General features: G+C 42.0%; 2 protein-coding genes across 4 annotated transcripts; both read right to left on the bottom strand.

Annotated features, from left to right (window-relative positions):
* Positions 1–44,951: 44,951 nt before the first annotated feature.
* Positions 44,952–59,115, bottom strand: rbm28 (RNA binding motif protein 28). The gene is made up of 19 exons (XM_080841877.1): positions 58,706–59,115; positions 58,284–58,430; positions 58,060–58,175; positions 57,867–57,942; positions 57,585–57,677; positions 57,321–57,389; positions 57,034–57,175; positions 54,428–54,666; positions 54,245–54,314; positions 54,009–54,118; positions 53,699–53,772; positions 53,158–53,293; positions 52,845–52,909; positions 52,302–52,460; positions 51,898–52,047; positions 46,942–47,016; positions 46,258–46,670; positions 45,971–46,088; positions 44,952–45,785 (listed from the first exon to the last, which is right to left on the bottom strand). Exons 1-19 carry the CDS (start codon positions 58,848–58,850, stop codon positions 45,645–45,647), a joined length of 2,538 nt encoding a protein of 845 aa, XP_080698003.1. The 5' UTR covers positions 58,851–59,115; the 3' UTR covers positions 44,952–45,644.
* A 6,163-nt stretch (positions 59,116–65,278) lies between these two features.
* On the bottom strand, positions 65,279–71,380 carry LOC308368175 (transmembrane protein 53). 3 transcript variants are annotated; one of them, XM_080842279.1, is made up of 5 exons: positions 71,203–71,343; positions 69,792–69,860; positions 69,237–69,388; positions 68,512–69,026; positions 65,279–66,449 (listed from the first exon to the last, which is right to left on the bottom strand). In XM_080842279.1, the coding sequence occupies exons 4-5, from the start codon at positions 69,011–69,013 to the stop codon at positions 66,088–66,090; spliced, it is 864 nt and encodes a 287-aa protein (XP_080698405.1). In that variant the 5' UTR covers positions 69,014–69,026; positions 69,237–69,388; positions 69,792–69,860; positions 71,203–71,343; the 3' UTR covers positions 65,279–66,087. The 3 variants fall into 3 exon arrangements, with proteins under 3 accessions (XP_080698405.1, XP_080698406.1, XP_080698404.1); XM_080842280.1 differs by lacking the exon at positions 71,203–71,343 and adding an exon at positions 70,522–71,169; XM_080842278.1 differs by lacking the exons at positions 69,237–69,388; positions 69,792–69,860 and having other exon boundaries at positions 71,203–71,380.
* Between the last annotated feature and the right edge of the window lie 709 nt (positions 71,381–72,089).

The raw sequence follows: 72,089 nt of genomic DNA, 5'->3' as shown, positions 1-72,089 counted from the left end.
ATGAGGAAACTAGTTCTCAGATAAAATACAGTAAAAAGATGTTTTAATAGTCATAAAACCGACCGACATCTAAACCGACATCTTTCTCTGCTGTTTCAATGTCTGAGCTATGTGTCACAGACATGACAGAAATATAAATATTATATTTTTTTAACCATTTTAGCAATTGCATGCTATAAAAGTGGATGCTACATGTGTACTAAATATAGACTATAATTGCATTGTATAAGTTTGTAGGTTTCCGTTGCACTCTCTTTCTTTCTCTCTCAATGAGGGCAATAAAAGCAACTGATTTCTGGTGACAACTGGTCAACTTTCTGGTCTTCACTTTTCGGACTACTGAAAACCAATGGATGATACCAAACTGATTGTGTATTGACGACCATCATCAAAGGCAAACTCAATGCAGAAAGATAGGGCTGGCAGTAGCAGCACCGCAGCAGAATGTCTGCAGTGTGAATAAACACACACAAATGAGACACAGCAGTACCGCAACACAGCCCCAAGGCACACACAACGCAGGCAGTGTGAAACAGGCCTGAGCCTCGCCTACTCTTTCAGCTTTTTAAAGTAAAGAAAATGTGTATTTCTCCCTGTTTTTAGTCTGATTATTTTTAGAAAAGCTATGAGACTGCTGTGATTTTTTTTCTTAAAATGTTCTCCTGGGAAGCATACCACCGAATGATTACACTTTCACTATGCATCACTATGTTGCTAATAATTGGTTAATTTGAATAATTGAATAATTGCTCTGTTCACCTAAACCATATTTCAGTAAACAGAAAATATTTATCTCGTCTCATAGTGCCATTGCTTTGATATTAATCTTGGTGTTGTTTGCTTGCTGTAGAATAACAGGGTAAAGTGAGTGCTTAAGCCATGCATATCCTTCATCCCTTTCACCTCAAAATGCTTGAAAAGTGGGTGTTCAAACGCTATAACAGTAATCATTTTTTTCTAACCATGAAACCCACGTTCAGCAGCTGTGTTTACCTACTTCTGCCTTGGATTTCTGAAATGGATCTGTGGCTCTAGACTTTCAAAAGCAGAGTTTAGAGTTTTAGAAACGTATCTGATCAAACCTATCGGAGGTATGGCTTAGGGCTGCCGAGGTGTTGTAAAATGAAGCTCAATGCAATCAGGAGTGCAGTTGTATAGTTCTATATGCTAACTGACAATAGTGTGGCTGTCCGTTAATAACTGACCTCTGCTCCAACACCATCTTTTTATTTTTCTGGGCACTTCATCACAGTAATGGTCAGTTCATATTTTCATAATCATTTTTACTTCAGTACAGCATGGCCATTGATGGCCATTTCCCAGCATAGTTGCTCTGCTACATTCTCAAAGGGAAATGACCAGACACCATCAGGGCTGGTTATGGGATTCTGTTTGTCTTGTTGGTCTAGTAAATACACTGGGATTAATCTCATGGATACACCTAACGTGGGATTCATGTATTTACATGCAACCCAGTTATTGTTCACAATTAGATTATGACATAATCCCATCCCTAACAAAAAATCATGCAAGTCATATTCGAGTTGCGTGTGTTCAAATCAGTTGCCATGGCAGTAATCTGTTGAGGGACTCATGCCTGCGATGCTTTGCATGGCGGGTAACAGTTTCTCTGCATCATTTTCCCAAACAGCTTTTTCAGTTCATTATCATCTTCTTTAGATGCATTCAGTTAAGATAGTGGATTGTTTCCATTCGAGGCAAATAGCCAAAACTATAAAGCGCATAAAAGAAAAGTATGTCTTGTCACTGAAGTGTGTGAGGTCAGCGTCAAGATTAACAATGGTCTCAACCCTAATATCAACCCTGTGTCAACATTTTTAATCAATATGCACAAAGTCATGCAAAGTAAGCTCAGTATGTCCAAGGGCAGCCAATTTAACGTAAACACTTCAGCATACGACTCACACTCCCTATTGCAGGCTTTGATAATTACCCTCAGGTTTATCTTTCTCTCCCTCAGTGGGAACACTCTTCACATGGTTAGAAATGGCTCAATCACCTCCATCTTCTTTGTCTTTTGTGATCGCAACTCTGGTTTTGGTACTGCCATTGCCTCCATACATTTGTACATCCATCCATGTGCAAAAAGCTGTAATCTGGTTCTGCTGGGGTCGACCAGTGTCAGAAGCACTACACTGCTTGTTTGTCAGCAGGCAATCTTACAGCGTTATAAGATCTCCACAAACCCACCATCTTCCAGCGTTATATAACATCAACACTGGACTGGAGAGAACAAAGACATATTGATCAGTTTGAAACACAGATTATTCACTGGCACAGTTGTCTGAGTCACTGGCACAGTTGCACCACCTGATATCACATATGGGTCCATGTGTGTGGTGTGTGTGTGTGGTGTGTGTGTGTGTGTGTGTGCGCGTGTGTGTGTGTGTGTGTGTGTGTGTGTGTGTGTGTGTGTGTGTGTGTGTGTGTGTGTGTGTGTGTGTGTGTGTGTCTAACTGTGTGCCCAGTCTCAACAAATGGCTTGCCGTACTGCCTCGCTATGTTTGCATAGTCTATCTATCTAGGTAGCTCGCTCTCACTCCCGTGCTGGTCAGCTCATCTGTTATGTGGTTTTAGGCGGCCACCTGCAGTTGCGGGTGAACAAGCCATAAACACTGAGGTGAGCAGCCTTGTCAGCTCCACCGCCCCTGCTACCCCTCACCCACCCTCCCAGCCGCCTACCCAACCCCCCCCCCAAACCATCCACCCAGCCAACCGTTCAGCACGCGGCCGTAGTAACGGCCTGGCCACTCCCCGGCAACTCACCACGCTCAGGCTGATACTGCCATTAATCTTTCATTAGTTAAATTAGGGCTGGGGAAATATTTATACAAACAGAGTCACGGCCCACGCCCCCCTCATGCAGGGCCAATTTGTCATGGTCTGGGTGGTTGTGCTGAGGAACAGGCAAGTAATGCAGGGTGCTCAGTGCAGGGATCAGGACCATGGACAGCGGCAGGACTGGCAGAGAATACTCCGACTTATTATGCGGCACTCCAGAGACCTTTATGAAATGTCACATGAAGCACGTTGGCAATGAAAAGGAGGGCTGTGCATGAGGAGAGGAGAGAGGAGAGGAGATAGATCTGCTTTTTGTCTGGACCGTCAAAGTAAGTGCCCACCTTGGCCAGAGTGTGGGAAGGAGGCATGATAGTATGTGCATGTGAGTGTGTTTGTGCATGTTTGTGTGTGTGTCTGTGTGTGTGTGTGTATGCATGTGTGTGTGTGTGTGTCTGTGTGTGCTTTGACCTCCATGCTGCAATACTGCTGTCGCAAAGAAATGTGTCCTTTGCAAGCATTAGAGCCTGTTCTGAAGTATGGGGTTGCTTTCACAGCTTTGAAGGAGTATCTTTCAGAAGTGCTAAGTGTAAGGTCATACACACGCACTGTATGTGAAGGTATTCATAATGGCAGCATGTTCTACATTGTCAGTGTGCCGATGAATCACAGACCCCCTAACAGTGGAATGTGCATTCCAACTGTAAAAACGGACCTCACCGGTGGTTTACAGAAAATGGATGCAAATGCATTCACCACATTCACTGCTGATTTAATTCCGCTTTAATTAATCTATTTATTCATTTATCAGTGTGGTGCAGGTAAGCGGGTGTGGCAGAGCTGCCTGAAACTGGCTGCACAGCAGGAACGCAACCGCAAGAGCGTTTTCGCAGGTTAATGAACAGGCGTCAGCAGGTTCGCTAACGAGACATTGTCTGCCGGTATTATTACATCTGCCTTGTTAGCAAGACCGCGTCTGGCCCGACGCTACACATGTCCTGTAGCTGCTCAGCTGATATCTGACCTTCAGCTCACACTCAAAGCCCTTTGAGTGCTAGCTACTCAGAAGTATTTTTGGATTTTAGTTTAGGGTATTGGGGGGGGGGGGGGGGGGGGAGTTGTTGTTGCTTTATTCATTTTTAAAATAATGAATGTACTCTATTGAAAATCTTTTCACTGTGCCTCGCATAAAGTAAGAGCTCTCTTGTTAGTTGTAAATGGGGAGAGTCTGAGGGTCCCTCCTACTGTGGCTGCTCTGCTTGGGGCAAATGTCACAAAGCGCATCTCAACCTCCTGCTGGTGCCCGCCTCAGAGAGTACACAGGAGGATCATCAAGGGCTCAGCATCAGCAGCATGATGTATGGTTATGGGGGCTAAGCGATCACTAGAGGAGGTCTAGCTGGAAACACTGAACATGTCTTTTTAGTTAGGCAGCTTTACTTCAAGTTCTTACTTAGTTTTGTGATGACGCAGTTGCAGTTGCAGTTTGGTGATGCTTTCCGTTATAACCAGAGAGTAATCTAAAGCAGTTAGGGCTCCTACTCAATGCAGAGCGCGTTCCTCAGCCAGTGGCAACACTACAGTGTGCCTTCCCAGTATTTCTAGCACCCATGCAGTGTTATTGGAAATGCAATGATGTAATCTAGTACTGTGTCTGAATGAAAGTTATAAGTGATAACTATACTGACAGCTTTAATTTAGTGAAGCACATTTATTTGGGGGTAGACATTACTTTTACATTACTATCCCCCCCCCCATATGCCTAGCAACCCCCCTGATCAGCAGCATTGTATTTGGAAACCTTCTGTGATGAGGGGATATGCCAAGTCCTCTGTATCTCTGCTGCCCCACACAGGATGCTAACTGTAAATGCAGCCTGAAATATCTCAACCTCTCTCTCTCTCTCTCTCTGTCTCTCCCTCTCTCTGGGCTTGCATTTTTTCCTGCTTGAGCTGGGTATTTTGCAGTACTCTGATGCACGAGAGTAAGCAATGTTACAGCCTCACCAAGTTCGAGCTTGCATGCACAGGTGTACTGATGCACGTGTTCTCTGTGAGACATGTACAAGGCTTTTTTCTCTGTGTGGGTGTGTGTATCTGTGTTTTGACACCTTAGAAATTTGACTGCAGTGTCAAGCACACAAGACCATGTGTTTATCTTCATGTGAGTGTACAAAGTGTGTGTGCATGTGTAAGAACGTGTGGAAGAACGTGTGTACACAATGCATGCACGTGCGCATGTCTGTGCGGTGTGTATGTTTCTGTCTTCTGTGTGTATGTGTGTATTCACGTGTGCACATGAGAGCATGTTCTTCCACCTGACTCAGCAAGCCCGTCATCTCGGGCAGAATCCCACCAGGGGTCAGCTGCAGTAAGATGTGTTAAACAGGAAGTCCGTCAGAGTTGGTCAGCCAGCAAGGAAACCATCTACAGAGGGTGGAGATGAAGATGAGGGATGAGTAGTAGAAGAAGGAGGAGGAGGAGGAGGAGGAGAAGGATGGGGATGGGGGTGTCGATGAGAAGAAGCACCAGAGATCACAGGCGCGGAAACCCGCCGAGTTGAGCTGACATGCCGTTCCGTCAGCGTGACATACGCCCATCATTACCGCTGCATTAATGGCAAATGCACGACAGTCCCTGCAGGGGCATGCTGTTTGCACAGGCTCACACAGGCTGGCGTGCTCTCCCCAGTGAAGATGACTTGTAAGTTAATAAAGAAATTTATAAAATAAACTAATAAATAAAATTACAAATGTGCTGCTTTTCTATCGAAACGCGGTTCCCTGTGTCCTCTGAGAAGAAAATATTCCTTTGATGGCTCATTGCAATTTTTTTGTGTTTTTTATCAGACACACACACACACACACACACACACACACACAAACACGCAAACACAACATACAATTAAGTAATGGTTTTCTGAAAGCTGAGTCACAGACAAAAGGGAAATATTTTTTAATTGTTGTGGAATCTGGGGGCAATTGCTATTGCTCTTTCACATCTACATAAATATTGATCCTCTCCTTGAGAAGAGAAAGAAAGAGAGAGAGCACTTCAAGTTGGCGTTGGGCTGCTGGAAAAAAGCTGGCCTTGAAGAGAGACAGACAGAAGGAACATATTAAAAGGACACTGTGTTCCTCTGTGTGCTCTCATCGCAGTGTCTCGCAGGTCGGTGCTTTTGTGCCCCAGTGGAGAAACACACAGGCTCAGGGACCAACAAACAAAAACACACACACACACACACACACACACACACACACAAACGTGAACATGCACAGACACATACACAAACACACACACGTTCACACACAACGTAAACACAATCAAGCAGACACCAGATAGAACGTCTGACAGAGAGAGAGAGTGGGAGGGAAAGAGAAGGAGATGAAAGAGAAAGAAGAGAAGAAAAGCATGAATACAGTTCATGCCTGCAGGAGGAGGAGAGGGAGCAAGGGAAATATCTGAAGGTCAGATAGCAAAGCAGAAAGAATCGATTTAGACAAAGAACGAGCTGTTATCTCCAAATGGGTCCACACATTATGGGCAAGATACTTTGTAATGAGTGAATGTGGGTGTGTACGGGAGTGTGTGAGAGTGAGAGAGAGGAAGAGAGCGAGTGAGAGAGACTGATTTTTGCTTGTGTGTGTTTTGTTTGTCTATGTATGAGAGTGTGAGAATGTAAGAGTGACTAGGTTTGGGTGTGTGAGTTTAAGAGAGAGAGCGCTTTAAGTAACGTTTTATCATCTGTTATCAGGAATTAGCCACTGACATTCTGTGGTCCTTTGCCTCGGGGACTGGATAGTGTGTTTGTCAGAACTTTCCTTTCTCTGTGAATCCCAATGGTAGTTTGATAAGTTTACTTCCGACATGTCTGGCAAAGATGCATGAATTAACCCAAGATTCCCAGCATATCTTAAGACACTTCCCATCTTCCCAGACTTCCCGTCAGTCAGTGCATATCACTTCACTTTGCCAGAAGAGTCATCCACTTGAAACGGAATGTGCGGAATGCACACACATTCACACACGCGGAAATATGTTCACATGAACTCCAAATTGTAAGAAAGCCTTTTCCACTAATTTGGCTAGTGGACATAAAGTGTTTATATTTGACGTTGTGTATCTACATTGGCGTGAATTATGCTTGTGAACTTGAGCCTTTCATATTGTCTGATGTTCCAGCAGAAATCAGCTGAAGGAAAAAGGGATGGAGAAGGAAAGAGAGCAAGAGAGAGAGAGAGAGAGAGATCCCCCTGTTTTGCCTCTGACAAGAACTTTGCTACAAGAGTTATCTAGAATGCGGAGAGAATTAGCATTGAAATGATTCTGCTGACAGCTTCACTCTATCTGGGGCTGCCTCCCAGAGAAACATGCCTCATGAATCCTAATAACCTGCCAGGAAAATATTTCCACATTTATTGAAAGTATGCTGAAAGCATACACACATACAGAAAATGTGCCAGGGTCCTTCACCGTGGTAGCTTTGATGAAGTAGATGAAAACACATATGTGTGTATGTGCACACACCCCCACACACCAACGCCCCGCACCTTCACACCGACAAAGATATTTGCAGACACACCCACATAGCGCACACGTGCACACACACACATCATCTATAGTTTAATATGAAAACATGCGCTGGCAACCAAACTGAATTTACTGTTGGAAATGCATGGGAAGTGAGGGAGCGGGCCTTGTGTTTATAGCTATACTTTATACCAGTGCTGATACTGAGATGTGAATGCATAAACCATACATATGGTGATGCAATCAACATATGGTCATATAAAAAAAACACATGTACATGTTCATGTCAGGGCCTATAAAATTGCTCATGCAATAGATTAAATTGGATCCATATAAAATCTTATGTTATTATTTTATTGACATGATATTTCCATTGTGTAATATCTTATGGTAAAGGATTTGCTTAACCTCTGCATAAAAATAAGACCTACGTGGTTTAGCCTTCGTCTCACGAAAGACTAATTACAGTGGAATGAGTGGGACATTAAATGGCCCTATTAACAGAAAACACGTACCAGTTTAATAGTTACCCCGCACCTGTTCAGTTGTACCAGTGGTCATTACAGCTAGCAGAGAGCTGACAAACTGAGCTCCTTCATTCATTCATGTCCACATCCACTCTAGTGGTAGTGGTGCAGTCCACTCTATTAACTCTCTGAATTATGAGTGAATAACTCATTTGTCTTCCCTTTGGACAGGTGTTAAGTCTTTAACCATCTTGGATTTCCTGCATGCGTTCATGCATGCATTTACACATTACATCTTTTACTGTGCATAAGGCAAAGGAAACCATCAGTTTACTTTATTGACCATTAAGCATTATTACAGGTTCATGAAGACAATTGTCATGAAAAAACAGAATTATTTGCTGTTGTAATAAAATGTTGTTACTAAGTAGACTTAAAGTTTAAAGTGTGGCAATTTTCTAAGCTCAAATCTAAAATCTTAAGTCAGTCTCTCGAGTGTGGAGTAATGTAACATAGCATGCTCTAGCTTGAGGGCAGTGAAGTTCATCAACATGCAAGACCTGCCAACATGTTTCTGACCGTTCCATCAATACATGTGGAGCTAAAGTCAATATGCTCTCATTATCTAGCTTCTGTTTCCAGTTTTACTGAAATTAATGTGAGAGCATTTACTTAAACTTGGGGATCGTTTGGATGGAGGCCAGACAAAACAAACAAAACCTTAACGAAAAGTATCAGCATGGAAAACAACATATCCATTCTCAGCGGACATTTGTAATCCACTGAACAATCAAATGTTGAGTGTTTTATACTATATGACGAGCATCTTATCATCACAATCAATCTTTTAATCAGTATAAACCATGATTAGTTGGGTCTGGTAATGTTATTTCATTTCTTCAAATGCATGATGAGAACTTCACTGCATTACTAGCTATTGGACCTGTATCTCTGAGTAAATAAGTCATCTCAGAAAGCCTTGCTCTATGTTTTATGTGGTGAATTTTAAAACTAACAGTCTATCTTTAAAGATAATCTTTCATTCAGAGTGCGAATAACCTTTATTGCTTCATAAGCTTTATTGCTGACCAACCACAACAAAAATCCCAATGCTCATAATTACCCAATGTTCAACCAACTTTTCTCATTTTTCCCCTCCTCTCATCTCTCCACACAAACTTTGCCCAATTGCTCATCTGGGAGTCGGTTTCCCCGGGTCAGCTTCTGTTGATTTACCCTGACTCAGCTCTTTTCCTGTCACAGGCCGTTAGCCACTGGAATGGTATTACCCCAGTCTTTTAATTCCTCCTTTAAAACAAGCGATTGGCTAATTGAAAATGAAGCACCCCCACCCCCCACCCACACCCACACACACACACACACACAGAGACACACACACACAGTCCACCCTTCCCATCTCCCCTACAAGCAACCCACCACCACCCCACCCCCCATAGTGCAATTACACTGGCATGTTGGATTGGCTGATCCAGCAGCACCGCATATTAGCTAAATGAAACTGGTACATACTGTTCCACAGAGCATCAGCAGCTCGCAAACCAGCCGAGATTGCTAAGGGCATCCTCTGAAGAAGTGGAGTCTGGTAATAACATCATGGTAAGACATCACACCTGGTACTTAAACACTTAAATGGCAACACAAGGCAAGGCCGAAACTGCCCTTGTGCTTGCCTGTGTTGGAAATGTTGTTAGAGACAAGCACCTCTCAGAAAGCACTGTCATTGTCTCTGTTATGAAAAAGAAACGTAAGCGCTTGATTCGGACATAGTGCATTAATGCTGCACGATGATGGCCGTATTTCTGTGGAGCCTGGGGGATGATCTGTGGTGATTAGGCTGGGGTGCAGAGGGGCTCTTCAGGTCTCTCTGGCTGATTAGGCATTGGATTTATTCCCATCTCCTCACATTATCACTGTGTGTAGGCACTCGCGGTAACTCAGCCAGGCCTTTGCTCTAAGCAGTCACCTGCCGGCCGTGTGCTATGGTGACGGGAAGGCTAAGAAGGCCACGGCGCCGATCTCCGCATCATTCGGCCGCCCATGTGGGCTGCGGTGGAACCATCTGCTGTAAATACACATCGGCTATGTCGGACAGATGGACGCTGTTTGCGCTCCACACAAAATGTGTTTATGAATTTCAACAACTCTTAGACTGCCTGAACGCTGTCTGCGGAAGATGCTGGCTAAAATAAACCACTAAATCACTTGATGGCTAGGCTTTTCACAAGTGTATCTTTCCCTTCAGTGACAGCCCAGTACACTAAATCCTGCGGATGATAGATGATTAACAAAATGCCTGGGTTTTTTGCCCTTTTTACAATAATGTAAACATGGGAAACTCTCAAGAAATTAATAATTGAAATGATTATTTTTGAAAAACAGGTTTGTCATCTTATGAACAAGATAAGACTCTGCAGCTGGTGGTTCTTGGAGTGAGAGTGTGTTGTTGTTATTCTTTTCCCTCTCAGAGAGGAACAATAAATCAAAAAGATGTATCTATAAAGCTTCATAAAGACATCACAACCCAGGCATGATTTAGCGCTGGTGAGAAGAGAGTACTTTACTACAATGGTGCTGATGCCTGCCAGATCCCTGCTTCCATTCAGAATGGGAGTGAGGGTTGTTTGTTTTTGCCACTGAAATGATTTCCTAAATGAGCCCCCAGACTTTGTTATGGATGCACCATCTGGACATGCGAAACCACACTGTTCAAAAGCAGCAGAATCGAGACGGGGGTGTTCCAACTTCTTGCGCTTTCATGGGTATGAAGATGTAGGAATAGGAATGTTTTAACTTCCTTGTTGTCTGTCTTATCAGTTGTCCCCAGGGGGAAAAAAACAAGACATCACTGAGGATACTTTTTTAGAGAATATTGTCCACATATCTCACAGTAACCAGTTTTGTCTTGAGTGGTTGTTGATAAAAAACTTTTCTCCTTGAAAGCATCTCTATGGGCACTTTATAGGCAGGGTAGTAGAGGACCCCACCTCAGCCTTTTCACTTCGATCCATTTACATGAATTATTCTAATGGGAGGCTCTTGGCTTTTGACTAAGAACCAGAAAAAAAGTCAAGTCAGAACAGATTAAATTCATACACACTGGACTCATGTGATGGAAAAACATATAACAGGCCAGGGATCAGTGATGATAAACCTTCCTGGAAGCAGTGATTTATTCACATACAGAGAGAGTGTTTGTGTGCAGGATATATATGTCAAGCCCTTGTCACATTCTATATGGAGCTCTCTTAATCATCACCACCTTCACTGTCCATACAAAACAGCTCATCCTGACTTGCTCATCCCAGGCACTTTGATTCTACTTCTACTAAAGGTATGTCACCCTCTACATCTCCTTCAGATAAGAGCCTGTTCTTCATGGAAAGGTTATCAGTTTTGTGCTGTATTTGATAATTGTGTAGGCACATCTTCCGAACAAAAAATATGAGACAAACATAGAGAGTATACCACGCAATAGAAAGATATATTTATAATTCGTACTGTATCTTGGCATCTAAATGCAGATATCTGTATTATAATAAAATACTATATGCAACACTACACAAACAGGGAAGATGGCTAACTTTGCTCGTGTACTGAAATTAAAGCACTCTCACTGACTTAAAGGTACAGTGTGTAGTTTTTAGTGGCATCTATTATTAAAGATGGAATATAGTGTTCATAATTAATCAGTACTGTAACAATGAATTGTTGTGTTTTCTTTAGCTTAGAATGAGCCCTTCATATGTACATAGGTAGTGGGTTCATCGTCTGCCATGTTACACCGTCCTGTTTCTACAGTAGCCCAGAACGGACAAACCAAAACCCTGGCTCAAGATAGAGCTCTTTGCATTGTTATGGCATTTGACAGCAGGGACGTGCAGTCATAGGAGGCAGGTGAGAGCCTCATCGCTGAATTTGAGCATTTCCGGTTCCCAGTGATCAGCCAATGAACATTGGACGTGCGGTCAAGGGAGGCAGATGCATTGCAGTCTATGGGCAGGGTAGGCAGTGCCTCCCCTAGGATTGCGAAATCACTCCAAACTGGGTTTTACGCATGCGTGCGCAAGCGTAGAACCTTTTGAGTTGAGCTGAAAACGCATTGAAAAATATTGCAAGGGAGGCACGCACTACCACGGATTCAAGAAGGGTGGCGAGCGAGAGGGCACTTGTTGGGTATATAATCTGACGTTGGATTTTCTTCTTCACTTCTCTATTTGAGCTTGACAGCGAAAATAGAAGATTGCATTGCTAACCTGAGGCATGTTGAATTAACTAAGAACGTTTAAGTATTTTAAGTTAACACAGTAGTATTACACATTTGTATTGGAGTATTTCACGTTTCCCAACGGGACTACATATTCATGCGCAACACGAACCTAAAGAAGCTAAAGGCTGTTGATGCAGGAAAGTTGCCTTGAAGTTGTGAGCAGACTAGGTAGGTGCTAATCCTGAGCTAAACTAGCCACTGACTGCATTCACTCAAGAAGAGGACAACGGATTTCCACTGATCTATACTGATAATCGTGAGTGGATTAATTTTGTTTCACCTCAAACTGACGGTTATGAGCTCCAACGAAAGTGCACCAACTTTAAATTATACTGGCCAGTAGAACATTTTGGTATTGTGTGCTATGTATGCAGTGTTTAACTGTTTACATGTTAATATGTTGTGTAAATAAATATGGAATTGTTTTTTCGAAGCTGTCCGAGTTGGTTAAATGGTCATTTAAATTAGCATCCCACCACCGTAGTTATATTTTCTCCAGACAAAATGAAATGAGCCATGTCATTGGTGGGAGGGCTACATACACTAGCTTGCAACTATTAATATCTTATTAATAACTCATCATAATACAATAAAAAAAACAATCGTTTGAAAATAATGGTATTAGACAATAAAACAACGTTTTTTCAGTTCTGATCAGATGACAATTTTAAAACCATAGACATATATACATGTATATATACATTATATATATAGTTTAAACTAGAGCTCAAAATGACGTAATCACTTCCGGTTTCTGTGCCTCACCAGCTCCGAACCTCACTGCACGTCCCTGTTTGACAGCCACTGTAGGTACTTGCACATGCTTGTAAAGGGAAGGGTTTTTAGCTGGTTAAAATTCAGCAACCTCACCAGTAGATGTTCAAAAACTACACACTGTGCCCTTAAAGGTACATTAGTCAAAATATAGTCAAGCACAAATTTCAGTTCACTGTTGAGCTAAAAGCTCACATAGGAGAATTCATTGTGCAAAGAGGTTCGGCCGATGGCCTTTACTCTGCCTTTACAACAGCAGCTCTGCCTTTAACAGCAGCTGAAATATACCCAGATGACACCACACCAATGCTTCCACTCAGACCCACACGTAAAGTTATCTCTAACAGGTTTCAACAATTTGCTAAAAGATGCACACAAATACTTAATAATTCATAAATAGAAGGAAATCATGATATAAAATCAATGGTATAAAAACTATTCCGTGCTAGTATATGTTGTATCAAGGGATCATCTTCTCTTCAAATCACATAACATCAATGATTCACTTATAAGGCAGTACAGAGATGTATTGGCTGAAGGGCTTGATTCTTCAAGGGCCTGCTAACACTGAATATTTCAGGTGCTGAAGAAAAGAATCCAGTGCATATTTACCTGAAGTTCTTCCTTATCTTTTTTTTTTTTTTACAATGATCTGTTTAATGAGTTTGATAAATTACAAATATGTCACATCAATGGTAACACTCATCTCATCTGAAAGAATTTGATGTCTATGGATGTAATGGAATATTAATAAGCACGCTAAAGTTGAAGAATGGACCGGAGGCAGAGTCAGTTTTCTGGAGGTTGTATTTCAGCGTGGAGACCCCTCTTGGTTGTTGGTTCAAGGAAAGTCTAACTTGATAGCAGAATGCTATCGCATTTTATACATTCAGGTTACATTACAAAGGGTGAGGGGAGGGTCACACCCTTTAGGTGAGAGAAGGGGGGGGGTACAGTGAAAGGGTTCACCTATGGGGGGATGGGGATGCCAGGACACAAGGCCTCTAGCAGGAAGAGGGGGAGGAGGGGGTCACATGTCATTTGCATTTGGATCTCAGTGAGAGGCAGACCTAGTACACATTTAGAGTGAGTTGTAGGTACAGAGCAGTACATGTTTACCTATAATAATAACAAATATAGCTGCAAGCAGCGATGGCGGTTTCCTCCTCCAGACATTGCGAACCAGGGAAAAATGTATTTTTGTGACAATTTGTCACTGTATAGAAAAATCCATGCTGCAGACTTGCCAATGGGATATTACATTTCAAATGCATTACTTTGAAGATCCTCAAGGGCCATGGCTACAAGCTAAGAGTGAGAAGGGGTGTGGTCATCCCTAAATTTCCTTAAATGTTGTGTGTGTGTGCTTGCGCGTGTCAAAGGAGCCTGTCCCTGTGTGTGTGTGTGTGTGTGTGTGTGTGTGTGTGTGTGTGTGTGTGTGAGAGAGAATCTGGAGCACACACGCGCGCAAGACCAGAGGGGCAGAGGCAGAGAGAAACACCCTAGCAATTAGCCAAGCATGCGCATTTCAAATATTCACCAAAAATCTACTTTTCATTTTACAGTCAATTTTTTTTCAGATTTGTGTTCTAAGCATTCTCAAGTGTCTTCACATGAACTTGTGATTCAATCAGAGTATCACTTTTTGACCTGTTGATGTGTAAAGCATTGTTTTAGCGTTAACAATTTATCCAATTTGCTTTATATCAATCATTTTTGAAGATATGAAGTTGCCTTTGCACATGGCAACATGTTGTAGTGTCTTCCAGTGACAAATCAAGTTTGGTGTTGTTTGTCAAAGATTTGCCAAGATATGACTTCACTTCCTGTTTGGCGACTCTTCAGCTGAATTTGAGTGGCTGTACCGGACAAATCATCTCTGGTGATTTTGATGAAGATTTGCCAAAAATTGTAGGAGGAGTAGGCTTTCAAAGGTTTTTGATAAAACCGGAAATAGCGGAAAATCTATATAAAATTGGGTTTCATTCGTCTTGATCCAGGGAATCCAATGGAATCTCATTTATGAAAATCGGTCATACGGTTCAAAAGTTTGACCTGTTGGTCCAACTTTGACCAACTTTGACCTGTTGGTGGCGCTAGAGTGGTCTATTGAGAGCCATGAAACTTGGTGTGAATGAAGAAGGGACTGTCCTTAATGAGTGTGCCAAATTTCACAAAAAGTTACCATATGGTTCTAGGGGCTGCCATTGACTCCCATGGAACAAGAATAATACTAACAGATACAATAGGTTACCTCCTACCGGAGGAAACTACAAAAATACTACTAACAGATACAATAGGTTACCTCCTACTGGAGGAAACCTAATAATTCCAGTTCCATCAGATGTCTGCTGCTTACGCTGGAAGACAAGATTCGCTGACCTCAACCTCATCGTATGCATTAGTTAGCATGCATTCATCGTATGCTTCACTGTCAAATATATACAAAGAGGGGAAAATAGCAACCAAGGAAGAAACTGACGACAGGTTTGACATATTGAGTGTTCCAGCTGGCAGTGCCATGGCCTGTTAGTCCTGTGCTGTGTGTTTGAGAGCCAAGGTATTCAACCATGTTGAGGGCATCACAGAACATGAGCATTTACTCTGGTTGCTCTCAAAATGCCTTGTCTCTCTCTCTCTCTAACTCCATCTCTCTCTCTCTCTCTCTCTCTCTCTCTCGCTCTCTCTCTCTCTCTCTCTCTCTCTCTCTCTCTCTCCCTGTGGGTCATTCCTCCACTCTAACACTCAGTTTCTCTCAGGCCAGCCTTAGGGACATAGGCTCCTGCTTTTTCCACTAAGGCCTCCTCCAAGTTACTTCATTTAAAAGGAAGCTGTCCCTTGCTGCTTCCACCTTAAGCTTGCTCTTGGTGATTCAGCAACAATCTAAAACAGTTAAATCTAACTGGATCAAATAATACAATCTGAAAATAGTAACATTCTTCTAGTCAAGTTTTTCTTGTCAAGCATTCTGGGTGCTTATTTTAACAATATCAGGGGGATTTATGTTGCTCAAAAGCACATTTCCTGACAGTACCTCAGCTCGTTTGACAATTCCAGAACTGGACATGAAGCTAAACATTTTAGTTTATAGACATTGCTGATTTCTCTTTATCTACAAGCAAGGCCAAGTCTGTTTGTTCATTTTCACCTCATTCAACTGAAGATAGGGTTGATTCTCTTGAAGTGAAGTGTATCCTTTACTATTCTTGTGTGTACCATTTCATTTCAACTAACATTTCATGAAGAAAAAACTCTGCAGAGATATTGTTCAAATTAAATACCATCAGGTTTTCAGTGAGGTGAGGTTTAGGCTTATTATTAACTTTCCCTTCTAAAGCATTCAAAACTAATTTGTTATCTTTCACTATCTTCCATGCATCACAATCCCTAGCCTGATTTATTTACTTTGGTAAAGGAAGGGGTTAACATCACCATAATTAGAGTACAGTTCCTAGGGGTATCAGGCACTAACAAAAGAATATGCCCTACTTGTACTTTGAGTCTTTTTTGCTAATAGTTTCTGCTACATTAATAGGCCTATGTGTAGTAGTTTATTAAATTACATATTTCTTTAAGGTCTTTCATACGTTAATTACTTAATTCAAAAGTTTGAAATCACCTAATACTTGTATCCATCAAATAGGTACAAAATAGGTACAAACCAGAGACAAACTCAAAAATAATGGGTCATTTGCAGACCATAATCAATTCCACAAGTGCTGATGCCCCACATACTCAAATAGCCCTAAGCAACCGTTATTGCTTCCTTAAACAGCTCAAAAGTCTTTTAGTTTTTTAAGTAGCCTTTTCAACATGTTTTCTTAAGATTTGTTAACATAATGTGTCATTTTAACACAGGCGTGATGGTGGCATTTCTCAATGATTCCAAACTTTTGAATGGTGGTGTAATTTAATTGACAAAATGACAGAAAGTGACTGTAGTACTCATAAACCACCAGTAGATGGAGGCAGAATGTAAAAAGTCTTACAGCTGATTTTTCTCAAAGGATGTTGCTTTATCTGAGGACACATATGCATGACAAAGTATCTGATCACATTCCATGATAGCATTGTAATGCTGTATAGCATTATAGCAGCTCAACATATATCTGTGTGTGTGTGTGAGATAGAGAGTGAGAGAGATAGTGTGTGTGTGTGTGTGTGTGTGTGTGTGTGTGTGTGTGTGTGTGTGTGTGTGTGTGTGTGTGTGAGAGAGAGAGAGAGAGAGAGAGAGAAAGAGAGAGAGAGAGAGAGAGAGAGAGAGAGAGAGAGAGAGAGAGAGAGAGAGAGAGAGAATTTTTTTTTTGAATTTTTACAAAAACATTTATTACAGAAACATAAATACAACCCAATACATAAAAACAATGCGCAGAAAAAAACCTAAAGAAAAGAGAAAAAAGGGGATAACCCCAGAGATAACCAGTTGAGAAACAACACTAATCAAACCACCTAAGAAAATACATCAGACATTCAAGCAAGGAGCAAAGAACCTCATTCGTTACTGAACAAAGACCCCCCTCCACGCACCATCTATCCATAAAGGACTCAACTGCCCTCGTCAGCTTGTAAAAATAAAAATCAACAGTAATTCTGGACTTAACCAAGTTCCTAAACACAACAGTCACCTCAACTGATTTCATCAGTAATCCCCAACTTGTCCCTCCACACATTGTCCATTCTACCCTTCAGGTTAGCCCTATTAGCCACTTTCACCAGGTTCTTATACATAACCTTCCCCGTGACCCATGTCCAAAAGCATCTCATCACCTTCCCCAAGTGCTAGCAGAGGGCTAGTATGACCACATTGTAGTACATCAGGAAACAGTCGCATAAAAGGAAAAACATCACATTCAGACCCTTCAGTATCATCCTGCAGGAGACTTTTCTCTTGAGAACTTAACACACCACTTAGTTTGTCCAAAAAAAGCTTCACAACCCTCTGAGACCTTATACCTAAAAAAGAGGCTGTCGCCTGCACATTCTGTAAATCACAACCTGCTATGCGAACAACATGTCTCAGTTGCAGGACTCTTTTTTTGCAGAGCAGAGTTTTAAAACCAGGAAAATCAAAAAATATGTCGAAACGTGACCCCATAACAATAGGCTCCTCCAGTAGCCAGTGCACAGATGATAGTCCTACTGCCCACTCATGCTTGAAAAGCCCCCAAACCTTAAAAAGGCTCCTGTAAAAAGGACTCAGTCCATCAAGCGCCAGTTGCTTTATGTCCATCTGGAAAAGAGCAGTGTCCAGGCCCAGGTTGCTGACTCCGTGCAGAATGCCAAGAGCCAACGGTTTCCAGGCCAGAGTCCCTGTAGCAGTGAGCAGTCGCTGAATGAACTGCAGCCGAAAAGTGTCCCTCCTGCAGGCAAGATTCACGAGTCCTTGTCCCCCATCATCCTTCGATAGGAAAAGGACTGCTTGAGGGACCCAGTGTAGTTTGTCCCAGAAGAAGTTCACCACTTCTTTCTGGATACTCTCAAGAAGACCAGCAGGGGGGTCCATACAAGCAAACTTGTGCCACAAGGATGATGCCACCAGGTTATTGATTACAAGTGTGCGCCCCCTGTAGGATAGTTGAGGGAGAAACCACTTCCATTTCCCCAACCGACACTTTACCTTTTCCAACACCCCCTCCCAGTTCTTTTGAACAAACAAAACATCACCCAAATAAACCAAGATATTTAAACCCTTCCTTTTTCCACACCAACCCACCCGACAAACCAAAGCACCTTTTTCCCCACTCCCCAACCCAAATAGCTTCAGACTTCCCCCAGTTTACTTTGGCAGAAGAGAGCACATTAAACTAGAATGCGTTTCGTGAACGAACTGTGAGAGTGTGCTTGCTCTGTTGCGGCCATCAAGCACAAGCAACTGCAGTGGCCGAGTGCGCATATGTTGTTGAGGGGCCTCACAGACTGATATCTGAGAACACAATCTGTATAGTACTGTGTTTTCTGTGTTCAGTACAACGTTGAATGCAGGTTGTAGGATGAATCTGCCAGCCTTCCAGTGTAACCATCTGCAGTGACACTGAATACACCTTTTTGTTTTCAACCAATATATTTTAGCAAGCAACCAAGCTCAACCATTATATTTTGGCTCCACTGACGTTTAGACATATGAGGGTATCTTTGTTGTTCTGTTTTTGTTTGTTTGTTTGCTTGTTTATTGTGAAAGGGTCTAGCTAGTCCTACGTTCCCGTACCAGCAGGTTCAAGAACAGCTTCATCCCTGCGGCTGTCACCCTGCTGAACTCTGCTCCACGGGGGTTAGCCCCCCCCACCCCTTCCCACATCTCCCCCCCCCCCCTCCAGCAACTGAACATTTGCACTATACTCACTTCTCCCCCCCCCCCCCCCCACCCCTACCCTGGCTTGACTGCCACTCACCCTCCTCTAGCCATTGAACATTTGCACTGTACTTCACTTCACCCCCCCCCCCCCTGGCTTGACTGCCACACACCCTCCTCCAGTACTGAACATTTGAACTATACCTCACTCTCCTCTCCCCCTAAACCTGGCTTGACTGCCACACACCCTCCTCCAGCCACTGAACATTTGCACCATATTGTCTTTTTAATACTGAAAATCCACTTTACTCCATTACCTGTATTTGACATTCACTTGATTTCACTTGTTACCACCAGTTTACTTTCACCTGCACTTTATATACTTATCATACCTCACTCTTACCTCAATTGCTGCTATTCAATTCTGTTTATACTACAAATCTGTGTCATATTTAACTCGTATTGTACATATCATATTTATTCACTTATGTCCACCCTACATTTGCACATACTCTGCACTTTTATTGCTATTTTGCACTTACTGGTTAGATGCTAAACTGCATTTAGTTGTCTCAGTACTTGTACTCTGTACAATGACAATAAAGTTGAATCTAATCGTATCTAATCTAATCGATAGCTTGTATAATTTAGCAAACGTTAGCTACCTCATAGTAAGCTAATGTTAGCTAGCTAAACGTTTACCGAGGCTAACGAATTGCCCAAATAGACAAGGCTATTCCAACCAGTCACATATTCATTTATTTTTTGCTTGATTAATGTGCGTAGCCTGTCCTATAGTCCATACTGCAATGAGTTTACTAGCTAGCTAGTATAACTTAGCTAGGATATGTTACCTCATAGTTAGCTAACGTTAGCTAGCTAAACGTTTACAGAGGCTAACGTGAAGCTTCATTCGAAAATTATTAGCTAGCTATCCAAGCTAGCTGACACAACCTAAACACTCGACTGCCCCTTTGAAGTCAACTTAACGTTGGCTAATATATTCTAATAACTAGTTATCATTGACAGTTACTAGCTAATTTACCAAACTCCTTATTGTCTTAAATTGAGCAGTTGCCTGGTGTGAGCTACAGTATCATGGGAGCTAGCAAAGCCATTTCTAGCTGTACTTCACAATATTGCTGCCTAGTGTAATAAGTTAACGTAAAACATAAATGTTTATAAAGTATCAGACATAAACAGGATACAACACACCAGTTACCAATTGATATTATGTGTTTATATACCGAAAATGACAGTAAATCGAGATGATGCTGCTGTTGGTCCCGTCGCAAACCATTCAAACAGGTTAGGAGCAGTGGGGTTTTTGAGAGCTACTTATACCAAGAGATCGCATGTTGGCGAAATCAATGGAATGCTTCACTTTTTGGCGCTGTATTGACAACTGTCTGTCACTCGCACACTGTGCTCGTAAATTATTTTTCAAGTTCGCACGTACCTATTTTTAGGCGCATATGCGAGTGAAATACTCGCACTGTAGAGCCAACTGTTGAGCCCTTAATATTCCTAGTTATACAATTGAATGGAGAGGGACAGAGACAAGAGGACCCCAAAAGGCGCTGAAAGCTGCGCTTTTTTTCTAAAAAAAAAAGAAGTCTAGTGTGAACCCCGCTTTATACAGTTGAATGGAGAGGGACAGAGACTAGAAATTCCTTAGATTTGGTGCAGGTGTCAGTGAAGCTCAGTGAAGCACAGATGCAAGCCAGTTTAATGAGCCTATTATGATGTCATAATGCCTCAAAGTTCTGCCATGCAAGTCTATGGAGAAAAAAGGTGATGGAAAAAGAGGAATAAAAAAGGAGTGGCAAGGAGTACCGCCACGAAAAGATATAGCAGGTTGCATTGGATCGGGCCGGACGTTTCGGTGTTTGAACGGCGTCTGTACCTCGAACGGGCGAGGCCTGATTCGATGCAAGAAAAACGGGGAGAATAAAGAAAACTTAACAACAACAATACTGTGCTTCCCTTCGGGCAAGCACACTAATTCCCCAACAATACTGTGTAGCACATTCAAGTCCTCTCTGTCATTCACAAAAACAGTTACATCATCAGCATAAGCAGACAAAAAAAAACGTTCATCACAAAATGGCAAAGAAACACCCCTCAAATCAGAACGAAGCTTGTGTAACAGGGGCTCAATTGCAATAGAGTAAAGCATACCCGACAATGGACACCCCTGCCTTACCCCTCTTTTGACCTTGAATGGGGCACTCAGGCCTCCATTTATTTTCAGCAGGCTCTCAATGTTGCAATAGATGGCCTTGACCATTGCTGTGAAAGTGACGCTGAACCCAAAAGCCTCAAAAGTTGCCCACAAATAATCATGTTCAACACGGTCAAACGCTTTTTGTTGATCAAGAGAGATCAGCCCCATATTAATGCCTGCATTACTTGACACAGTCATTAGGTCTCTGACTACAGCTATGTTGTCAAAAATGGATCGGTCTGGTATACAATAAGACTGATCTGTGTGCACTACTCGACCAATTACCTCTTTTAGCACAACAGGGAGACAGGGCACCAGTTGCCAATTTCCTGCAAGGTTCCCTTCTTGGGCAAAAGTGTTATCACAGCCCTGCGACAACTTAAGGGAAGACACCCTTCCCTCAAGCTCTCACGGAGCACTTCAAGGAGGTCCTCCACAACACAAGGCCAGAGCGCCTGGTAGAACCCAATCGAAACGCCATCAATCCCCGGGGCAGAGCCACAACGCAGGCTCATAACAGCCTGCTCAAGTTCATGAAGTGTTAGCACCTTATCTGTTCGAGCATGACATTCATCAGGCACCCTTGGCAGGTCCTTAAAGAAGGGGCTAGACGACAGATCATTAGACTCCAATTCATTTTCATTCAACTTAGAATAAAAAGACCTTGCATAGCTGCGTATCTGCGCAGGCTCAGTCAACTCCTGGCCTAATTCAGACCTCAAGGAGTGCATTAACCTGCTCTGACCATTCTGCCTCTCCAAACCAAAGAAAAACTTAGACGGAGCATCCATCAGTGTGATGCTGCAAAAACGAGAGCGAACCAAAGCCCCTTGTGCTCTAACATCCAACAGCTCTTTTAGCCTGCCCTTTCTTTCATGCAGGAGTTTTAGGTGGTCCCCATCTCCATTAGGTGTTATCAGCCCTTGCAGACGCAGGATATAATTTTCCACAACCCTGAGTGAGGCAATAATTGTCTTAGTGACATTAGCGGTGTAGAGCTGGCAAAAAATCCTAATCTGGACCTTGCCATAGTCCCACCACTCCCGTAAGGAGGCAAAAGAGCCCTTTTGCTTCCTGAAAGTCTCCCAAAAGAAAACAAAAGTATCCCTAAAATGCTGATCCTGCAAAAGCGACGTGTTAAAGCACCAGTAAGTACTTCCAGGCCTAAAGGCTTTAACCCTCACCACACAAGCCACCACACAGTGATTAGAGAAACCAGTTGGCAGAATACGGCAACCTCTTAAGGTGTAACAGTGGCTCTTCTGGGTGTAAATCCTATCTAACCTTGCAAAAGAAATATAATTCCCTCTGCTCTGAGACCAAGTGTACTGCCTTACACCTTCATGCAGGGCTCTCCATGTGTCACACAGGTCATGAGCATTAATCAGCTTAATGACAGCGTTCTGAGAGGGAGCATGAGGCTCGAGGTGATTTCTGTCCACTTTGTCATCCACTGTGCAGTTAAAATCACCTCCCATGAACAGAGAACATGCTGCCTCCATATCATTTAACACATCATCAATTTTACTAAAAAACAAAACTCTGTCAGCCCCATTTGTTGGAGCATAAACATTTAAAAAAAAACATGGTTTGACTTTCAAACACTGCTTTGATCAACAACAGCCTCCCCTCCACAATCTCCTTCACATCAACGGAGAGTGGGAGAGAATCTCTGGCAAACAAAATCGCCACACCCCCACTCACGGAGGATTTGTGACTAAAAAAAATCTAGCCATTCCATTCCTTCCTCCAATCAACTTCAATTGCTTTGTCACTGTGCGTTTCCTGCACTAGTATGGCATTAATCTTTTTCAACTTAACGAAATCTATCAAAGTCAGCCTCTTAGTTTTATCTCTGGCACCATTTAAATTAAGAGTTGCAATTGTGAGGGTATTCATGATCATGGTTACGAGGACGACATAGACTGCTCCTTAACTGTTTTTCTCATTTTGGTCAGGACTTTACGCAAACGCGCAGCCTCCGGGCCAGAGAACACTTTATCTCTCAACAAGCAAACAACGTCGTTAATGAGTTGCTGCCGATCAGGAAAAAAGTGCTCAATCTCCACATTGCGCTCCCCCTTTGTATCGCTCAAAAACCGACTTATATCCTCCGCCTTATACTGCAACGGTAACACCCCACCATCACCTAGCGAACATTCAGACGCACTAGAGCCGACAGATTCATTGTCACTTTCGTGCTCAGCCAGCTCATCCCCTTGACAATCTGCTTACACTGTCATCCATCCCTTTTCTTTTGAAGGGTTGCTTAAAAACACCACTCATTTCCACATCTTGAACAGGCTCTGGGATCAGCGAGCCCGAAGCTTCGGCGCTGACCTCTACCAGTTCTGTGCGTCTTTCTAAAACTCCACCGTCTGTCTTACACTCACTCAACGCAGTCAACTCCTTCATAATCAACTCATTAACTGTATTAACATTTGAAACAGTTGGAGAAGCTCCGGCTCCAGGCTCCTCGACAACTAGATCCACATTAATCAAAACATCATCCGCGCCACCTGTATTAACGACAGGAGTGTCTTCCGCGACTCCTTGCGCAGAGACGCTGCCTTCGGTGGGTGAGGGGGCAGTGGCGGGGGCTTGTTTCGGTGTTTGATCAGCGCTCTTTTTCAATGGGCAGTCGCGGACAATGTGGCCTACACAACCACAGTGGAAGCACTTAATCATTGCATCAGTCGTAGCAGAAACGGTGTAATCAAACCCATCCACAGTTAACTTCATCGTTAAGTTCAAATCTTCCTCCCCATTATCCAGCACCATATACACCTGTCTCCGAAAGGAGACCACATGCTTTAACAGCGATGATTTGCACCCCAACGAAATCTTCCTCATTGATGAGACCAGCCTGCCATAACCCGACAGCTTACTCTCTATCATAACATCCTCAATAAAAGGTGGAACATTAGAAATGATAACCTTCTTAGAGGGAGAGCTAAGGGGGAGAACAGTTATATGTGTCTCTTTCAAAACTATTCCCGACGCAATTACCTGCCTAGCCTTCTCTATTGTACCAACAAATATCACAATCGCGTTATTCATGCGCGAGGCAGATTTAACATTGTCGTGGCCGACCACATTTCCAACAGAAAGACTCACCTCTTCCACACTTGCGGAACAATTAACCTTAATCCCATGTTGTCTCGTTAAACACTGAAACGCCATTATTCCCGCAGCAGTCACGCTTCCAGCCGAGCTGGCTGCCGACTCCACGGGAGGAAAACCGATTTACCAAACAAACTAAAAACTATCTACAGCGTCTGTAGAGCTAAAGAAATGCAGCAATACTTCCAAAAAGCAGTTACAAACAAACATATAAAATTGACACACAAAAAGTTAGAAAAGTTTGTTAACAGGCTCACGTGCAGACGCTCCGACACTCACTCGCACATCCACTCAGAGAGAGAGAGCGAGAGAGAGAGAGAGACAGAGAGAGAGAGAGATTTTTTTTTTTTTTTTTTATAAAAAACTTTTATTTGTAACCAGTAACGCCAACAGTATTTTACACCTTATTCAAAACAAACGGAAATGAAAATCATCATCAAATGAGCACACAGTTTTTTCACAGAAATATTTGCCATTGGTTTGCAGAAACAAAAATCACTGTACATTATAACACACAATTGAAACCAGGCTCAGTTATTCCAACACAGGAGCAAACAATATTACAAGTCATACAAAACCCTTCCTTACACATACATATAAACTAAGTAGGCTTAGTTTTTTTATCACGCAACTTTTTCCTCAATTTGCTCAATATTTTCCGGAGACGAAAAACATCGTTATCCTCAAATGCACCCTCCCTCATGAAACAGCCAACATCGTTAACAAACTGCGAGCAATCAGGAAAATACAGTTCCACCTCCACTTTCCGCAACCCTTTCGTGTCGCGTAGGAAACTGTTAATTGTCTCTGCAGTATATTTCGTTTCTTCGCTGGAGAGCTGTGCCTCTCCCTGCGAACACTCGGACCAGTTTGAGTCAGTGGATTCGCAATCGCTATCCAGATTACCACTCGTGTGTGTGTCTTTTTTCACTTTAGACCCGGTAACCTCCACCGGGTCTATTTTTCTCTTCACCGGTACTTTGAAGACTGGGTCTATGTCAATAGCCTCAGCCTGAGCCACTTTCACTGACGGTTGAGGCACTGTCAGTGTCTTTACTGAATGCCCCTTCTCATTAGCAGTTTCACCTGGTCCAGCCGCAACTACCTCTGCCACGGCTGGCTCAATCAGCACCGAATCACCGGCCACGGCTTCGGGGCAAAGCACAATCAGATCCACTACGGACTGAAGACCCCCCTCAAGTCCGCTTCCCTCGGTCCTATCCTCCGAGGGTTCTACCTCAGTGGCTGGGGGAACAACTATGGGGGACTCAGCCACATTGGTTTTGGCTGGAGTGTCCTCCTTTGTGTTGCCCTTTTTACCGGGACAAAAACGCCCAATGTGTCCTATTCCACCGCAACTGAACGTGACGTTGCATACACCACATAATCGAACCCGTCCACCCTTAATTTGAACACTAGCTCAATCTCCTCCATGCCACTATTTAGGATCATGTATGCTTGCCTTCTAAAAGAAACTAGATGTCGAAGAAGGGGCGATTTACATCCCAGAGGGATTTTTCGAACAGACGAAACCAGCTTGCCATAGCGTTGCAGTACTATACCCCTCACAATTACCTCATTAGCGTTCTCAATTGTGCTGAGAAAAAGCACCACTGCATTATTCATACGTGAAGCCGACTTCACGTTACCGTGCCCAATTAAAATACCAACCGCCAAACTAACATTTTCCACACTTGCGGTACATTCAATTTTGATCCCATGCTGGCGGGTTAATTTGTCAAAATCCATGCTTCCCGCGGCCGCCATACTCCCAGCAACAAGCCGGTCACAGACTCCACGGGGAAACAAGAAGTGATATATACAACACCCAGCTAAACCAAAAACCCAGTAATTGTAAAACTAAGTGCCACCAAAATAATTAAATGATTAAACACACATATAAACAACACACAAAGGGAGAAAAGTTAGAAAGTAGCACTTGCTCACTCACACTCACTCACGCAGCTCACACACGCACGTCCACTCAGGTCGAGAGAGAGAGAGAGAGAGAGAGAGAGAGAGAGAGAGAGAGAGAGAGAGAGAGAGAGAGAGAGAGAGAGAGAGAGAGAGAGAGAGAGAGAGAGAGAGAGAGAGAGAGAGAGAGAGAGGTGGGGGCGAGGGTAACCAGGAGAGAGCTTAAGAGTTAAAATCATACTGTCATATAGTATTAATGCTCTTTAAAGCACAGGTGTAAAACTCAAGGCCCGAGGGATTTCATCTGGCCCGCCGGCTTCTCAGAATTTTGTGAAAAGTTCCATTGATTTGAATGAGCCAAGGTGTAATTGTATTTGGCCCGCCAGATAATATTTTAAAGTCTATCAGAGCTGGTCTGCTGCGGCCACCGGTATTTGGCATGCACCACTTATACTGCAAGTCCCACAATGCACTGCCACCGCGTTGGTAGCCTACGTCATTTAGACGTGCAAGCGCAAGCCCTTGCCCAACTGTCTGCAGCCTAATCACCTGTAGTCAAAGTTTAGCTAGCGGCCTGTCTCTCTCCCCCAAGAAAATGTCCAAACGAAAGGTGGACTTTGGACAGGGGTTTTCAAGAGTGGTGGGAGACAGAATATATGTTTACCGATGTAGGCCTAAAGGGCAAACACCTTTGTCTTGTGGTGGCTGTAATAAAATAATATATTTAAGACGCCACTATGAAACGAAACACCAAGACAAGTACAAACATCTGGACATGAAACAGAAGCTCCAGAAGGTAGAGGAGTTGAAAAGAATGCTGGTGTCACAGCAGACGATGTTCGTAAAAGCCAAATCACAAAGTGGAGATCGCTAAAGCATGCCCAACCCTTTACCGAGGGAGAGTTTGTCAAGAACTGCATGATTAAAGTTTGCGACATCGTGTGTTTTGATAAAAGGCAAGCATTTTTAAATGTGAGCCTGAGCAGAAATACCATTGCTAATTCTGTATGAGACTTTGCCACCGATCTACAACTGTGGATGAGAGCAGCGACACATCTGATCTGATACTGCCCAGCTGTTTATTTTCATCTGTGGAGTGGACTTGACTCTGACACTGTGCGTTATAGAGAAACTTTGGGGGTTTAAATCAATGCATGGCACAACTACGGGGAAAGATCTCTTTGAAGAGGTAACCAGATGTGTACATTAAATGGGGCTGCCTATGGACAAATTTGTTTGACTGACCACAAATGGAGAAAGGAGAGGCATAGGAAATGAATGCCACTGATGTTTATTACATTTAGAAATGTGATCTCTGTGTTTATAGGCAATAACTAATAGACCTAAGATTAAGCGTGCTTGTCCCAGATTCAATAGGCCTATGTTAAAGGCACCCAGTGCAACTTTCGAGGCTCAAAAATAAAAATTCAATTTCTAGTCTTTTTTACACGTAGTAAGTTTCAATAACTCCATACCATTACATACCGACATTCAAGCAGCAAAGATGAGACGTCGTTGTGTGGTGAGAACTGATAGAAAATCGATAACAACAACAATCGCCGCCATTTTCTTTATTTTTTGTAACCTACAATAAATAAAGCAGGCTTCCAGTCAATGGAAAAATGGCTTCTCCCCACCGGCGATTGTTGTTGTTTACGATTTTCTATCAGTTCTCACCACACAACGACGTCTCATCTTTGCTCCTTGAATGTCGATATGTAATGGTATGGAGTTATTGAAACTTACTACGTGTAAAAAAGACTAGAAATTGAATGTTTATTTTTCATTGAATGTTTACATAAAGTTGCACTGGGTGCCTTTAAACTTAAGTTCATGTTTACATATGAAAAAATATATCTTTTATTTGTCAATAAATATGTTGGCCCTCTGTGTAGGCTATTTGAGTTTAACACCCCTGCTTTAAAGTATCAAGGCATTGATTCATGTGTCTTTCAATCATCGATGGTCTTACGAAAGGAGATTTCTCGTGTTTCAAAGTGAAAGGACGTCTGGTCTGGTTCACAGACAGTTTAGAAAAGTAACTTGCACAACTAATAAATACATATGTATGCTTTGCTATTAAAATGATAACATGTCTTCCCTTCTTCGTGAAAGAGCAATATGACATACCAGATGCTCAGATACAGTAACTGGTAGGTGCCGAGCAATCAAATCAGTATGAAGACGGCTTATAAGCCCTTGTCATGTAAAATGGAGTACATCGTCCTTTTAGGTCATACAAATCCGATATCCCTCTTTTTTACTGGCTTCTACTGACTCCGAGACCGTACCCCTCGTCTCAGACTGTGCGTATAACACACACATAGGAGCAGTGATGCCATGGGTGTTATTTAATAGAGCTTCATCAGGAGCCGAAAAAACTCAGCTCAGTATCCACCTAAGGTCTCCACTGTGTATGTCTATAGATTCCATGACATTTGCTCTTTCGGTAAGTGTTCATTTTAACGGCACATTTTCACATTTCATTAAGTCGGCAAACGGATGAAATGGACTATGCAGAAAATGAATGAATGAATAAATGTATTTATGTATGCATTGCATACCTAGGAAGACGTGAATTCTTTAATGGCTGGGCCACATAGCACAATAGATACTGTGAGGTTAACTTTATCGTTTTCATAAAATAAACATGTAGGTTACAATTTCAGCGCTACATGATCGTGTGTTGTTTCGTGTACCATTCGATGGGTAACGTTGTTATAGGTGTTCATGTTATTTTGTTGTTGTTTTTTTCACTCATTACTATTATGGTAGGGTTTTCTCGCTGGTTGACCGACCGGAATCCCACCCCCGGCCTCGCAGCTTCAGGGTCTCCTCAGCCCCGCGGACTGTCGATGTTACAGGGTCTTGGCTATTTTTATCCCTGTGGCGCTCTTTCGCCCTCACCACCATTTTTGACAGCAACACACTAAGGCTCACTTCACTTTCTGCAGCGCTGTGTGTGTGTGTGTGTGTGTGTGTGTGTGTGTGTGAGAGAGAGAGAGAGAGAGAGAGAGAGAGAGAGAGAGAGAGAGAGAGAGAGAAATAACCAAGTGAGTCGTGATCAACTCGCCCTTGAATATCATGCATTGAGAGGTAAAAAAGGAAAAGGGAGACAAAATCATATGAGGGATTGTGGATTGATACAAATAGTCCCTCGCACCATTCGTCGCTCGAGTTTGAATTAATGTGTGGCTATTTTTAGCTTGCGCGTGTTTCCAGGGGAAACCTAATGACGCAATGACGTCAATGCAGGTCAATAGCTGACTGGAGGAATGGAGCGCTTCCATTAGATTTTGCAGTATTTTCACACACGGAGAATGAAGGATAAAATGGATCTTTTTTTTTTCTTTTTAAATATCTGTGCTATGCTGGTCTAGCAAAGTAGGTTTGCAAGTCTCATGCTGTCATTGCATCTAAAAAAAATACGTCTGTATTCTTAGATCGTGTTTCTCGAATTGAGCAAGATTTTGTGAAACACCTTAAACCAACTGTCAACTGGATTAGGCTAATGGTGTCTGAATGAAAGCAAGAGAGCCGTTCCACCGACTTTGTTCTGGTTTAACGCTTAAGATAGGTACCTACTGAAATCTCTCCAGAGATTTGTTTCCGCGAGATGGGTGATGTGGCAGAACCATTGAGAATTCTCCCTTGTTTTTTTTCTGGCTGAACGTCAATGGGTTCCGACTGAAGAATGTTGTCTTTTTCTCATAGGAAACCTGTAATGGCCAAGATGAACTCCTCCTCACAAGGAAAAGGTAATGTACAGACATTACAATCGAACATAAGATCCCGTTTACTTTTTACTTGATGGAAATGATAATGAATTGATCACGAGTGAAGAAGAAATGTGAGATTGCACGTGTCACGTCTTTGAATCTGCCCAGCAGTACGAAAGCGCACGTATTTTCCGATGTGAGACAAACAGTGTTTAATGTAAATAAAATGGTGTGTGTGCAACGGAATATAAGTTGTGTTGTTAAGATTATGGCTGCAGGTGAAGAAAGCAGCCCTTTGCTCAGTGTCATGTACAGGAAGCCCAGGAGCAATCACCTTCTAAACTGAAGATGAAATATTGATTTCTTTTGTTGAAGTTTTATCCATTGGTGCATGTGTTTTAAAAGGATATTACTGTGTTCCGACCTCACTAAACATGAACCAAATTCTAACTGACAGCCTTCACGACGGCATTTGTTGCCTCTGTTCTGCTTCCAGATTTTTTTTGTCGTTGTTGTTGTTGGTGTGTGTGTGTGTGTGTGTCTGTGTGTCTGTGTGTCTGTGTGTGTCTGTGTGTGTCTGTGTGCGTGTTAAACAAATAGGTACGTCTGTTTTTGAACACATTTTTGCAGCTGTGCATGCAATGCTATGGCACGCCACATCGTTACGGCAATTGTTTTGCATTTTTAAAAAGTAGTTGAAAGGGCAAAGAGGCAAATAAGCGAATGAGACATCTCCTCTACAGGTGATACTGTAATGGCGTCAATTTCAGCTTGCCAACCTTATCATCCACATGGTCATGATTTTTTTTCTTTGGCCGTAGTTTGAAATGTAGGGCGTTCCCCACACTGCGGGCGGGAGTTGGGCTTCAGAACCACGGACAGCTCTCCAACGCGCCCTTTCGCTCCTTTCCTTTTTTCTCTTCCCTGGCTCAGTCCCCTGTTCACCACGCATAGATTTTCTAACTGTGCGTCGTTTGACTGAACCTATGGGGATAACCATGGGCCTTAGACTTTTGGTGACTACTTTTGCGGACAGTGCGTTTCTTCTTGGTTGAAAAGGTATTGTTTTGGTCTCGAAGGTAAAGGACTTAATGCAACGAAAGGTTCAGTTTTTCATTTCATGCCTCGCTTCAGACAAAGTAATCATTACTTTTGTCCCGCTTCATCTTTTAAATAAAGGGGACGATGCATGCTTTTCTGAACACAGTAAAATGATGATTTACTTTGTCAAAAATGATCTTATGACGCATGTGATGATGTAAGTAAAACGGGCGGATGTTTAAAGATTACCCGCTCTGTTGCAACATGATGCAATATGGAAGAGCTTTTGTAGCTGTAGCTTTTTGCATCACTTGGGTGAAAGCCGTCATCATTTACGTGGGGGCTGTTACACAAAATGAAGGTTGATGACGTTAAATTGGTGTTTTCAGAACATTGGCGGTCCACAAACAAGGCCATTAAAACACACACATACACACACTCAAACAGTTGATAAGATTTCAGCATCATGTTCTTCTTTAAAGTAATTTATAGGTACACCTGAAGCTAAGGTAGGTAGGTAGTGGACGTAGACTCTGTTGCATTCATTTATTTATTAGTTTACTTGTTTTTCAGTTATTTTCATGTAAGTACACACATACTTAGTGCTTAGTGCCTACATTTACCATAATAGTTAGTTACATTAGTATAATAAGTATGTATGTCAAATAAAATGCATAATACACCACCATACCCTCAGTGTATAGTCGTCCTGTTTGAAACCTTTAATGTCCTTATGTCCATGTTGATTCTTCCCTCTGATGTCTTTTTTAACATCAAAGAAATACCTGTTGCCAGTGTATGGTTGTAGTCAGATCATGTTCAAAATATGATGAAGGGTTCTTCAGGAGACTTATATTTGAAATACAAATGGTTCTAATAAATAACGTGTAAGGACTCCTTACAATATACAATTTTTTTGTTTCTTCCTTTCATTTTTTACTTAAAAATGCCATATCCTGCAACATTCTACAGTAAAAATCACCCAGTGGTAGGCTTTGTGCCACCTAATAATATGTGTTTTAATGAAAGGTCAAATAAACAGTCAGTCCACCTCTACCTGCCATTATTTAATTGTGTATATTTTAGTTTCAGGCTGTTATACATTATTCGTGAATGTCCACCTATCCATTCATTTATTTCAGGAGGAGTTGAAATATTTACACCAGCAGAGACTTGTGTAGTTTTGTTGTGCAACCTTTTTCATTATGCAGTGCCTAACAGAACATGTCTGCCTTTAGAATGTGCAATGAGTTGATTATGTCTGTATCAGTGGTCAGTATTGCACACATCTTGTCCTAGATTTTAGGTTCTAGGTGTGGTGAATACACCAGGCCTTTCAGGACCCACAGTCATAAGGTTGATGAAACATTGCCTTTACTACTCAAATTAAATATATCTGATTAATATAAACACTTCAACATAGATATTCACACAACAACTGGTGAAATACAGTTGAAATCATGATGAACTCAGTTCCTTTGCCTTTTTAAGTGGAACTCCCTACATACGTTAAAATCCAATTCTATGATTCCAGAGTGAATTATGAAAATGTAATGATTGCTGCTTTTATATTAACTTGTTTTTACCTCATGTAGGTTGCTGCTTTGTTTGCTTTAATCCCTATGACGGTAACGTGTGTACCGTAATCTTTTCTGTCCTGGTTGTACGAAATTAACCAGCCGGAGCTTTTTATGTCCTAGTTTTTGTGTTGTCCTCACAGTCCTCATGTGTTTATGTGGTTTCAGATGGCTGGCTGCTGTCTCCCTGTTGTTGTGAGTCTCTCTCAGCCTTTTTTGTTTGGCCCTGTCGGATCTTTTTGCGGTCTGGGCTTGCTGTTCCTTAACCAAATAGCCAGGAAGCCCTTACCCCAAAAAGTATCTGCTGAGGACCCTTCCATCCGAAAGGCCCCGGGACTGTCAGCTAGGCTCACGCCATGGATGGAACTGAAACTCGCCAGTGGTGTGTGATTTACGTGGTAAACACCCATGCATGTCGTGCTTCACACAGAGGTGCCACACCCACCCCTACACATGTACTCTTTAAGACCCATGCCAGGAGATTTACACACATGCAGACATGCTTCAAAGCATATGCACAGAGATGCATCAAACCAAACTGGTGTGTCAGTCACCCACTGGTGAAACCACTAAAGCAAAATCAGAGTGAGAGACTTGTTCAAATTGGCAGATTAAATGACAGACAGTCTTTTTGAAAATATACACTCACAAATGATCACAGTGTTTCATTTCACCCATTTTCACAAGTGCCATTTTCACAAGTTAATCTAAAGATGTGGTTCAGGCTTGACATTTTTTGACAAAAATCATTACTTACATGCTATTTTTATTTTATTTTTTTCCCTGAAGGCAGTGATGCCTATTTGACCATTACTCTGGCATGAGGGAACAGGCCAGTGAATATATTGATGAGTCTGGGTGCAGGATGAATGCCTGTGCATGGAGGAGGTCCTGAATCTAATAGACCACTCCCTATCAGGGTTTTCCCTCTAACAGGCATCAAGACTGTCTTTGCGTCTCACTTATACATCTGTCTCTACATTCAATCTTCCTCTCCATGACTGTCCATGTATTGATGTAGAAGGCCCCTTTTTAAAATCTTACTAATAGTGTTATTATAGGTCACATCTAAATCAACTTTAATGTAATTGATGGTGAGCTCACCATTTAAACTGTGTTGTCTCAACAGGAATTTACAGTATGTGTGTTAATACTGTCCTGCTATCTGAAATGGATAGCAATACAAAAACAGTCAGTTATGGATTGATTATGTATTATATTTAATTGCCGTGCTTTTTCCATTGGGGTACTGTTAAGATCTTCCTTTTTTCCACATAATAACTTGGAAGACGTGAAAACCCTCATCCATACAGTGACACATGTCAAATGGGTTCCATTTCTATCCCACTATAATATTCTGTTGGCTTGTGCTGTTATGAGAGAGTTCCTCTTACAGTGTGCAATTTTAGGAAAGATTCGTTCTAATCCTAAAATTAAAGCCACCTTTAAACACTGCATTTAGAGAGCACAGGATATATTTGCCAATCTGATTGCACACGTTGCATTTTTCTTGTATGTTACATTAACGTGAACGTATAAAAGATATTCTTAAAATCAGTCTGCTGTTCGTTTATTCTCTTGTCCCCCTTGTGCCGTAACTCTAGTGCTGCGCTGCTTCGCTGCATGAACACCAGCTGCACACTACACAAACAGCACCACTAGATGGCGACTGACTGCCACAAGTGCCTCACGTTCTCGGGAATTTGAATTTTTGTTTTGACTTACAAACCCATTCTAGACGCATTTATGTCTGAAAATTAAGGTCGCTCGTGTTTCACAGTGGTTTCTTTTTCACTTTCTGCAAATCATGGTAATTATTGGCTTTGCTTACAGAGTTGACTTTTTCTCTGTGGATTGACAGCTTGAGAAATGCGAGGCATCCAATATTTAAAAAAAAGTGTTTTCAAAAACGTATTGTCATTTGTAGATATCAAATGTTTTCAGGGGTTGATTTTATGATCTCCTTCACACCGTTGATCACTATAGTGTCACACAATGCCAAACTGACTTGTTCTCTGCTATTGTTACCTTCTTTCGAGTGATATTGTGATCAACAGTGTGAAGGAGATCATAAAATCAACCCCCGAAGACATTTGATATCTACAAATGACAATACGTTTTTGAAATATTGGATGCCTCGCATTTCTCAAGCTGTCAATCCACAGAGAAAAAGTCAACTCTGTAAACTATCCAGGCTCTGTAAATGGGGTGGGGAAGCAAACACCTTGTAATACCCAACAAATCAGAAAAAGAAGGCACCAAACTTATTAATATAATAACCTACCTGTCAATCACATGACGCTGTTTAGGCAACACATGCACGGGGGGAGGCTTTGGAGGAAACTGAGGCAGACAGAGGGGGGCAGGGGCGTAACTATGGGGGTGCAGCAGGTGCAGCTGCACCTGGGCCCGTGATGTGTCGGGGCCCGTAGCCGGACCCAATAAACGCGTCACTCGACGGGCCCCCCTCCATGTACAGCTTAGCGACAGACATCGCTCGACAGGCCCACCATCTGTATACAGTCAAATTTTCTTGGATATAATTATATTCAAATGCGCGCTGCTCCGTAATTGGTAATAGTGTCAAATGTTATATATAAGAAGGCTAACTTATCTCAGTCATTTAGTTATTATTTTTTGGGGAAAAGTAGCAATTTATAACAAAATCATATGCTTATCCTACATACACTATAGAAACTCAAAAAACGATTAAATAAAATTAATTTCTTAAGTTCTTATTTTCGTTGGTGTTTTTGCGATTAACAATGATGATTGCTGGGTAATATGTATGTTGTTGTCAAATGTCAACTCTCTATTTGATCATGTGACGATACAATACGCTATAGTAAAACCAATTTGAAGGTCACGACAACTTAGTTCATTGAGGACAACTTAACTCGTAACAATGCCTTTTAGCCATTAGAGTGGAGGTAGAAAATAAAAGCAAGAGAGAAAAGAACATGAGGAGAAGGCGGCGAAAGCTGCCAAAATGAGATTATTTTGGCTTTTTAACTAGCCTGTCAATCCCCACGGACGACCCCCTAGCCGCAGTTCAGGTGGGATCAGTGGTGTGTCAGCAACCATGCAACAGGTAACCTTCGACTATTGTGATAGATATACATTTTAAGACAAGTTATAGCCTACATACATCATGGTAGGGCAGGATTACTAGGCTACAAGTTGGGTGAATAGTGGTCGCTACTAGGTGGATAGCAAATTATTTTGTTAAGATAGCTAATAGCCAACAGGGTGCTAGGGAGGCTGTTCCTAGGATTAGACAAACCTTCCGGTAGGGGATAAAAATGTAACAAAGTGTTTCCACATTTATTCCAATGTAAAACAAATCCATATTCTTAGGCCTAACCAGTCAGAGTCCGAGTCAGAACCACGCAGCTCCGTTGTAGTCAGCACCCCAAGTGGCCCAACCCAAGTAGGAATGCGTAATGAAGATGACAGGCGAGGACCAGGTTAAGGTGATGCCAGTCAGCGATACAAAGCAGGACGCGAGTGACAGCCACTGAAGCGTTATTCATTGTGTACACACCCACCACTTCTGAAAAGTGTAAGGTTGATTAAATAAACACTGTTTATCGATAACAAACTTCTTTGTTTAGCCCGTTTTTTAGACCCGGGTGCGTAAGTAGGGAACGCCACAATAGTAATTAGCGTTCGCTAGGGGGGCCCACTCAAAATATCTTGCACCTGGGCCCGTCGTTACTACGTTACGCCACTGGAGGGGGTGCTGGATTTTGGCTGCCGAGTCTTAGAAAGTGAAACATCCGAGAAACACACCGCCTCAGCTCACCTCTGAAAGTCGCTTACCTCTAAAAGTCTGGTGCCAGGCATGCTGCAATGAAGGCATGGTTAACAATAGCATCCAATGAAATTCCAGGCACCATTCTGACTCACCACTGTCCAATACTTGGTCAGCTATGTCTTACGTAACGGTAATAATTCAGATTTAACAATTAAAAGAATTAAGTTAGTTAATGCCTCAGCTAAGGACCATATGCTGTAATGTTGCAGAGGCCCCACTGTTTTTAGTACGTAGGCTATGTGTGTGGTAGCAACCAATTCGTATAAAAGTAATGCACACACAATAGCTTGAGGAATTCCCATATAAATATGTGTCCATCTATATAGGCTGAGGTGTGTTTAATTGCAAAGTTAAAGACCATTCTGGAAACGGATCCAGGAATGTTTCACTTTCACCCGACTTCATCAAATATTCATGTGGCAGAAACCTGAGAGGCAGGCAACGTGTGTGTGGGGGGGGGGGGGGGGTCTTAGAAGACTTAGGATGAAGCCTCCATTTAAAATGTCTGACTCATGGCAACCCATAAGTCATATAACGCACGAATGTCATCTTTAATTCATGAGCTTTTCACTTTCCTCACACTCTCAGTCACCTTCCTGTACTCGCACTCTCATTATTAGTAACTCCATTTACCAGGGATTCTGTCTGTTTGTTTTTCTGGCTGTAATGCATTTCATTCAGTTGTTGGACATCTAGCTTACACAGGTTTTCTACTGAAAAATTATTGTAACATGTTCATGATAAGGAGAGTAGCGAAAAAGAGCACACACACACACTTAAACATTAAATGTGCGAGATGTGTTCACAAAAATGTGCATTCAGTACATACTGATACCAGGGAGCGTGGTCCGGCACATTGTTGCATATATTATTTGTATATATACGGTTATTTATGATACAGATATGAGTTTATTCATTTTGTATACAATCAAGATGTCTTTGCAGATTGTGCAGAGGCCAACTCAAAACCTATGGACAGGGACTTGTTCTGCTCATACCTAAAATACTTCTTATATTACGTCTTAAGCAAGGTGAAGCTGCAGACAAAGTTGGAAACTTGTACAGCTCCTACATTCCTGACATACCACAGTCCATGCTCAGGTCTAACAATAGACAAGGTTTCTAAAAATACCTATATTTCACAAGTAGGTTAAAAACACCATGAGTTAAGAGTGACTAACTGAACAGAAATAGAAATGGTTGTTTGTTTTGTACATCTGTTTCATACATTTTTCTCTTTTAGTTTAGTCATTTTTGAAAAAAGAATCAGTCAATTTGAAGTCAGAGAGAATTCCTGGCCTCTCAGGGGTTGCATTTCCCAACAAACCGTTTCCCTCACTTTCTTCTGCTTCCTCTTCCAGTGCCAACAGATACAGCCTGTCTGAGCCAAGCCTTTCTCTCCAGAACTAGATGCAGAGCTCCACACCACTGTAAAAAGCCATTTGATCCAAACCAAACCACGTCTCAAGAAGGAAAAGAATCATAAAAAACAGATACTGCAGGGAGTTCCCATAGAAACCAAGCTTATCACCTCAAACTGACTGTAAATCAGATTTCTGGTAAAATCAAAGGTGCCTCTGGGAGCCGATATATATATATATATAATCTTATATACAATAAGAACTTCATTCATTTACTCCCCTTACAGTAAACCAGTTAGGATAAAAGCTTCTGCCAAACCCCTGATATGATTATTGCTCACTGAGTTGAACATCTTAAGTTCTGCAGCTCCATATTAGGGTTTATATCCCCCTGTTAATCTATGATCATGAGAGACAGACGTCAGAGAAAAGAGTCTTGGTGTGGGTCAGTGTAAGTTTTGGGAAATTAGTGGACATGTTCTCCTAACTGCAGGGCAGCAAAATAATACATGTCCTCACTGATTCCTGAACTGCGTGCGTGGTCTAGTCCTTGCTCTTACGCACTCACACAATCCCAGGGGAGCTAAAGAAAACCTGGCTGTTAGGAAAGGCAGGAAACATGCATACACACAGACACACACACAATGACACGCACAGCCTGACTCTGCATGTAGCTTTGAGACAATACCTAGGTGCCGGCTCCCAAAATAGTAACCCGATAACACATCTCTCAGCATATTTGTCCAATTTTCTACTTTGGGATTCCAGTAAGCTTTGCTTTTACCATAACTGACCGAGCAGATATGAGCTGGAAAGATTGGGGATACTTAGTTGTTTACCATGAAGTGCCAGACACATGCACATACTTGCACTCGAACACAAAACCTTTAGTGCACCACTGTGTCTATGCATATGTGTGACAGAAGCAAACACAACAATGCTCTTTTTATACCTTTGGTGCAGGTTTGAGTGTGTTCACGTTCATGCGCACACATAGTAAATTTGCGTGTTTGTGCACATTTGGGGGAGTGTGTGTATTTTAGTGTGGACAAGTGAGGCTTGCCGAGAAAGTAGTGACATGGAAAATGCCAGTATGCATCACTAGTATGATGGTACGATCTTCTGGTAGAACTAGGGCTGCACTGATGGGTTCCGTGTAGATTATCTAATCTGATAAAGGCTGTAGTTTGAAAAGCATAACTGACACTCATCCCCTGAGTTTGATACGATGAGAAAGAGAAGACAATCTGATGTCCCCCTCAGTGTGTTCACTATGACCAAAAGGCTATTCATTATAATGTACAATCAATATGTTAGCTGACTCATGATTATTTATGAATAAGAATAGTATTGGGTGGCAGAGTTCCAATGGAGAATATGTGCAGCTACTTCATCTAGTCTAGCATTCTGACAGAGGAGCCCTCGCTGTTCCCCTTCCCGACACTGCAGTTTAAAGTGGTTATGGAACTAGAAGGTCAGAGGTCAGGTTGTAACCGTGGCAACAGGATCTCAGAAGGGCATGAATGCACATGCTTTAAGTGGGCCATCTCCGTGTGACGTAGCAACATTGCATGTGAAGGAAAGGGGAAAAGAGGAAGAGGGAAGAGGGGGAACTTCAATAATCACAGAGCAACGGTAAGGTGATCGGTGAGTCACAGATCCAGGAATCCCCACACAAAGAGACCCCCCTTGTTCAATTATGGATGCACATGGCCATATGCGTGCACACACACATTCAAATGTATACTCACCAGACAGACTCCAGACATAATCTGCATAGAAACATCCAAAAGCATGAAGAGAGAGAGTTTTTACGTGTTAAAAAGGGGCTCAGGTTTTTGCATGACGTGGACTCAAAGGTTTGAAAGTTAACGTAAAATTTATTCCGGATATAAGCATAAAGTGTGTGTGTGAGTTTTTTTCTTAATCAGCTATTATTGATTTGTGTCCTTACATGGGATGTGCACATCTTCAGGCAATCTTCAAACAGCAGAATAGTATCAACCTATGAATCATGGCTGTGCTTAATGACCTCATCAATACCATAACAGTGCGAACCTTGCTGACTTAAACATGCATGTAAACAAAAACATAAATCTAGAAGGGCACTTGGAGAGCGCCGACTGTCTCGCAATTTTGGGATCCACCGGGTTAGTTTTTCTAATTCTGCTGACAGACAAACAAACAAATCGAACCACATACATAACCTACTTGGCAGAGTTAATTACGGTGGCATAAGCATTCTTTATGCAACACTCAAAATCAACAGTGTGTGTTTCATTTATCTTATGGAGGAAATGTAACCCTTCCTTTTTTTTTGGGGGGGGGGGGGGGGGTCATTTATACTGGCTTGTCATAGAAGATAGAACAGAATGAAATTGTACAAAGTCATTTGTAAAGAGTACAACTACAGAGCACAAAAGCGAAGAGCTAAGCACTTTACTGTTCATTATCTTGTAAAATGCCAATTAACTTCACAAGCCCATGAAAGCAGAAGTGTACCACCATATTAAAGAAAGTATTACAATAAAGTGTGTTCGTCAGAATATAAATCTGGATATAATAATGTCCATTGAAGTAAAATATGTGTGGGATATTTCTCTTGATTTGAGATGAAAAAAAAAGGTTGGTGCATATTACTGGGGGAGCATTATTCTGGACACGGGCCAGCCACATATCCTGTCCTCAGGAAGTGTGTGTGTGTGTTGGGGAGGTGTGTCTTGTTGACATCGCTTCAGCACCATGGGACAACGTGTGGAGCTGAGCTTTAGATGATTCACGGATGAGTCAGCTATCAGCTATATAAGAGCCCTACTGATGGAGCCTAAGGTTGACACAAACCCTCCACCTCTGAGGTAAGTCCCACTCACTCTCTCCTCTTCTCTCCACTCCACTTAACAACTCAGCTCAGCTCAGCTAAGGCGCACTTCTTAGGTTATATGGTTACTATGTGGGAGTCCAAGTACCAAAATTAGTAGGTCAGAATATGTGACAGGAGGATATTTGTGATGGGGACACACTAAACACAGTATTTTTGAGATAACATTTTGAACTGATTTACACAATAGTAGGTTGGAGTTATCTTTAAATTATTTCAATATTTGTTATTAGTTGCTGCTGATTATGCCACAGATTTTAAGTTTTTTGTATTTTTGTATTTTCAAATTGAGGCAGCTGAGAAAGCTGATTCCTTCTGTTTATGTAATCCCGTGGACAAATCCGATGTCTAATATCAGATGTCCGATATCTGCTCTGTGTCCCGTGCAACCTAATGCTAGATCATATGAGCTGTGAGTTGAGTTGAACAGACAATTGGGTATGATGTCATCAAAGAAAATAAATATTGCATCATCCATGATTACATAGTAGTAGTGCATAGTTCATTGCGTCCTTCAAACAAGGAGCTGAATGAGTAATTTAACTCAAAATGCAATATTTCCTTTCAATTATGATCAGTTATTCTTTAGAAAAGAACTCTCACACTATTAAAATCTTCACAAAAATGATGTCAAGGCTGGACAAATATAAGATGTGCTGTTTGAAATCAAAAATTAAAGTATTTATCTGTTATAAGCGTTGTTACAAGTGACTTGTAAGTGAGATGGTCTGACAGGTCAGGCTAGGTTGAATGGATAGTATGCAACCAGCAGAGGAAAACATATAATATAACAAAAATGTTTTATCTTTTCTTTTCAGGTATTTCTACATTGCTTACAAAGCTCTAGTGACAGACACATACAACCTGAGGAACAATGTTCATTATGTTTACCCTGCTCTTTCCCTCCCTATTGACTGTGCTGCCAACATGCCATGGAAGGCATCTGCCATTAAATGTGTTGGTCCAAACTATCAGCAACAAAATTCAATTACAAATTATGGAGGTAAGACCCAGAACTAACAGATCTTCGATACTTTTAGTAACTTAGCAATTAGTAAACTCTTTGATTTGCCTTGGTTGGACTGACCATTGCAATATGGTAGCATGAGTTAGATGTGCTTCTCTTGAATTAATAACTGTTCTTGCAAAGCAGCAAGAGAGTAGTATTGAAGTAAAGTCAGGTATACAGGCAAAGAAGAAGAGAAACATTGTTTTGTTTTGCACTGTGTTGGCTAAGCCTTGTCAAAAGTAGCAAGAAATGCTACCATTGCTTCCTTCATCCATAGCCTTATAAACCACATGGCCAGTTTTGAATAAGTAACAGCACATAAAACTTGTCTTGCATTTCCTTCTGTAAATAAATGTTTGCCATTGTGCAGTGCATTCTTCACTGTCTTTGATACAAAATGACTCTGTTGTTGACTCTTCACATTAAAAAGTTTTCTGGACAATGACGTCTTATACTCACTTTCATGTCTTCCCCCACAGAACCCCATCTCCTCACAACTAATTTTCAAGCTCCCGGACGTGGTACCAGATAAACAGCCCATCCAAGGCCTTGGGTCAGTTGTGGAGTCCCTAAGAGCCTTCCAGAAAATCTGGGACAGTCTTCAAGACCAGAGCCCAAAGCTCAGTCCCGACCTCCGCTACCTGTGTGACCTACTAGAGCGGGAGATGACCAAGCGGCAGTGCCCTGCCAGGAAACCAAGCTCGTTCAAGGACCTGGACACCTTCCTGAGGAACCACCAAACCTTCAGCTTGACCTTGAGGCCGACAGCACTGCAGAGGCTGAAAGACTATATAAACAGACTCCTGCAGACTCTGGATACACTTAAGAAATGTTGATCACACAGCTGGCACGTCATAACCACTTACATATTTTTTTTATTCAGATTGTGATATTTCAATTATTTATTTTGTGTTGTTTCCAATATATATTTTACAGAGCTCAAGCTTGTTGTTACAGACTGTTCTCCAAGATCTTAACAGATGATCTTACAGGTTAATATGTGAGGGGGAGTGGGGTGTCTCCTGTTCGACCTCACTCCCTTCTCAAGTACAATGCTGTTCATCATTAAGTTATAATCCTGTTTTGCTCTTTTGCACATTGTGCTGGCACAATGGCATGCAAAGGTACTGGCCAGAGCATAAATGTCTACTCTTCATGTATGCCCCCCTCTGAAGACACCATGCAATGTTGTCAGATTCATAATCAGAAATAAGTATAGTTTTCTGATCTTAAAATCTTTAGAATTTTTGAATGACATGTGACCATTTCTAAAATGTTAGGGCATTTCTATGACTTGTGGCATGTGGTTGCCTTTTTTTATAAACAAAATGTATTTGAATATTTTTTCACCAGTCTGTATTTTTATAAAGGATATTGTGCAGGGTACAAAATAAACCTTTTTTTAAGTAAAGTTGGTGTGTTTTAGGACCGTGTTGGAATTGCACTATTCAACATTAATCACAAAAATGTCCTCAGTCAAACCTACACACAAGCAAACAGATATGTTTGTCCACCTACGCCTGCAGTTTCACCTTGACCCCCCCACCCCCACAATTTACAGTCTACGTCTCCTTTTGTAATTGAGAGCACAGCTGCCTTTTATAAAAGAATATGCACATACTCAAATACACATGCCACTTCATTACAAAACAGGCAATTTACCTGATTATTAACAACATTCACCTTCACCTACACACATTTAAAAGGAAGACATAAACACACACACACACACACACAAAGCCTCTCTTGGGTACAGCCTTACATGCTGCTGACTTCAGCTTTGGGCCTGTGCGGTGATGTCACAGTCTTTCCAGAAATCGGTCAGAGCTTCCTGCCAGGAATCCTCAGGCCATTGATTTCATCACAGCCAGGCAGCTCTGCCAGCTTTATCACATTTCTCCTGTGACAACAGCTTTATAAAACCAAAACACTAACACATTTGTTAACATTTACATAATTGATGGGCAAAAAAGCGAGTTTATAGGATGCTCAAATATATACAGAGCGCCTAGAAAGACTGGTTTCATGTTCCCCTCCCCCAACACATTTTCCTGTTAATTCTATTTGTCTATTTAAAAACAGTGTGTTAGGTAGGGATCACACATAAAACCCTTGTCTGGCTGCATTGGTATGCTCCTTATTCTGGGATTTCAGAAGCACTTGTATTTTTCCAGGTTGACCTAGACCGCTATTCTAACACTTTTTTAAAAGCATCAGATGGTGTGTAAAACATTAATGTGGGCCTGTCATGGAGAGCAGACTGTATCTGGAATATGGAGGTTATGCAGTCACTGTTTGTACACAGCACATAATGAAACGCTGAATGCGGTCTAACAAAACATTCCTTTCGCAACATGATGTGATTTCACCAATATGTAAGTACTTTGAAAACAACCACCTGGTCACAGGTCTGATTTTTTTTTTTTTTTTTAAAGGACATATCATGCACGCTCTCTTTCCAGCCGATGCACAATGCCTTTTAAGGCACAAAGGGAAAGGCTGAGCGGAACTGTTGCCCAATCTGAGGGTATCATAGGAGACTTATTTGCACAAGTGACATGACCTCGGGAATAAAGGGCAACGGATTGAAAAGTGTTCAAATTGGACTTCCGCTCCATGTGCAATGAACTAAATGATGACCACAAAACTCAACCATACTGCCTTTACAGTAGCCAGTGGTTCTAAAAGTGAAACAGCTACTGACGTGTCAAGAGCCCTAATAAATGCACATTTATTACATTGAGCCAATGAGTGTACTTAGACAGACCAAGGTGATGGATCCATGAGTGTAGTGTGACTACACAGTTTGTTGGGTAATATGGGCAGAAACACTTCTGCAGAAGTGCAGTGAAAGGACAACGACTGCACGAGAGATGACGTCACCCTGCTCTTTGTGATTTAGTGTGGGTTTAGCAAAAAAAATAAAAACGTACAACCCTTGATTTCTTTAGCAGATGTTTGACTACGTCCCAAGAGGAACTGAAAAAAAAAAGACACATTTCTACAGTAGCTTTGCCCAATATGCTTGTAAGGTGCGACGCTTTGGACAGATGGAAGTAGTCAGCTGCTTTTAATTGGAATGGTGTGTATTGGCCCAAAAGCCTCAGGAAGTGCTGACAATATTCTTGGAAATGTGCAAAAGGCAGACAAATAAAACTTGTCATCTAACTAAATAATTCTGGTCTGGGTTCAACAACATCTTGCCCATCTTGCCAGGGCACTCACATAGCTGTTTTCATCTGGAACTCCTGTGAACACTGGGCACTCATACTTCTATGTGCAGCCACTGTGTGGTAAATTATGTTTTAACAAGTTGCCATACCAACACATTACGAAACATCAGACATCATAGAAACACGACATTTTTCAAAATGTGGTCGGTCATGTTAATAAATGAACTTTTGAGAATAATAATGACTTGCTAGAACAGGGGTAGTTGAAGATACAAGACCTCCAATAAAGACAGCTCTGGCCAGAGATTTGACAACAAGGCCTGTTACTCCTTCAATGTCTATGTCTGGAGTAGCTCAGTTTCATTTGTCCGAAAACCTGACTGGCAACCCGCCAGCTCAATCCCTGGCTTACATCGGGCTTTAATAAATACCAGACTAAATTTACATTTATAATCAACTTTAGTCACAAACAGTTTGTTGACAAAAGACTTACAATATTTTAAAAAAACTTGACAGTTTGTCAAGAATTTCTAATACAAAAAAAATTGTTTTATTTTTCCCTGTAAATTAGAATAATTTACAGGAAGATGACAGTCTCTGATGATCCTCAAAAAACAACTCTCTCTCTCACACAAACACACACAGACAGACACACACACTCAGCTGCTGAACCATTTGCTTTTCTTAATGACTGTGGTTTTGGCACTATTGCCCATTAACTTCCTCTTGTACTGTTGCACCAGGCTGTCGAATCGGTCATCCTCTCTATTCCTCAACTTCTTCTTGCCCGCCTTGGCATTCTGGGAGGGGGAAAAAACAGCCAAAAACAATGTGTCACTCATTAATATGGAAATAAAAACATTCATTCATCTGACTCAAGACCCCTCAAACCCACATCAAGGTTGTTTTTAACCATCACACATAACTTGGTCTTTAGAGTACCAGCAAAAACATTAATGAAGAAAAATAAAAAAAGCCCACACACCTGTTTTTTAGGCTGTCTGACTTTCTCTAGAGAGCGCACAGCCAGTTGCTCTTTCCTGGTTGGACCCTTCTTCACTGTCTTGGGCTGGACAGGTGGCCGCTTCCCTTTGTCTCGTGCCCTTTCATGAACACAATTTTTCAAAAAATGAAGTGCCTAGTAATACCTAATGATACCGGACACCCAGTAATATCTGACCATTAGCCTGATGAAGATACACCATCACCAGTTTGACCTAAAATCTAAAAGTACACTTAACACAACTGTGTGTGCATCATGCTGACTGATACCTGATCTTGGGGCCTCGTTTGGAAGGCAGTGGGAGAACCTTGCGGCGCTTCTTGCCGTCGCCCAGATCCACCTGTTCCACCTCAGGCGTGGTCTTGAAGCCCGAGTGATGGCTGTTGGTGCTCTCAATGGCTTCCATGTTTTGTTGGCTACTCTGCTGCTGTTGAGGCTGAGGCTGTTTCGGTTTCTGCTGCTGTTGTTGTTGTTGCTGCTGTTGTGGTTGTTGTTGAGACTGTTTGGGTTTCTGCTGCTGTTGTTGTTGTTGTTGTTGATGTTGTGGCTGTTTGGGTTTCTGCTGCTGCTGTAGTTGTTGTTGTTGATGTTGTGGCTGTTTGGGTGTCTGCTGCTGCTTCCCCCGTCCTCCTGCTGCCATATCTCCTGCTCCTTGGCCTTCAGCCTTCTTCCTGAATTGCTGCTGCAATGCAACAGATGCCACCACAATTAACACCACCAAAACAAACATCACCATAACCTACACCACTACAACATAGCCCCAAAAATGTCATTGGAGATGTTTCAAGCTTAAGAAAGAGATACTGTAAATTTCAATAAATCCCTTCAACTTCTCTCCCGTTTTCTTCAGAAGTAAAGACAATTTAAACCAGATGTCCAAACCACACCAGTCATTGAAAGGCTCATTTCATTTGAATCTGTTTTCCAATCTGATAGTATTCCACTGAGCTTACGCTGGTCTGCTGTTTACGCATCTCCTTTATTTTCAGTTTCCGCCGGTCCTCCAGAGAGAACTCCACGATTGGTCTCTGAAAAAGAGGAACGATATCCTGGGTTACGACAGGTTAAAAAACAAAGTGAATGTGTAAACACATGGCATAACAAAGTGAACGTGGCATAAACTCCACTATTAACTCAAACACACACACACACACACACACACACACACACACACACAGAGAGAGCTTCCTCCTACTGTGATCACTGTTGGTGTTCCCCAACAAAACTAATATTTTGAAGCATCGATTTCGGTCACCGAGACAGGTTGTTGATTTCTGCAGGCCAACAAAAACCTGCACATTCAAGAAGTCACCCTCATTGGCAAACATCAGCAGATTCCACTGGGATGGCAAGGAATGCAGTTCTTCACCGCAAGGGTCAAGTCTACTCAATAACAACATCAAGCCCCCAAAACAACAACTTCCTCAAATGCCACATCAGTGAACAAGCCTTCGTGATTCAGCGTTGGCAAATGCATTTCACTGTATTACTTATTAATGGATGCAGATATGGTTCGAAGACTTCCAGTCAACTTCAGACTAGTTGATGTTCCACCGAAAACAATCTCAGACATCCGCCCTGGGTGACTACATCTGCCTGATTAAATGGAAATGTCTCACTGCCCAATACATTCTGATGTGGCAAGAGTTTGTGTTGGACAGCTACTGAGTGATATTGATGTTTAGCAGATGCTTCTGAACCTGGCCACCTCCAACTAAGCATGGCCATGCAGACACGCACAAACCTCTCTAACTGGCTAGACATCAAATGATGGATGGCAGGGAACTTCCATCAACAAACTGAAAATAAAACTGAGGTAACTCCTCACCGGCCACTTTATTAGGGACATTGGTGACACTGCTGGTTAAAACAAATACCTAATCAGCCAATCAATCACATGGCAGCATGCAGACATGGTCGACCTGCTCAGGTTAAACCAAGCATCAGAATGGGGAAGAGAGAGGATTTAAGTGACTTTGAACGTGGCATGGTTGTGGGTGCCAGACGGGCTGGTCTGAGTATTTCAGAAACTGATGAACTCCAGGGTTTAAAGAGAATGGTCCGGGGAAAAAATAGTTGGACAATTACTTGTTGATGCAAGAGGTAAGAGGAAAATGGTCAGACTAGTTTGAGATGATGAAAAAGGAAACAGTAACTCGAATAACCACTTGTTACAACCAAGGTATGCAGAAGAGCATCTCTAAAAGCACAACACGTCGAACCTTGAAGCAGACAGCCGCAGAAGACCACACTGGGTGCCCCTCTTGTCAGCTAAGAACAGAAAACTGAGTCTACAATTCACACAGGCTCCCCAAAATTGGACTATAGAAGATTGGAAAAATGTGGCCTGGTCTGATGAGTCTCGATTTCTGATGCGACATTTGGATAGTAGGGTCAGAATTTGGCGTAAACTTGAACGCATGGATCCATCCTGCCTTATTCATGGGTAACAAAGACGTCACTTCCGTGAAGCCTTCCGCCATCTTTTTGTCCGACTCAACCAGTATTCCCATTGTATTATACGATTGTTGTACCCAATAGTAGGTAGTAAGTCATATATAATAATACATAGTAATTATATAATAATAATAACAGTAATATAATAACTGTATTGTTTTCTATTGATAGGCTCTTCAAATTTAGACTTTTTAAAAGTAGTATTTTCTAATTCCAGTGTTTAGTAAGTTAGCTTTCATAGTTAGCTAGCGAACAGTCATGACTAAGAACATAACACATCTGAATGAGGCAGAAAGACGGCGATATTTAGAAAAAACATTGATTATTGGCTGCAACCCATATTTACTACCGTTAACTTTATTTTGCCCCTTAAAGTCTGCGAAACATCTGCCACAACTGTCTTTTCCCAACATATATATACATTTACCTTGTACACAAAATCCATCCCCATACATTTGTCATCACAGGACACCTAAGTTACTCAAACAGCGATTATCAACCGATTTATTTTAGTGGTGGGTAAGAGTGCCAATGTGGGCTAGCTAGGTGTAGCTAAAGCCTTTAGTAGTTCGCTAGCAGCTCGCTAACTATTAGCACTCTAGCTTAGTCAGGAGAGTTTAGCTTTGATAAGGCACAGCAATTGTTCACGATTGTATCAACGTGCTGCATTTCACTTAACCCATTTAAGCCGGGAAAGCATTATCGCTGTTCTACCATTAAAGCCGGGAGCGCTGTTGCGTCATTCTACCTTTAAGGACGGGAAAGCGTATATGTCATTTTCCGGTATAAGGGGTTTTTTTGCCCAAATTGTCGGCCTCTGGGCCAATGAAATGCATCAGAATAGACACGTGATAGTGCCCCAAATGTTTTGCCATTATTAGCTTAAAAAAAAAACGTTGGCTTTCTCGCTTTGCTAAGTAACGTCTCCTCCACGACAGCCAGGATTATAGCCAAGGAGTTAGCTCAAAGTAAATTAGGCAAGGAGTGAGTTGTGAGTACTGGTAGTTACAGAATATGGTTATCTGTAGTTGTTAACGATTGTTACTTGCTTAAATGTAGGTTTACTTGAGGTAAATGAAAGGGAATATGGTATCATAGAGGGATATATTAACACTAAGCTAGCTTGCTATGTTGTTAAAACTTTGTTTTGTTTTTTTATTTGAATTATTCCTGTTTTTTCCCTTTGAATGGAATATTTGACACTAAACTAGTTCATCTGTATCTCAGTGATAGTATCCAAATGAGCATAAAAATATCACTGGTATGTAAAAACTACATGGACAACAAAATAGTTATAATTGTTGATCAAAATCTTATTCCCTTCTGCTCATAATACAACAAGAGAAACAACTCAGAGGTTGACACTGTCAGGTCCATTCTCCATCCATAGTGTCCAAATGAGCATAAAATATCCCTGGTATGTAAAAACTACACGGACAACAAAATAGATGTTAATCGTATTGCCTTCTGCTCATAATAAAACAAGTAAACAACTCAAAAGTTAAAACTTTCCCTTTAAGAATGATATACTTATAATTATATAGTTATATACTTTATTTCACTTTGTTATATACTTTGTCATATAGCCTATTTAATTTTTTTTTACTGTTTTGTGCTGATCCTGCACTTTTACATATTTTTTTTACTTTTGAGAAGGTGTATGAAAATATTGTAAATATTTGTAAATAAAAATTCAAAAAATTCAAATTCCCATGAAAGCCACAGGTGTAAGCTCTCAAATACTTTTTGAATTGTGTTCCTATCTGTTACAGGTGCTGAGAAATCAGTAATGTAGTAGGCGTTGACACAATTGCTGAATTTCTAGAAAAACTTCAGGTTTTAGGGGAGGGTTCTGAAATCGCCCATAGGTTTTACAGGCTTACTTTTACAGGTCTATTTGGGTTATTTTTTAGACTGGTGTCGCATCCATCAACTCAACATATGCCGGGCATGTTTAACTTTCTGTGGGTTTTGAACGACTATGTCTATGTTGTGACTGACGCTCAGCTTGACTTTGACACAAAGATGGCGGCGCTTAGACACAGTGACGTCATGGTATCTATGAATATAGCTGGTTCAGGCTGCTAGTGGTGGTGTGGGGGATATTTTCATGGCACACATTGAGCCCCTTCGTACCAATTGAGTATTGTTTAAAACGCCACAGCCTACCTGAATATTGTTTTCTCTTGATGGCTACTTCCAGCAGGATAACGTGCCATGTCACAAAGCTCAAATCATCTCAAACTGGTTTCTAGAACATGACAATGAGTTCACTGTAGTCCAATGGCCTCTACAATCACCAGATTTGAATCATGGATGTGCAGCTGACAAATATGCAGCAACTGAGTGATGCCATTATGACAACATGGACCAAAATCTCTGAGGAATGTTTCCAGCACCTTGTTGAATCAATGCTATTAAGGCAGTTCTGAAGGCAAAAGGGGGTCTAACCCGGTACTAGCAAGGTGCACCAAATAAAGTGGCCGATGAGTGTATATCTGGCCATTTAATCACCTCTCAGTCTTTGTTTTCCAGTTTCTCTTAGTTTCATATTTTTCTACTTTGATTTTGATTTTATTTTTTTAATCTTTTTATGTTTTCACTTTTAGTCTTGCCTTTTTTGTATTCTTCCTTTGACCTTTTCTGTATACTTCTATTTCACCTCAGTTCTACCTTGGTCATCATGCTTTTGTTTTCTATCTGGTATATCTTTCTGTTCTTGTGCTTTTGTTTTCCCTTACCCTTGTTTTTAACCTATCCTTTTTATACCCTTTCAAACATGTTTACTGGTATTGTTAATGCATTTGCCCTACCTTGTTCAACTCCTATAGCTTTTTAATGTGCTTTATAAATGAAAGCGACTTGAGTCATACCACACACTCACACGGTCACACACACACATTACCAAGTTCCAATACCGTTTTGCCCAGTACTTTTCCATGCCATTATGAGTTGAGAAACTCACATCCTAACAGTATGAATCAATCAGTGACAATCTGCACCCAACATTCTTATTTCCAGTATATTGCTGTGACCCAAATTTCCAGAGTACAGGCTTTACTGGTGAACTCTGGGCATACGCAGGCAGTTAACATGGGTGCCAAAAATGCAAAAACCCTGTAATTTCAACATTTTGAATTTTTTTCCAACTTTTCCAGGGATAGTCAAACAAGATTAAGCTAAATATTCATTACACTGTACAACTAAATAGATGCTGAGATATTGCTTATGGGAGCAGGAAACCACAAGGTATCCTCAGATGTTCTTGGGTGCGATTCAATATTTGTCGTAGAGCCACTATTTGCAGGAATTGTTTGTTTTGTATAGCTAACTGGTTTTTAGTTTTTTCAAGTTCATTCACACCCATCGTGCCCACTGACTGTACTTGAAGCAGGACAAGATGTTTCTAGACGTGAACGTGTGGGGAAATGACCACTGCACTGCAGCTGTACCTTTTTGGGGCCGAAGATGTCTGGGTTGTTGTTGAGGTGCCGCAGAGCCTTGAGGGCATGGTCGTGTTCCTGGAATTCCACAAAGCCGTAGCCCAGCGACTGGCCCATCATCTGCCCTTTCTCTGGCTTCCTGTCGTACATCACACGACACTAGAGAAGAACAACAAAGCACACAGGCATTTGGCACTGTACGGCTGTGCTGGTGGCCCATTGACCCACACCACCAAGGGCACTAGGGCAGACTCGGCAAATAAATCATGAATTGGCTCAGTGCTGCCACACAGAGGTCAAACAAGTATAAACGTACGAGTGCCAGTCTTCGGCTGTGTGTGTGTGTGTGTGTGTGTGTGTGTGTGTGTGCGTCTCTTGTTTTTGTAAGTGTGAAGTGTGGCTGCACGTCGCACCTCAGTGATCCTAACTGCTCTGCCGCCTCCTGCTGCCTGGAGGCTGAGGCCACGCAGCCGTTTCTGGTCCACAGACTTGGGCAGGTTGTGGACACAAAGCCGTGTCTTGGACACAAATATGCTGATGTCCCGCAGCTTTGCTCGCTTCAGTTCCTCAAACTGAGACAGACAGACAGACAGACAGACAGACAGACAGACAGACAGACAGACAGACAGACAGACAGACAGACAGACAGACATAGCAGTTACATCTCAGTCAGTCAGTCCTCCCATCCCAGCTGAATCCGTCCTACATTTGTATACTGGATACATGTGTATATAGTAACAATAGCAACATCAGAGAGAGCATATTAAAGAAAGGAGGTTATCAGACTGAGCTCAAAACTGGATCCACATTATGTTAACCCACCAGACCTCACTCAGACAATGGGATGTTGCTAAAAGGCACAGTGTAGAAGAAGAGTTTAGAGGCAGGTGGAGGCTCAGGGTATTTCACTTCTAGATGATGTGTCTATGGCACACATACAGACAAAAAATACTTACTCTGGCCCTCTTGACCATATCTGTTGGAGGCACACCCTCTGCTGATTTGGTTCCTTCACGAATCACTAGAACAAGACACAGAGACAAGGGGAATAGGAGAACCATAAGGGAAGGAGCTCCTTTTTACACTGTGTGTGCATAACAGAGCCACTCGATCATCTCAATATTAATCACGAAACTCCTCATAAACCAGGAAAAGCTCGATAAGGAAATAGGCTCCCAGTCAGGGCAGGAGATGAACCCTCTTTGCCCCCTCTAGTGGTGGAAGTGCAAAGGTGCAGCCTATAGTGCTAAACTCCCATGCTAAACTTACAGCCTTCTCTGGCCAGGTAGAGGTTTCTCGAGCCCATCTCGACCTTCACTTTCTTGTCCTTCAGCTTGACGGCATCCTCTCGGCTAACGGCTGCAACCACGATCAGCCGCCTGCCGTCCACACGGAGTCCCCCACTCTGCAAGACACAAAGGATATTCATGCAACCTGAGCAAGAAGCAACTAAACACACAAATATGTTGCCTATGTCAAAGAGACCACACACATGTCCAATGTTGTCTTAATAGGTTTTAAATCATAGTAATATATTTATTTATAGAGCACCTTTCATACAGTGAGTGCAGCTCAAAGTACTTGATATACGGTAAGTAAGTACTGTATGTGCAAAGGTCAATAAAATTAAGAAAAGAATAAAAGCATTTACAACATTTACAAGAAGCCGATAAGAGAATCTAGGAGTCACTCAAAAGTTTTTGTGGTTACGGCAGATGTTGCCAATGAAACCAATGCTAAAGTAGCAATATTGGTAGAGAGTGAGTAGACAGGATTCAGACAAGGTCTGTGGACTATTTGTTTCACTCACTGCGGAGGATTCCTCAGCTGCTGCGATGCACTTGTCTGCCGCCTCCTTGTTTTTGAATTGAGCAAAAGCAACACCTGAGTAATGGAAAGAAGGGCAGAGACAAAAAGAGAGAGACAGTTGGAGAGAGGGAAGGAGAGCGAGAGAGAGACAGGCAGAGATAGAGAGAGAGAGAGATTAGATGTCAGCATGTATAGATGCCATAATAGAGGCATGTTATTCCATGATGCATTTGTTTACCTAAACAGAGTGGCTAATCCATCCGGACACCGCTTAAATTACACATATGAAGGAGTTTGCTCTGACCACTCACCTTTAGAAGATTCTGTGTCTGGATGGATAACGACCCGGACGTAATTCAGCTCTCCAAACATCAACAGTGCTTTCTCTAGGCCGTCTTCTTCCGTGTCAAAGGACAGATTCCTGGGGGGGGGGGGGGGGGGGGTCATCGATGAGTGACAAGTTAGTAGTCTTCTCACAATCGCCTGGGCTTACAACTGAAGAACTTATGTGGTGAGGAGTGGGTGGGTGCACTTTAATGTCCCTCACCTGATGAAGACCGTTTTCCCCTGGTTCACATCAGATGGCAGGACTCGCTTCTTCTTCTTCTTTGAGGGAGCTGTGAGGACAGGGAAGCGATTTAGAAAAGCAGTTAGAAGAAAAGATTATAATAAATACGTCACGGAACATAGGACATGAAGCCACCAGAGAAGAAATGAGAATGATTTTCACCATCTTCATCATCGTCATCACTGTAGCTGTCATCATCATCGTCGTAGTCATCTTCAGATGAATGGCTTCTACTGTCGTCATCACTGTCAGCGCCTTCAGATTCAGACCCATCCTTCTCCTCCACCTCCATCTCATCATCATCATCATCGTCATCATCTCCGTTGTCATCACCATCCTGATCATCCTCCTCCTCCTCATCAGACTGGTGTTTTGGGGCTTTCTTTGGCACAGCTGTTGACCTGGGAGCAGCAGGTATTTTGAAGCTGATTGCATGCACAGCACTGGGACTCAGGGTACTAACTAACACATATCTGCTCAGATGAAGTACTGGAAGCTGGGCAATGCAAACGGTTTGAGGGGAAACCAGCAGTCCCACGAAGCCCAGGAAGACAACTACAATGTTAGCATACCAAACTACAAAGGCAGACACACACCAAGTGACTATGAGCCATCTTTTACATGAACTCAACAGACTCTCATCTCCGCTTTAAGACAGGAAGGCGTAAATGCAAAATTACAAAATCCTTAAAAACTGCAGATGTATTAGAAATCCAACATACACATACGACTGTATGTAGTGATATAATGACATTACATATTTCCTTTTATTAAACTTTCTTTGTTTGGCTCAAAACCAACTTAACAAGCCAGATTTTAAAGCTCAAGCCATAAACCTTTGGTCAACAACCAAGACTACAGAGATAAAAGACATGAGGTTGAAATGTTTGTAGCTTTCCCTCCTGTTCCTGAGCTTCTGCAAGCTTCAACAGCCCTAAATATGTCCTGTATGTGTCCCTATCCAAGATGATGCAAAGTATTTCAGGGCTTGCCAGTGCGACTGATCTGGTCGCATATGCGACTGGAATTTTGGCCGTGCGACTTGATTTGAAATCACAGTCGCACGTGTGGGCCTGTAGAAATAGGCAAAAATTGCTGGTTTCAGGGTGTTTTTTCCCCCCACTAATTTTCCAAGAAGAACTGATTTTTACTTGACAACAATATTAATTTGGACTATCAACGTTAATGCGTTAATCTATGATATCATTGTAGACGGGCTTAATGCGATAAAATATTTTAACGCAGGTGACGCAACATGTTTACTTTCGGTTTGCGTTGACACGACACGAAACGTGCCTGCAGTCATTTAGACAGGAGATAACGAAGCGATAGTGGAAGATGGGGAGAGCTGAGCGGAAAGTTTCTATTTAAGAGGCAAAATGACGGAACAATCGACCAAACTAAAGTTGTATGGAGCATTTGAAGGCTAAATTTAGCTAGAACAGAAGCAGCTCGTCTTTAAATGACCACCTTAATGCAAAGCACCCGACAGAAAGCAGTCCCAGGTTAGATGGTCGCCAACCCACACTCCACGACTTCCCTAGGAAAATAACTGGACCAGTCTGTGGCGATATTAGCAGAGAAATTGAGAAGTTTCTTAAGCGAAAGAACTACTACCAACACAATTAATATTCAGCGTAAATACAACCCTGATTCAATTATATTTGGTTTTGTGAATGGAGGTTGAGCCCAAGCGCAGGGTGTTGAGTGCGTTTTAAAGCTGTCTATTGAGGCGCTCAAATCTGAATCGACATTTGGAGACGTGACATCCAGCACTCACGTACAGATGAAAGGCAGCCCGCTCCTTTTAAAACAAGTTAGACGAGTCGACGGACTTGCATTATTATTGGAGTGTTATTCTCCAAGAGGACATGCCTTTCTGTGGAGAGCTACCAATTCGAACTGCATCCCAGGAAGTGCTATTTATGTTGATAATAGATTGCAGCCACAGATTTAAATAATTTTTCCAATTATTTGAATCATTATATTGAACATTATTTGAACCTATTTGTTTGCATGTCTGAAGCATCACCTATTTTAATTAGGCCTAGCTGAGTGGTCTTGTTTGCATGTTTTATTACTTGATTTGAGTGCATGCTACCTTTTGGGTATATTCTGGTGTTATTTCCTTGCTTGTTTGCTGTGCACAAATAGGCCTAGGCCTACGGCAACTAAGTTCTGTGTTTGATTTTATGTTGTTTTTTGGTGCACAATACAATTTTGATGCAATATCTTGAGTTAGATTTTCTTTTAGTAATTTCTAGGCTTCCACCTGTAGCAGGTGCTGATGTTCGCTTATAAATTACAATGAATGGATTATAGATTAAATTAGCCTAATGGAATATAGATAAACTAAAATAAGCGGAGTGTCTGTTGGGCCCTGACCTGTTACAAATACGTAAAGTCAAAAAGGTTGGGAACCCTTGATCTAAATCACCTAAAATACCATGCAATTCTTTTCCACCTATCAATGTAGGCCTTAGCAAGGTCATGCCTTTCCTTTTATAATCTGTTCAAACATGTTATTCCAGGTTGTTATCATTGATCATTGATCAATTACTTAGTTTGGCCAACTTTTTATAGTGGTGCGCCTAGATATTTGCTGGTGCTCCCAATTTTTCTGGGTTAGGAGAACAGTGCTCCTTAGCCAAAAAGTTAGTGTCAAGCCCTGTATTTGCCCTGACAGAAAAAAACAACGGACCCAAGCCACAGGTATGACATAACCAATCAAGTAGTAATGGAATGGTGAGAGAAAGCAAAAACCTTACTTTTGTGTTGCTTTTTTAGCTGGTTCATCATCTTCCTCTTCAGACCCATCATCATCATCTTCATCATCATCACTGTTGTCTTCCCCATCACCACCTTTTTCGGCAGCTGTGGATTCTTCTTCCTCTTGTTTTACAGACTCTGCTTTTTTTTTAAGGATATAAAGACTTCTGTAGTTTTCAACCATTGCTGACCTGGCATTCTTCTTAAGGTACGCATATTTCTTTCCATTTACTTAGGACACACATAGACCCATTCTCAATTCTGTACATATTGAAAAGGTTGCTACCTGCAGAGGTTGGCTGTTTGCCAACAAACTTGTCCTTGGCGATGGCCCAGTCTACAGCCACTTGCCTCCCTGTGAAAGAAGTGAAACGAAACAAAACAAAGACACATCAGCTAATAAACCACGCAATGACGACGGTAGTAAGGTGGGTGCAAACCCGGCAGCCAGTATTAAGGTCATGCAAAGTCACTTAAGTTATTATAACTATCTCAGCTTCCACAAAGAGTGCAATGTGTACATGGTGAATTATAGCTATCAACTAAGCACCTTTGATCTCCTTCAGGTTGGTGCCACTCAGGGCCTTGTTGGCTTCCACTATGTTCTTGAACTGGACAAAGGCAAACCCACGCATCTTCCCATCTGCAAATGCATGAAAACAGAGGACAGGGAATCAGTGCACCACAACACATGAATATCAATACAGAAGAGAGATAAACTGACTGAATGCACAATAAAAGCCTATTACTGACGTAGAGCAATGGTCCCAAGGTTAATGGGAATAAATATCAAAGTAAGGATGCTTGCAGGATACATAAATGATGCTCTCACCTGGTTTAAGAGGGATGCTGGCCTCAAGGACCGTTCCATACTTTGCAAAACACTGCCTCAGATCATCTTCAGAACACTATGGGAGAACAATCAGAGAACTTAGATACAGAGTGACATCCGAATAAAAGGTGGAACGAGTCCAAGATATTGGAATTCCATTATCCAATACATTTATTCATTTATGTCCACTTGCCTTGAAACTGAGATTTCTGACAATAAGTCTAGCCTTCTTCTTGCTATTTTTGAAAGGTTTTTTGTCAACTTTGGCTGGCTTCTTAGGGGCTGCTGCTTCTTCTTCTTCTTTTGAAGCTGAAAGATGTGTGGTGTACAGACTTGAATTAACCGGAAACTAATTTCTACCCCAATTTCAGTTCAATGTAGTATAGAGGTAGTAAGTATAGGAACGCCCCAACTCACCTGCTTTTTTCTTGACAATTATCTTTTTCTTCGCGACTAAAACGCGAATCTTCTTTCCATCGTAATCTTGGATTTCGCTCAGTGCTCGTTGGGCATCCTCTGCCATAGGGAAGGTGACATACCCAATCCCTCGACATTTTCCAGATGCTATTGAACAGAACACACAACGTTGTCATTTTAATTCGAAGCGTAAATCCATGTCCTCATAAATTATACATTTCCTTTAATGCAGTGATCGTTGAGCATGATACCTACATGTAGCTAGCTAGCATTTCAATTACTCCTTCAGAGAAATAGTTTTGTTAGCACAAGATATCTGAAAAACAGATTTATCCAAGAGAATAGCGAGTTGACTAGCAATCTTTGAGAGAATCAGTGAAAGTGCTGATGCTGAAAAAAGTGTAAATTCCATTATCACTCACCTTTATCATTAACGACAAAACAGTGCTTTACGGGTCCTATCTCAGAGAATATCTCTTCCAAACGGTCGTTGGTAGCAGTGGCAGGCAAATTCTGCACAAATAAAGTCTGGCTGGACGACATGGTGAGCAAATGTTCTACAGGCATGCGCCTGTGACAAAATAACAAGGCTTCTTAGATAGACACACGATTACGACTAACTATACGACACGTTCTGGAGACTCGCCTTGGTTGCCAGCGAGCTACCAAGTACCTAACTAGCTACTCAAAATTGTAGCAAGGTTGCGTCTTGGTTAAAATATTATACACTTGAGAAGCTCAGCACTTGTAGACGTAGCCTAAAAATCCCACATGTTCTTACATGTTAAATTCATCGTAACTTAGATACTGGTTGCACGTTTCACATACGAGATCAGCCATGCTTACTAAAAACCGGAAGTTTTCCCTCACAATTGCTTCTTCAAACGTACAGAACATACAAGCATCGCCCCCTATTGAAGAGGAGTTAACACTACAGCTGAAAGAAAAGCAATTGTCGCTGTCGCCATAGACATTGTAGCTGTCCTCACATTTGGCAGCTACAGACATGTATAGATGTATAGATGCCTATACACATAGACATGTATAGGGCTGTCGCCCTATCTGAGTCCGCTGCCCTATATGAGTCGCGCATGCGTCACTTTGCGACACTGTTGTAGTACAATGAATGAATGTCTATGGTCCTTAAAGGCACCCAGTGCAACTTTATAGGCTTGAGACTCGAAAAATAAACATTCAATTTCTAGTCTTTTTTACACGTAGTAAGTTTCAATAACTCCATACCAGGGCTGTAGTGAAGGGTAAACGCAAGTAAACGCAGTTTACGCACCTCTGGAATTTTGGAAATAGCGCACCTATTTGCGTTTACGCACCTATTAATAGCGTTTACGCATCTTAAAGTGGCGTTTACGCATCTCAAAGTTCTCTGCGCCTTGTATTCTGCCGTTGTAATAATCCGAAATAAATTTGGTTTCATTTTAAATCACCTTAGACTAAATTTCATATTGTTGAACATATGAACGCTGTATTCTGAATAATTTTATCTGCACTGTATTATGGTCTGTGACACTCCAATCAGTGCCTTGCGGCTGCGGCAACACCAATAAAGATCCAGGAAGTATGTCAACCTGTATACACGTTGTGGATAAGCCTTTTCGAAATGGATTCATTAGCCATGGATATCAGGCGATTTTTTTGAAAAGACCATTGAGTGCTTTCACTCACACAGACGCAGGCAAAAGGCCTCAAGATCAAAGTAAGACTGAAAAAGATCAATTCACATTTTTGTAACATTGCTTTGGTTCGCACAACATCGCATTAAGACAGGGACACACGCTTTTAATAACGTGCTTTCAAATACTATGATGCAGGTAACACGGCAGCCTTCCCGGTTCAATCTAAACACGCCTAATAAAACGTAAATTCTTTCAGCAATTGAAGATGCATGAGTAATTATCCTCACGCATATCACGCTAATTCATTGAAAATTGTAGACAGATTCTTTGCAAGCCAGTTAGACATAGCTAAGTGAAATGTTTTAGCTTAGCTATAGAATCTTCCATTTTCGCAGTCATGGTCAAATATAAGTGTTGAAGAAGAGCCTACATGAGTGTTCAATCCAACACAGTATATGAAGTCCTGGCTGGTGAAGCACAGTAGAGGCATGAACCCCAGAACACGCCCATTCTCCAAAGGTTAAGAACAGGGGAAGTGTTTAATTGCAGCATGGTTTCTTTTTATATTATACTTTTCAGCTGTAACACCCTGGGCCTGTTTCCAGAGGCCTTCATTTTTTATTTAGGTCCGATAGAGGTTATTTCTTTTGTCTCCCCCACCATCCCCTTCGTTTTTGTGAGGCCTATGTTTTGTTCTTCATTTCAATAAAGAATCTTTGTTTAGCACTTGTCTTTTATTATAAAGACGGAGCATCTTACATGCGACTTCACTATGATCTCAGTACTAAATCTTCTTCTTCTTCTTCTGTAATGTTTATTGGCAGTTTGCAAGCAATGTGCACTACCGCCATCTACTGGACTTGAGGTGCGATCAATTGGATATCAAAAATAATAATAATAAAGGGAAGTACTAAATCTGATCTGTATTAACAGTAATCACTCATTAGTAGAACCGGTACCGACACCTTGTGGTAACATGTGGAACTACAGATATCACCACATCCCCCTGTCTCTGAAGCATGAAAAACTAAACGCATCACAAGTGTCAGTAATTACCTTAGACAACTTTTCCATTAAACTGCATGGACTTCTTTTCTCATTATAGGTAGTAACAACAAACATCATAACTCATTCTTGGTATTTAGTTATGTAAGAAAAACACAATGGCTATTTAATTACTGTAACTAAACTCAACCATTAATGCCATAACACATAACACATTAACTCATTTCCCTTTTTTACAGGTCAAGTCTCTCAGGTTTCTTGATATGTCTTGCGGATCTTCTTATCAGCATTTCACCTGGAAGAGAAGTATTGGTTAGATTATCAGTGTCTGTGTCTGTGTTGCAGTGTGCATTATGTGTGGAGATTGACTTGAACTCAGCTTGGGTTTGACTGAGCTCTTGGTCTGGAACAGTCTCTGGTGTTGCTGGTGTTTTCAGGAGACTGCGCCGGTTTCGCCTGATGATCTGTCCTTCTGGTGTTTTCACAGTGTAGGACTGTGGAACGACCTCTTGAAGAACAGTAGCTTTCGTCGTCCATCCTTCAGGACTTTCAATCCTGACTGCGTCGTCACTGGACAGTGGTGGAAGCGGCTTTGCTGTTCTGTCATAGAAATTCTTTTGTTTAATTTTCTGATGTTTCAGCTTTTGTTCCGGCTTTGGGCGTTTCTTTTGCTTTGCAGAGGTTGGAAGTGTTGTTCGAAGCTTTCTATTCATCAGCAGCTCAGCAGGTGACAGTCCGCATTCCAGAGGTGATGCTCTGTAGCTCAGTAGAGCCAGGTAAGGATCGGAAGCACTGTCTGCAGCCTTTTTAAACAGCAGCTTCAGGATGTGAACGCCTTTCTCTGCTTTGCCATTAGACTGTGCATACAGTGGGCTAGATGTGACATGCTTGAAATCATAGACTTTTGCAAAGTCTTGCCACTCTTTGCTACTGAAGCATGGTCCATTGTCACTCATTACTGTATGCGGAATGCCATGTCTGGCGAAGATGGACTTGGCATGTGTAATGACACAGTTGGATGATGTGCTTGAGAGTAATGCCATCTCAGGGTAATTTGAGAATTAGTCAATTACTACCAAGTAATCCTTTCCTTTCAGGTGGAACAAGTCCATTCCTACTTTGTGCCAAGGTGTTGTTGTCAAATCAGTTACAGTCATTGGCTCTTTTGTTTGTTTGTTTCTGTATTTCAGGCATGTCTCGCATTTGCCTGTCATGTTGTTAATGTCTTTGTTAAGTCCTGGCCAGTATTCTGTGTCTCTTGCCCTTCTTTTACATTTTTCGACACCTAAGTGTCCTTCATGAATTCTCTGCAGTAGCTCTTTTCTAAGTGTGCGTGGAATGACTATTCTGTTTTGTTTTAACAACAGTCCATTGACTACACTCAGCTCACCTCTGACGTGGAAGAACTGTGGACAGGATCCTGCAGCCCATCCATTACACATGTTCTCCATGACGCGCTGTAGCTCTGGATCTTTCACCGTCTCGTCGATGATCTGCCGGGTCTTGGCGTCGGACACAGGAAGCGCTGTGGACACCGTGTTGACGTGCACCTGGACATCTTCTTCAGTCGTGCTCGCACAACCCTTGATAGGAGCTCTTGACAATGCATCGGCGAGAATGAGGTGCTTGCCTGGTGTGTAGATGAGTTCAATGTCATACCTCTGCATCTTCATCATCATGCGCTGTATCCGTGGTGACATTTCATTCAGGTTCTTTTTCATTATTGCAACGAGTGGACGATGGTCAGTCTCAACTGTGAAGGTGGGTAGGCCGTATATGTAGCTGTGAAACTTTTCAAGGCCAAACACTAATCCGAGACATTCTTTCTCAATTTGTGCATATATCTGCACTCGGTCTCTGTCATTGACCTAGATGCATGTGCTACAGGTTTCCAGTGCTCACCTTCGGCTTGTAGTAGTACTGCACCGATTCCGTCTTTCGAAGCATCTGTCGACACCTTGATTCTTTTGGTTGGGTCGAAGAATGTCAGCACAGGTGTGGCAGTGAGTGCATCTTTGAGCTTTTGCCACTCGCGCTCATGGTTGGCTGTCCAGTTGAAGTTGTTTTCTTTGTGGAGGAGCTCACGCAGGTAAGTTGTTTTCGCTGAGAGATTGGGTATGAATTTCCCGATGAAGTTTACCATTCCCATGATGCGTAGGACACCTTGTTTGTCTGTGGGCTTTGGCATGCGTATTCCCTGAGCTGAGAGCTTGTCTCCGAGGAACACAATCTCTTGATCAGGAAACTGGCATTTGTTTTTGTTGAGCTTTAATCCATTCTTTTGTATTCGCTCTAGAACACTGGTCAGTCTCTGATTGTGCTGCTGGATTGTGGACCCCCATATAATTATGTCATCTACATAGGCTCTTACTCCATCCAGGCCTTTGATGATGTGCTCCATTGCCCTATGAAAGATTTCAGAGGCGGATATAATTCCAAAGGGAAGCCTCTGGAAACAGTATCGTCCAAAGGGTGTATTGAACGTACACATCTTGGTACTGCTCTCTTCCAGCCTCAATTGCCAAAAACCTTGTGATGCATCCTTTTTTGAGAAGTACCTGGCGCCTGCCATCTCGCTGGTGATCTCCTCTCGCTTGGGTATTTGGTAGTGTTCACGCTTGATATTTTCATATAGGTCTTTTGGATCCATGCATATCCTAAGCTCTCCATTCTTTTTCTCTACGCAGACCATGGAATTAACCCACTCCGTTGGTTCTTTGATATTTTTTATCACTCCAAGCGCCGTCATCCGCTCCAGCTCTTTCTTCAAGCTGTCTCTGAGTGCCAGTGGAACTCTTCTTGCGCCGCATGAACAACTGGCTGTGCGTTGTCTTTCAGCTGAATTTTGTATGTAAATGGCAGCATACCAAAACCTCTGAAGACGTCGGAGAAGTTCTGCACGATCGTGTCAGCAGAGTCAGGTGAGTCAGTCATGCTGGTGTTGTTTTCACTACCTCCAAGCTTTCACAGGCTTTGTCCCCTAGCAGTGAATCAAGTCCTTCAGGAACAACTGAGAAGAGCAGGTGATGCACTTTATCCTTGACTGTGACTTTCAGCTTGCATGTGCCTAAGCACTCAATGCTCTGTCCATTGTAGTCTTTTAGTGCGAGTGTTTTCTTCCGTATTTTTGGTTTTTCTCTAATTGCCTTCACATCTGACATGCTGATCAAGTTTGCTTTTGCACCAGTATCTAGCTTCATTGTAACTACAGTCCCATTAATTTGCAGTGGTGCTATCCATTTGTCTGATTTAACAGCGTTTATCTGTGCTTTTGGTTCATCTTCACAGCGCTCTTTTTAACGCCCAAAGTATCAAATAGTGATGCAAATGTGCTAATATGGTGAAGTAAATGTCAATATCATAAAGATTGTCTTCCATTCCATTTCCATTTTGATGCCCTAATGTTGCAATGGGTGCCTTTAACATGGTGGTGTACAGCATGAAGTGGAATGACAAGCGCATTTGTTTACGTTTGAAATCCACCAAGGTTTATGATTGATGTTAAGCTTCATGTTTATTGAATTATTAGTTAAGCAGTGCATTCATTACTAGTAACAGTAATACAACATAGCCCCATATGTTGACGTTGAGCCTTATGCTGTTAACCGTTTACAACACAATTAAATATAACATTAAATGTACCGGTATTATGCGTTAAAACCAGCCCCATATGTTGACGTTGAGCCTTATGCTGTAAACCGTTGACAAAATTATAAAACACTCCGTTAAATAAACCTACATTATGCATTAAGAGAAGCCAGATACGTTGATATTGAGCCTAATGGTGTAAAGCATGTATGAGCATGCGCATCTTGGATAGTTTGCTCCTGAGCCTTCTGCCGTAAACCGTTTGTGTTTGAGCATGCGCGACTCATATAGGGCAGCGGACTCAGATAGGGCAGCGACAGCGATGTCGCATGTTACTGCATGTTAAAGCCATCTTGTCCCATGTCTATTGTTGTGTCGAAGAGGATCAGAAGTGTTACAATCCGAGGTTCTAAAGGCCTTTCTTCTACTAGGTCACAAAGTGTGCAACTCAATGTGCACTTCATAAGTTCAAATACACGTGGAAGGAAGAGTGATACATGTATCATCCAAATACTTTCACAATTACCGCTGCGGAGAGCACTCCCCAGTGTCAAAATATGTTTCCAATAGCATTAGACTACTTGTATAATCCACATCGTGTCACACTGAATGAAATACTTACTTGACTTAACTAGCTTAATTGGAAAGCAATTGCCAGGGCAAGGCTATGAACATGTAGCAACACAACTCTTCATATTTACCAGAGGTTACCCTCCTTCTGAAACCCCAAACGAGTCCATAGAGCAGGCACAAGAATGAGACTGACAGTTCTTTACATGTTGTCAAAATGTTCATCATTTTGTAATTTAATAATGTGTTGGTAAGATGACAGACTGATTGGTAACAAACATAGAAAGTGAGTAGCTATAAGAGTGGAGCTGAAAAGAAGCCCCATAATCAACATTTATTTGACAAAAACTACAAAAATGGAAATGTAACAATGCATAGATTTTCATTTTTCTATTTGTCACAAAATCACATCAATAGTTCTAACGGTCATAAAGACATTTGTTTAATCTATTTTCCTCTTTCAAAATGGAAGTACATAGAAAGCTCAACACTCATATCTGAGCTCAGCTCAAGTAATATCAGGGTGCTCAGTAAGGCCATGTCTACTTTTCAAGCAAGAACGTTTGCTGCCAAAGTTCACACAAAAGGGAGTGAGCACATGCATTCACAGCACGCTCCTCACTACTGCCATAAGAGTCTTCAGCAGAAAAAGTATACAGCCACTAAGTGTTTGTGGCACATGGTCATATGTTTTTAAAAGCTTTGCTGTTTTTATTGTATAAAGACTATACGTTGGTAAACATTGTGGAGACCCGAGAGAAAAGTTCCATGTGTGCTGTGTTAATAAAGTTTCTGTGAAGCTGAACAAAAGTGGTAAACGTTCCTCTGAAGTTCTAATGTGTTTTGGAGAGGGGGTTCATCTATGTTCTCTCTCTCTCTCTCTCTCTCTCTCTCTCTCTCTCTCTCTCTCTCTCTCTCTCTCTCTCTCTCTCTCTCTCTCTCTCTCTCTCTCTCTCTCTCTCTCTCTCTCTCTCTCTCTCTCTCTCTTTCTTTCTTTCTGGGGAGGTTCACATTTTAGCCTTCAGCGGCAAAGTGCTGATGCTTTGCATGAAGCTGTCCAGGGCGGATAGGTACTCCTGTGGATGGGCACGCAGGTGTGCCGCATGGATGGACTCCTTCCACTTCTGCTTTTCAACTGTGATCCCTCTGCTCTTCCAGCAGGTGATCATTTCCTCCAGTTGATCCGGGTCACTAAGCATGTCATTCTCGCAGTAGAAGAACAGGGCGGGAGAAGTCACCGGACTGTTCCAGAAGACTTTGATGGCAGCATTAAAGTAGTCCACTGTCTGCTGCTTAAACACGCGGAAGTACAGTAGGCTGAGGCGTGTCACTAGGCCCTCGAAACGGGGGAAAACGTTTTTACCCACACCTGAGACACAAACAAAGACACACACACAAACTGTGAGAATGGCACATTTTTTCAATCACACCCACACACGCACAAACACAAACACAATTATCATACAGGACCAGTGGCGGTCCGTGCATTTCACGACTGGGCCTTCAGCGATGTCCTACACGATGTTAAACTGAGTCAATCCACCTCCTAATACCATCATTATGACGCCATGGCTCTCGAACCAGTATATTTTATACAGAAAGGCAGTATAAGTGAGCATTGCATCACCTTAACATAGTCGAGTACAACAGACTTTATAAATATTTCCGGAGCATTTAAAATCAATACACCCGTATTAACAATACATTAAGAGTAGTAAACTCTCAGTTATATGATCGCTTGGATATTACTGTCACAACTTAAAAATAAAAGGCGATTTTCAGGGATTAGTCTACAAAGTTTTATTAAGTCCACCGAAAGCTTTAACAAGTTTGTCCACTAAACAAAGCATTGAAACCGATGTACGTCGTTTTCACATTAGCCAGCTAAACTGAGCACTGAAGCACTGCACTGGTCTGCCTCAGTATCCAATCAAAGGACGTTTACGTGTCACGTTCAACACGAGGAAAGAAATCTTCCGGGCCTTCTAGAAGGCCCAGTGTCGCCAACTCGAAATCTGATTGGTTGTCACAACTGTCTGTTTCAGTTCATTCAACTTAAATGAACTGAAACAGCCAGTTGTGATAACCAATCAGATGTACACGGGCCTTCAATGTGAATTCTGAAGGCCTCAGGGAAGATTTCTGTTCTCGGGGAAGAGCGTAGCAACACATGATAGCTGAAATATGATTGGATGAAAGCTCTAACATAAATTAACTACGCTGGAAGTTATGCAATGAAGATAATGGACTATAGGGAATAATTGAATAGATATTTATGAAAAGAAAATATTAAAATTAAATTTATTTTATTACATTTATTTTCTGATGATGTTTAGGCCAGCAGAGAAGGCCTTGAAGGCCCTGACGGACCACCACTGTACAGGACAGAACACAATTATCATACAGGACATAACACAATTATCATACAGGACATACCCATACCTACACAACACAGCACAAACGTACACATCCAAACATGCCTTTACCAGCTACTACAATAACTATCCATTAGGGTTGTCATTGCGATTAATTAATCATAGAAAAATTAAGTGTAAACATTTTTTTACGTGGATTAATCACACACCATGTCCCTTGATACTACCCCCTTGACACTACCCCCTAACACTACCCCTTGACCTTGTGCAATCATATTCTGAACTTTGAGCCTCCACTGATAACCTGAGGCAACAACAGCCTCCTCAAATCAGTGGGACAGAACTGGTTCTTGAACAAAGTCCTTATCTTCTTTGGTTCCGTACAGGGAAAATTCAGAGATAAACACTCTGACCATCACCCTCCAACAACGATATGCAAAACCCTGCCACCCAAATGATGTACTGGCAGTACATTCATTGATTAACCGCAACAAAAACCCTTCACAACAACAGATCCATGCCAAGAACAGTTATTAAAACGCATGCTTTTGCCAAGTGTATCTCCACAAACAGACAGTGTGTCCATTGACTGGCCATCACAAATCATCTCAGATAATGCAACGTTACAGAATTAACAAAGTATCCTTGGCTAGCCTCATGTAGTAACACAATGCAAGCTGGATATTTCTGTAGGCCCTTACCGAAGGGGTGCTATGAGAGGTGTGGTGAACTTTCTACATCACACACAAAAATGAGGGCAACCACCTATTAAAGACATTTAGAAGGGGCTGGACAGATGTCTGACGACTGCACCAAAGGCAAGCAGATTAAGGACCCTTTACATCTGAAACTCAAGCACACAAAATATTTAAATAACAGTTCTGTCACATCTTACTACAATATCAACAATATTATCTTGCTTGTGGGTTCTACATAAATTCAGTGAAATCTAGAGCACACAATATTGAGCTGCATCTGTATATGATTCCAATGTTTTAAAGACAACATCTGACGCAGACTGTGCTGGGGGCTGTTTGTGTTTGTGCCATCTCTCACCAATGGCCATCCTCTCCACCGACCCGATGACCAGGCTATCGTAGATGTGGCCATTGATGCGCTGCGCCAGACCGCGGTAGCGCTGGCAGTCACGGGCCATGTGGACCAACATCTGGCCGAAGGTGTAGCCGCCAATGGAGAAGGCGTGGACCAGCAGGGGACGCTGGGAGAAGCGCTCGTCCTCCAGCACGTCTAGCACACGCGCGCTGTACTCCAACCCCCAGCGCGGCCACAAGAACTGGGACACCTCGCTCTCCACCATCAGCACATCGAAGCCTGTGCGGAAGTAGATCTCGCAGTACTTGGTGATGGTTTGGGGCCGCGATCCCAGCCAGGGCAGGAAAAGCAGCAGCGGCTTGGGCTGATCGGCGGAAGTGGCACCAGTGCCCCCCTCTGGCCTGGAGCTGACAGAGCTGGTCGGAGTATCATTGGAAAAGAAGGTGATGGTTTTACTGATCTTCTGGACAGTCACCCCGGAGGAGATGGCAGTCCGTCGGAGCATTGCAGCAGAAAAGCTGGATAGAGGAAGAAAGATCCAGCATCAGTGAACAGAAGCACGAGGATCCAGCAGCAACAAAGACAGAATCATTGTTAGGGTATGTGGTCATAAAGTGTTGCTGACTAAGGCCACTGCCACACTAAGCCGATTTTCATACTTTCCGGAACGTAACCTTGACAAACTGGCCTCCCGGCCAGACAAATCTGCCATTTGGAGCGTCACTTACCGTCAAGGTTAGAATCCCCTCTCCAGAGTGGGAAGGTTGCAATCTACCCTGCTATCAGAGCCTGTCTGACCGCAAAACGGGTTTGAATCCGCAAATCTGATGACGTAATTATCCCACGTGAACGCTGGAAGCTGTCAAGTAGTCACGTTCATCTTCCCAATCGCAATAAAAACAAAAAACTTTAAGTCTTCTGTTCTGTTTATGGCTGGCAAACAACAATCTAAGAAGGGCACGTATTATTCACTGAGTTACCCAAGCAGTCTTCTTTATGGGGACTAATTAGCACTGCACTGAATTACATTAACATGTGTAATTGTTATTGTGTAGCAATATCTCAACTAATATTACTAGAGCTTGAAATCAATTCAGGCGGAAATACGTAGGCTGATGTCACCAGGCTACAGTTTGGGTAGGCTAATGGACAAACTTTACAATGCAACCAAGTGTACGAGTCAAAACATTGGCCAATTCATGGATATTTGAGTCATATGGTACTGGAGTAGCCTAGGCTATGTAGGATATTTTTTATGACTAGATGAACATGGATTAACTCACCAGTATGAGAGTCTCACTTGTGTTTAGTGAAGAGGGAATAGTTAATGCAGATTGGCTTTGGCAAGCAGCCTAACAGAGGGAACCACATGAAGATATTTGTCTTTAAAAAGGTTTGCAGAACGTTCACACAATGAGATGATCCATGGGCATCCCCTTATGGTGAGTTATTGATTACAATAAAACTTCAGATTTGTACATCCAGTCTCCGGTCTTCTGGTTGAAAAATCACGGAAAGACGCTGTCTCACCGCAACAGCTACTCAGTTAAGGCTGCTCCACAGCTCAACTACACCGTGTCACCTTACATCAAATCACTCAGGTAACGTTGGTTAGCGAAAAGCTACTAAAGGGTAAAGGAGTCATCCAAACTCAAGATTTGAAGTCACTTAACATGATATTTTAGATAACTGATGATGTCAATGAAAGAAAGAATAACGTTGTGACATTGGATATCACTTCATGCAACCTTGGTGTTCAATGCACATGACAAGTTACAGTGCAGATAATCTATCCTAAACTAGCTAGCATACTAGTCAAACCTAGGTAGCTATCCTTGCTAGCTAACGTTAGTTAATTCAGTGGTGTAGAAGGACAAAACCACACGTTTTGAAGAATTGAAAAAGATTTTCAGTCAACTCCCCGTGTTTACGGTGTTTACTGTCACTACAAAAATAAAGCAATTGCGCTTTTATCAAATGCCAATACTGAGAACAAAATGAATTAAAACTTACCTGCTGCCGTCGTTAATGTTATTTGTAATACCGAAGATGTATACTGCTACTACTATGTATAGGCTACTACTGACAATGGGGGCTAAAACTCCGCCCCGTCCATCTCCCTTTTTCATAACTTTGTAAAATAGCCTATGTAACAGTTAAGCTTACCCGAAGAGAATATCCGCCTAAAACACTTTTATAAATCAATATTATTATTGATTATTATACGGCTCTTCAGAACGTTCCAAAAAGCCCCGTTGATTTGAATGGGCCATCCCCATCCCCAATAAGTCCCTTCAGGGCGAAGCAAGACACCTCCGCTTCGCGTCGGTGTCCGGTTCACCCTGTCGGGACTTATTTTCCGATAAGGACCTGCGTTCTATACATTATCCCTTACATAATACAGTGGGTTTAATGCCTTGATTACATGAGCATGCATTCCCATTCCCTGCTTTTTTCTCTGCTCTGAGATTTTATAACCTAGCAAACCGATTTTGTAACTATTTTTTTTGTAGTTTAAGGATATCCAACCTCCTTAGTAAAACATGGTCATAACATCACTGATCATGTAGGCTATAGCCCTAGACTGAAGGGTCAAAATGTGTGAGACTCAAATAATAAAAGATAAAAGGTTGAAAAGGATACATGATCAAAGGTTATACAATCACACATATTATCACATTTTCTCATGGTTACCTTTGTATAACCTTTGACCATATTCCTGAGACAAAATCCGGGAACATTTTCAGTTCAGACGCACAAACACCTCCAAAACAGTGAAATATTCTTATGTTTGTAAACGAAAAACGCAGACTGTCGCTGGAAACCGGGTTCGTCTGGTCACCCTATCATGGTAGCTGTTGCTCTCTGTCAGTTAGCCTAACCTTTCGCCTATGCTGGAAGACGAAATGTTTCATCATCATTTTTGAGTTCTTGGTTAAAAATAGGCTACAGTTCATAATAACAAACAAGTATCAAATCATAATAACAATGTCAAGTTTTGACGGTAGATGGCGGCAAAATCGCCTAAAATCAAATTACCAGAGGACATTTAGGCATGTAAGCCCATAGACATGTCCCATAGCCTGTCAACATTAAAAGGCCCATAGGCCTGTCAACATTAAAAAAAAAACATCAATTACAGGCCACCGCCAACGTTGAAAGTACCTGCAACATTGGCAAATTCAGATGCAATACAATGGTTTACGGTTATAGTCTTTAAAATAGTTTTGCATTTGGGATGTGATAGTCCCCTAATGGTATGACGGAAACAGCCAGGCGGACTGACTAGTACCATGCAAAATCCACAGCACATGGCATGCATGACCCAACAGCAGATCACGTCAGTGAATGTTTTGACTGTTGTCACTGCTAAGCCATACTCAGCCCCCACATACACCTGCCACGGTCACAGCCAGTGCTGTCAGTGAGTGTCTGTGTCTGTTTCCTATGACACCCAGAGCTCAGTAGGTCTACTTTCAGGAGCACTCATGCAAATGATCTGTTGGGTCTGAAAAAGGCGCTGGTGGCCCACAGGCGGATATGGCCGAATGCTGCGCTGAGGTCATGTGTTTGACCAGCTC

The sequence above is a fragment of the Sprattus sprattus genome (genome assembly GCF_963457725.1).
Source record: "Sprattus sprattus genome assembly, chromosome: 7".
Lineage (NCBI taxonomy): Eukaryota > Metazoa > Chordata > Actinopteri > Clupeiformes > Clupeidae > Sprattus > Sprattus sprattus.
Note: the sequence above shows the minus strand (reverse complement) of the source record. Positions and strands in the feature narration are given on the sequence as shown.

Bases quoted from the DNA above. Each gene is read 5' to 3' on its own strand.
- rbm28 (XM_080841877.1), bottom strand. From the start codon at position 58,850: ATGCCTGTAGAACATTTGCTCACCATGTCGTCCAGCCAGACTTTATTT. The intron at 57,176-57,320 runs GTAGCAACCTTT...TTAAAAAAAAAG, and splicing joins CAAACAGCCAACCTCTGCAG to CAGAGTCTGTAAAACAAGAG. The intron at 47,017-51,897 runs GTACAGCTGCAG...CCTCTTTTTCAG, and splicing joins ACATCTTCGGCCCCAAAAAG to AGACCAATCGTGGAGTTCTC.
- LOC308368175 (XM_080842278.1), bottom strand. From the start codon at position 71,249: ATGTTCCCGGATTTTGTCTCAGGAATATGGTCAAAGGTTATACAAAG. The intron at 69,027-71,202 runs GTAACCATGAGA...TCCTCTATCCAG, and splicing joins TGGTCAAAGGTTATACAAAG to CTTTTCTGCTGCAATGCTCC. The intron at 66,450-68,511 runs GTGAGAGATGGC...TTTGTGTCTCAG, and splicing joins GGTGGAGAGGATGGCCATTG to GTGTGGGTAAAAACGTTTTC.